General features: G+C 32.5%; 2 protein-coding genes and 1 long non-coding RNA gene across 6 annotated transcripts; 1 reads left to right on the top strand and 2 right to left on the bottom strand.

Annotated features, from left to right (window-relative positions):
• Nucleotides 1-5,294: 5,294 nt before the first annotated feature.
• LOC120071129 (Membrane fusion protein Use1) lies at nucleotides 5,295-12,576 on the top strand. Of its 4 annotated transcripts, none has more exons than XM_039023204.2 (9): nucleotides 5,295-5,562; nucleotides 6,691-6,753; nucleotides 8,516-8,620; nucleotides 8,788-8,855; nucleotides 9,075-9,147; nucleotides 9,670-9,788; nucleotides 9,899-10,003; nucleotides 10,704-10,803; nucleotides 12,191-12,576. In XM_039023204.2, exons 3-9 carry the CDS (start codon nucleotides 8,537-8,539, stop codon nucleotides 12,365-12,367), a joined length of 726 nt encoding a protein of 241 aa, XP_038879132.1. In that variant the 5' UTR covers nucleotides 5,295-5,562; nucleotides 6,691-6,753; nucleotides 8,516-8,536; the 3' UTR covers nucleotides 12,368-12,576. The 4 variants fall into 4 exon arrangements, with proteins under 4 accessions (XP_038879132.1, XP_038879128.1, XP_090167447.1 ...); XM_039023200.2 differs by having other exon boundaries at nucleotides 5,300-5,562; nucleotides 9,062-9,147; nucleotides 9,584-9,788; XM_090311321.1 differs by lacking the exon at nucleotides 6,691-6,753 and having other exon boundaries at nucleotides 5,340-5,562.
• A 22,007-nt stretch (nucleotides 12,577-34,583) lies between these two features.
• LOC150037612 (uncharacterized) lies at nucleotides 34,584-39,344 on the bottom strand. The gene is made up of 2 exons (XR_016527886.1): nucleotides 35,732-39,344; nucleotides 34,584-34,884 (listed from the first exon to the last, which is right to left on the bottom strand). It is a non-coding gene; the product is annotated as an uncharacterized LOC150037612 (long non-coding RNA).
• Nucleotides 39,345-48,981: 9,637 nt separating this feature from the next.
• Nucleotides 48,982-51,138, bottom strand: LOC120070667 (putative WRKY transcription factor 11). Its single transcript, XM_039022504.2, has 3 exons — nucleotides 50,442-51,138; nucleotides 50,222-50,347; nucleotides 48,982-49,520 (listed from the first exon to the last, which is right to left on the bottom strand). The coding sequence occupies exons 1-3, from the start codon at nucleotides 50,984-50,986 to the stop codon at nucleotides 49,355-49,357; spliced, it is 837 nt and encodes a 278-aa protein (XP_038878432.1). The 5' UTR covers nucleotides 50,987-51,138; the 3' UTR covers nucleotides 48,982-49,354.
• Between the last annotated feature and the right edge of the window lie 20,951 nt (nucleotides 51,139-72,089).

Below are 72,089 nucleotides of genomic sequence, written 5' to 3'. Positions count from 1 at the left end.
AGTGTTCGTGCGGTGTTCTGTTGTGTTGCGGTCGGTAGATCGAGTGTTCGTGGTCGCTGTTGTTCGATCAGAGTGCGCATCGGAGCGTGGAGATGCTTCTGTATATGTGTGTAGAGTTTCCCTCTGTACATTTGGTATTTGTTCATGTTGTAATTTCTGCATTGTAATTGTATAACCGTTTGTTTTGAAGTCGACTGTAAACATATGTTAATTCAAGATTGTTATTTGGAATAGTCTTGTTCCGCTGCTCATGGAAATTGTGATTCTGATTTCCTATAGTTTTAATACGGGATCCCAACACCGGAACCCTTTATGTTTAGTTCCATAACCAAGAAAGCAACACAAACAAGCCCGAGGTTCAAGTTTGAAATGTTTATGGGGATGAAGTAAAACAAAGCATGCACAACCAAAAACTTTGAGATGGGAATAAAAGGGAGGAGGAGTACCATACAACCGCTTGAAAGGAGACAAATCATGGAGAATAATAGAGGGAAGACGATTGATAACATAAACAGATGTAAGCGTTGCTTCATCCCAAAACTTTTCAGGACAAGATGCGGAGAGAAGTTGTGCATGGATAAAGTCAAGAATATGACGATGCTTTCGTTCAACCCGACCATTCTGTTGAGAAGTATAAGGACACGAGCGTTGGACAAGAGTGTCATGTTGGGTTAGGAAGGAGAGCAAGTGAAAGTCCTTATACTCCATTGCATTGTCAGTTCGAAGATTTTTTATGGTTTGAGAAAACTGGTTTTGATTCATTTTAGCAAATTCAATGTAAGTTTGGGATAAAAAGGAACGATTCCTAAGAAAATATATCCAAGTAAAACGAGAGTAGTCATCAATAAATAATGCAAAATACTGATAACCATTTACTATAAAAGTAGAAGCAAAGCCCCAAATATAGGAATGAATGAGACCAAATGGTTTATCACATAAAGATGTTGAAGTAAGAAAAGACATAGCAAATTATTTTGCCAGTTTGCAATGTAATGAATCAAATGAACGGAACTGAGAAACATTATTTAAGGTACCAACAGAAATTAGGTTACAAAGTTTGTCAGATGACATATGACTAAGATAAAGGTGCCACTGAAACGTGTCAATATTTGTGATAGCTGCAAAAAAAGATGGCAAGACAGTTTGCTGAAAGGATGTGAGCTCAAATAATCTTCCCACCTTGCGACTCGTACCAATCATCTGACCCGTCCACAAATCCTAAACTTGAAAACCATGAGAGGAAAAGAGAATAGTTAGTCCCAGACACATAATTTTTCAACAGAGACAAGATTAAAGGTCAAGTTCGGGAGATGATAAGTAGTGGATAGGTTAATACTCAGTGTACTAATAGTCCCAATATGTGAAATAGACATGTGGTTACCATTAACGAAATGTGTCGAAGGCAGGGATTTTACAGGGGTGGAGGAAGGTAGCAAGGCCATATATGAGGTCATGTAATTGCAAGAGACTGAATCAAGAGGTCAAGATATACCTAGTGTGATAACAAGGGCAAGAGAATTGGGAGATAGCATCTATTTTGATAAGTCTTGAAGATAGTTGATATGGATACTCCGAGGATTGGAAGGTATCACATCGGAGGTAGTGCCAGCAGCCGCAACAGACGAAGAACCATGCTTAGAGGAATTCTTGAATTTATTGGTGTACTCTGAAGGCTAAGGTGGTTTGGTAGGATAGTTGTCTAAGATATGACCTCGCCTGTGGCAGTATCTACACTCAATGGTGAGGCAACTAGAAAACTTGTGACCATGTTGTTTGCAGTTCTTGCAAAAAATTGACTCAGTTGGAAACCGTGAATAGGTGGTTGCGAGAGCAACATCCGGGGATGGTGAGGATACTAGCCCAAGCTGCTTCTCCTCAAAGAGAATTTCTTGAATCATAGCATCAAGAGATGGCAGAGGACTACGATGTAACAAGGCAGCACAAATTGACTCATACTCAGAAAAAAGCCCCATAAGAACTTTGATAAGTTGTAGATGATCTGGACTGATCTTAGCCTGGTCTAACTGAGTCCAAGACACTCATTCACAAACTGCCCGATCTCCTGACTTATGCCAACCAGAGTAGTATGAAGTTGAGAGTGGTGAGTAACACCAACCGTTTGGAACCATTCAAACAGAAAATTTCGAAGTTCTTTAGCTGTGTCGAACGCATCAAATTAGGTGTGGATGGCCGGGATGGAAATATTACCCAATCAGGTGATTATTTGATGGTTTTTGCTATCCAAGTCTTATAGTCTTCAGTAGCTTTTTTTGACAGATTTAGCGACATCACTTGTAACAACTTGCCATAATTTACGATCAATCAGGAAGCTCTTCATTTGATAGGCCCAGGTAATGTAGTTGGTGCCATCAAGAATTATACTAATCGAACGAAATACGTCATTTTTTTCAATTACAGCGAGGAAAAACCAACAGAAATGGTTAGACGGATAGAAACGAGCAGAAACAAACAGATTGGGCTTGATCAGCTCGATTGGCTCGCATAGCTCGTCTTCACGGCTCGACTTTTATGGCTCATCTTCACGGCTTGATGATAAGAACAACAAAGACGTTCCAAATGACTTCGACACAACCACGAACGATGGAAACCTGGGACGAAGATCTGGGCAGACGGTAACCCTTCGATGAACGAACGGACAGAGACGGACTTGCGCTTACCAACGACAGATGCAAATAGAGTCAAACGTGATCTTGGAGGACCAATCGGATGGTAGGCGATGCAGAGTCTGGAGGACAGACGGACAGAGACGGACAAACGGAAGGCGCGATACGAATGAACAGACAGAGACAGACGGATGACACGGACCAATCGACCATTCAGGCAGACGCGATCTGAGGACGGATGGTTGGCACGATTTGGAGGATGAACGACCGACGGAGAGCTAAATGTTTAATATTTAGTGGTATGGCTCTGATACCATGTGAATTTGTGTGTATCTTCTATGCATTAACAATGTAAAGTACAAGGTATAAATAGGTGTACAAATACAAAAAAATAGCTAACAAATCTTCTCAATTCTCAACCTAATAACCATCCTAACGAATCTCAACCTAACAGAAGAATATCTTAACAATTAAAATTTTTTTTTTTATTATTTTTTGTGTAAAAAACTCTTTTTAATGATTTTTGTTCTTCTCTTCTTCATCTCTATCTCCTTTGCTAATAGAAAGGCGTGTGTTTTTTTCTCCACTACTTGATTTTTTCATGCATTTTCTTTTTTTCGTTATCTTCATGCCTTAGTTCTCCTACTTTGTTGTACTTGGAGATGGATTTTTTCATGCATTTATTTGTTGAGATTTTTTCCTTTATTTAATTTAATTTGAGAGAAAAAATGCATTTAATGAAATTTTATTTTCTATATTTCGTTGGATTCACGTAGTGTTTTTTTTTTTTTTTGCTGATTCATGGTTATTTAAAATATACATCAAAACATTTTTGTAAGGTATTTGAAAATATTCTAACCAATATATGAAATACACAACCGTAAATAAATTAGAGATTGATTCAATGCTTGACATAAATCACTGTGTAATTTAATATATAAAATATACCACGATATATAAATAATATTGACTTAATGTTCGACATATATCGCAGTATATATCATAAATTTCATTTACAGTATATATGTCCATTTAAGTAATCAAAAATCCCAACACATCAAAATTTGTATATATCACAATACATAACATTTAAATAAAAAAAAAAACTCTCAATTAATTTTTATATTCTTACAAATACCTTTAAATATTGTCAATATACATTGGAACATTGTCGATATACCTTGGAACATATACAAAATCAAGATTATTAGATATTACAATATACAAAATTAAGAGTATATATTTTTTAACCAAGTTTATTTATCAGTTATCCCACAGTATATAAATAATATATTTACTTGATATTCAACATAAATCACGGTATATATCAAATAAACAATGGTACATACCACAATATATAATTGAGATATATCAAATAATGGAATGCATATTCCCTTGGGGGTTTATAACATATATATTTGGGGTTAAAAAAAAAGTTCTCCTCGATCTTGGTGCAACAGAGCACGAACAAAGTCCATCTTCATATGGGGGTTTTATAACACATAACCCTCATCTTCACCTCTTATTCTTCTTAGCTATGGGCGCCATGAATCTGTATAGGCGACTGGATCTTGGTGAATGGCATGAACGAAGGGAGCAAACCGCGAATGGGAGAGAGAATCAACGAGAAGATGACCAACGACCAACCTCGACGACCAGCGGTCGATGGTGTGCGAAAGTTGACGATCGAATCTAACAGGTGAATGGTGGCAATGGCGTTCGACCGAATGGTGGTCGTAAATGGTGGACTGGTGAATGACGACGACGAAGGTGGGTCAAATCTGACGGGCAAACGTCGACAGTGGAGGGGTGTGAGATTGTTGGAAGGAGAAAAGAGAGAGAGGAGGAAGAAAGAGGAAGTGGAGGAGTTAATGATTTTTCTTTTCTTAAAAGGAAACATCAATGGGAAAACAAAATATATAGCCCCTGTTTTAAAAAACGGGTTTTTTTTTGTACGATGACTTTTTTTCTGGGGGCCAGATGAAAAATGGGTACCTTTTTGAAATTGAATGAAAAGTGGCATTTTGCTTATGTCAGCATCCTGTGAATTTACTCATTCGACCCTAAAACCCATCCCGTGCTGTGATTTATAAGTTTTCTTGATACTCGATACTCGATGCTCAATGCTTAATTCTCTATGCTATATGTTATACGATCTATGCTATATACTAGCTACATGATACTCAATCCTCGATCCTCGATACTCGATGCTTGATGCTTCATTCTTGATGCATTACACTCTATGCTTTATGTTATATGCTATATGCTATACAGTAGCTACATGCTACTTGATCTTCGATACTCTAGGCCCTATATTGTATGCTCTATGCTCGATTCAAAAGTTCACTTGATGCTCGATGCTCTAATGCTACATACTCTATGTTTGATGCTCGATTCAAAGAAACACACAAAAAAAAAAGCAAAGAAAGGGAAAAAAGAAGAAATGCACAAAAAAGAACAAAAGAAAAAAATAAAGAAGAAATGCATAAAGAAAAATGAAAAAAAAATCCCAAAAAAAAAGGAAAAATGAAGAAGAAGAAACTCAAAAAAAATTTAAAAAGAAAAAAGAATGCTGCAAAACGAAGAAAATAGAAGAATAACATATTTATAATTAAAGTGATAATTTTATAAAGTGATGAAATAAATATATGGTCAAATTTGTTGATTTTCAAAATGGTACCCATTTTTAATTTGTTGCTCTTATTTTGGGCATCTATGGTCATTTTCCACCCCTATTTTCTTTTCCCAAACTTAAAACTCCAATTTCTTTTCTCATCATTTTCTTTTGCATTCACGGTTCCCCGGTGGCCGGCAGCCGTAGACGCGTCTCCGATTTCTTTCTTCCAGTTGCCCCTCGCCGGAAAATATCTTCCTTCTCTTGCTAACTGCCTATCTGCTGCACTCACGACGACACGCTGATTTCTGCGTGTTTAGAGAGGTTAGTTTGAAGTCCTACTTGTTTATGTGCTCTTAAACTGTTTTGTTTCAAATATCAAATCCAATTGCTGCTGCTTTTGTTTCTTGACGTTGAAATGAACAATAGAAAATAATTAGGAAATGGATCTCGATTTAACTTCAACTTTCTCAGTTCCATCCCTATGCGATTATTCCTTTTTCGCGGTTATCCAATGCTGTTTCTTGGGTTAATTGCTTTAGATTTGATGCCCAAGTATCAGACAATTGGGAGCATGCCCTGCATTTTCAGATGCAGTTACTTCTTGTTTTATTTTGATTGTATATTGATCTGAATTAAATCTAATTAAGAAAAAATAGAAAAGGCTAGAAGAAGCCCTAGCCTCCATCTTCTTCTTCCTCTCCCCCTTGTAGTCGCCGACCACCCTTCCCCAGTCTTCTTCTCCGGCAACTCTGCAGCAGCCAATGGTGTAAGGCAATCGCGACTGGAGCCCAAACTCACGTTAACGCTCATCTTTGTCGTCGACGACAGTCTATGTTCACCCACGAATCTGACTTACATTGTGAGCATGAAACCGACGACTTCGTCTAGGCTTTCGCAACATCGATTCTTATCCGTTCGAGACTCTAGCATGAACAAGTTGTGCATCACGTTTTCGGCGACATAATGTGTTGTGCAGCAGCGTTTTTGGCGTGGGGTAAGCTTTCGGCTGTTACCCACACTCCGGTTGGCTTCAAGTAAGTGTACCCATAACATTTAAGGTCCAGATCTGCAAGTTCAGACGGCAAGGTTTAGAGCCTCTTGGTTTTGTTAAGGATTGTTTCTTTAATTCCTCGTTCGAATTGGATTCAACTGTTCAAAAGTTATTCTAAACTCTTGAAACTCATTTGTTATGTTTGGGCAAATTTCCAAGCCTTCAATTAAAGTACAACAAGTTTGAACTCATTCGGACTATTTCGAACTCGACTAAATTATGTTAGAGCAGTTTTTTTATTTGTGAAAGTGTTTGGTTGTAATTTTGGACTAATTCAGAATGATTAATCAAGGTTTATGGTGGTTTTTATTTAAGAATATTCCTCTTGGAAAATCTCTCGTGTCGATTAAGGTTTTCAAACTGAGTTTTAACACCTAAACATTGTGTTTACTGTTTAGGCTTTCTAAAAGTTGATGTTTGTTCAAGGAAGTGGAATTTCGGATTGAGATTTGTCGATCAAGGTAAGTAGTTTCCACTTCCCTTCCATGATGTAAATTTTTTATGAAGATATGTTTTGTACCATTTGAAAGTGGGTTTTAGATGTTTCAAATTATTTTTGTGTGATTTGAGAATTGACTCAAAGTGTTTTGTATATTTTTAGTTGGTTTTGTCAAATAAAAATATGTGACTCGTTTGAATGATAGTTGGAAGTGTTTCAACCGCTTTTAAACTGAAAGTGTTTCTGTTTTAGTTTTTTTACTTCTTAAAACTTTTGAAAGGTTTGATCTGATGAGTTATGTTGCTGAAAATTGTTATTTAAAATTTTTTTCAAAATGTTTTTGAATGATCCGATATGGGCTATCCGGATATGTTAACTTTTGTTTTTTGTCATATGCTATTTTGTTGTAGCCAAATGTGGAATTGATGATATTTGATTTGACTGAAGTTTATTTGTGAGAACACACATTTTTGTGTTTTGACATTATTTGGAATGAAGATTCATGTTTATGTTGCACTCACATGGCCTCACACTTAAAGCTGTTTTGGTCGACTATTAGTTGACATCTATGATTGAATGAATGACTGGTGTTACTAACGAGTAACCATATCTGCTGGGCTTATTCTTGTAAAAAAAAAATATCTGTTGGGATACTTCAAGTATGCATCTTTCCTATTCTGTCTAGTAAAGTTTTTAATGAGTAGCTGTATCATATAAAGTATTGATTGATTGAAAGTTCTGTTTGATTGAAAGTATTGACCGATTGAAAGTTTTGTATTTGAAACTATTTAAAGATTATCATTATAAAATGTATGAAAGTTTTGTTTATCAAATGTGTTAAAATTTTATTCGAACATTATGGCTTTTTTGAAAGACTATTTAAAAGTTTTGGCTTGAAATGTTTAGTTTTGAAAGATCATGATTTTGAAAGTACTCTTTGTAGCATAGTTTTGACGGAAAGTTTTGCAATGATTTTTATTTTTATTTCCAAAAGTTTTGAAAGAAAATGAATTTCAAAGCTTGATATGAGAATTAGGTGATAGTGCTGAAGGATGTGAAGTTTGGCGTTTTGATGTAAGACATCAAAGGATGTTTCTCTTAGGATTTGATAGTTTGACTTAGAAATTGTTTGCAATAGGTTGCTTCTGCAGAATTGTGTAAGTTGTAAAAGTTTCTATTTGATATGTTTTCTGTATTTTTATTATAATAGCTGTATTGGAAAATATGGGCTGTTACAGAGCATATAAGTTGAATTTCTTGAACACGAATTATCGTGCAATTCCTTTTTTATTTGGCTGAGGTAACAATTGATGATGTATAGTAGCAAGGATTTTTTTTTTTCTTTTCTTTTCTTTTCTTTTCATTTCATTTTTGTTCTGTTCTGCTGGGGTTGCAATTATTATTACTTTCCTGTTTCCTCCCTTGAAACGAAATTGTTGGTATTCATAGATTTCATTGCTGTAGAAATCCGAATTCCATGCTTCACTATACTGATGATTCGTAGATGAATATTCTAATTTCAATTCCTTACCGTGTTTTGATACCGTATAACCAGTTTCCATTTTTCTTATTTTTGTTTCCTTGTATTTAGAGCGTTAGTCTCTGTTAATTTCTTCAATGAAAAGTTTCGTATCCGTTTTAGAAAAAAGATACTGTATAACCGGCTTTTGTGTGCTAGTGTGTTGCTTTTTTTTTTTTTTTATTATTATTTTTATTTTTCTTTTTTTCTTACCCAATGTGGTTGTTGAATAAATTGCACTGTCACTTCTCTCTTGATTCTGTAGGATTCTTTTCCTCTCTTCTTTATGGGTTTAAGTAAAACTGAAATCAACTTGAAGCGGCTGCTGGCAACTGCCCCTCATCAGAAGGATCAGGCTAAACTTATACATGTACATTCAGATGATTAAGTGAAAGTTCTAATTGGTTTGAGTTTCAGTCATGTAAAAGTGATCTGAGGATCTGGATTTTCATATTCATATTGGCCCAACTATTTTCAGTATTATATCAGTTAGTTTCTTGATTTAGTCTTTTAAAAGTTTTTGGTCACTTCTTGTAGTATGTGACTACTCTAAGAGAACAGTTGGAGCAACTTGCAGAAGAGAAAACACCCGAAGGCTTATCAAGGTTGGTGTGCTTCATCCCTCACTTTCCCATTAGTGTTCGTCCACCATGGATATACCTTGGACAGTTTCTCATTACTTTTGTACTCTCTAGTTGCATGAGGTTTGTTTGATTCAACCTCATTGAACATAAAATGATCGTGGAGCCCATTTTGGTAAATGTCCTTTGTGAGATTTTCTGATGTTGTCCCCCGTACTATGTACTGTTAGTTTCTTTGTGCAGAGTTTCAAAGGCTTTGCTTGGCGATTATTCAGAGAAGATAGAGGCCATTGCTTCAAAATTAGCTGTTCCTTTGGTACATTTACATGCGTTTGGTTGTTATAAAGTTGTTCTCTGTTAAGTTGTAAGATTATCGAACTTCTGTACATAATAATTATCTATTTGAATCGGTTATTGAATTCACCTCCCCCCTCTCGTTGGCATTTTAACGCATTTTCCCCTAAAAAATAATTGCAAAAAGCCAAAAAAGTGCCCTCAATTCTATAATACGTGTATACAAATTAACATATAGCATGTCTGACTTCATTTTATTTCAGCAACTTAACATATAGCATGTCTGACTTCATTTTATTTCAGTTGTCTCGTCTTGCATTTCTGTAACGCTCGGCTAGATTCATCTTTTGCTCGAATTTTTTGCATGCATTGGAGGGATAATATTAAATGCTCACTTCATCTTTGATGGTTTCTGTTGATTACAAGTTCTTACATGGTTTCTTCCAAATCAAATGTAGATGCTAACATCTCAGGAGCTTCATTTCTTGTGCTTGCACGTGGTGCAGTTTTGTCTCTTTTATTTAAGGTTTTGGTCAACTTGCAGCCTGATGTGGAAGAGTCTTCTGAGCCCTCTACAAGTACTTCTGCTAGAGAAATATCTTCTGTAGCAGAAGGAGATTTGAACACCCCCAGTTCACCTTCGGGACTAAGGAGGAGATTTCTGTGAGTGGTTCTTGTTAGGATTTATGTGACACCGAATCAGCGTTAAAGTTTTTTTTGTTTTAATAATTTTAATAAAATATATTAAACCAAGCTATTATATTACTGGGCAGGGCATCCTCTATTGTAGAGGATAGATCTCATGGCACCATCAAAGAAGACTCCTCAGCACCTGTCAAGTTGGATGCTGCAGCAATATCCCACATCGAGAAACACAGGTATCAACCCTGGAAGCTTCAAGTATTTTTGATAAATCTTGCACTTTTTCCTTCTTATAGCTTACAGTGTTATATGGTGAATTTTATGTAAGTGCTTTGATTAAGTAAAGACAATAGAGTTTATGTAAAGAGCGAAGTACCCCCTTTCTCATTATTGTTAGTAGACTTCGATTGGAGAATATATGCACTACTTAAAGCTACTTCTATTTTTTTTCCTTTTTATTTTTTGAGCGATTATCTGAGCAATACTCTGTTGCAGCTTATGCAAAGGTTGAAGCTCAGTTATATGAACTGTTTCTGTTTCAGAAGTTTGTTAGAAAAATATGTTGGGGACCGTCTTGGTCCCTTATAGACAGAACCAGAAAAATGTGGTTTGATTTTCTTTGGAGGGTAGGGGGTAATTGATTTCACTGGGAAAGATCAGAGGAAAAACCATATACGTAATGGCTATACTAAGATTAAAATTTTGTGAGGGAGATTTGAAGTACTGATGAAATGTCGACGATTTTCAATAGTACTTAAATGAAGTGGAAAATCAAGGTTAGACAATGTGGGCACTAGAATTAACTGGAGGAAAAAAAAAGAGCAAAAACATTGACTATGGCAGCATGATTCCTCATTCCAATTTAATTAGTTTGTTGACATTGCTTTCCTTTTTCTTATTGTCTATCATGAAACCATGATTTATTCACTTCGATAGGAAGCTTCAAGAGGATTTGACTGATGAAATGGTTGGGTTAGCAAAGCAATTGAAAGAGAGCAGTCTGATAATGAGCAAATCTTTGGAGAGCACTGAAAAGGTATATATTCTCTACTCATTTTTCTTGTTGACGTAGTAAAGTGGAGATTTTAGGCCTCTGGTTTATTTTAACTACACACGAATGCCATAGAAATCAAAATAAAAAAGTCTCCACTTCCCATACTCAAAGCATACTTAGAGGAATTCTTGCTTTTCAGCGTGTTGGCTGCTTTATATGTTTTTCATAGAGTTGAAGGTTTTCTGGTTCAGAGACATGCATTCAGAGGGTTGTGTTCCTTAAAAGTTGGGAAGTATGCATTAAATCTAGCTCTAGGGTTATCTTAGCAAAGTGAACTAGAACTCAATGAAGGGCCAAATATTGGTGAGGTCTGTAACCCTTTTTTGAGATAAATTTCCTTGTTAGAGGTGTTCTTCCAAAATCATGCTGCACAATCTCGCCTACTTCAACTTTTGGGAAACTGACCTTTCATCAGAAGATTAGTAGTTGAAGAATACAGATGGAAATTCTCTTGTGCTCTCTTGGTGTTAGTGGTTGTTTGCCGAAGTGTATTTATGATTGGCCGGTGGAAGTCTCCTCTTTTCGTAATTGGTCCATTAATGCTAAAATTTTGTGAAACTGTGGGGGCTTTATTATGGCATATCTAGCTGGAAAGTAGGTAGGGGGTCTTTGAAGACAAGTTCCCCCACCCACCGCCCCCCCCCCCTCCCTCCCTCCCTCCTAGACATGTACAGTTAACTTCCTCTTGGTGGAGTTATATTCACAAGAAATTATTTACGATTGTAAACAACTAAGAACTTTCTTATTGTTCTTTTAGGAGGGAGTTTTCTCTACGCAGCTCCTAGGTTGTTCGTTCTCTCTTTTTGTTTAATCATATATTCTTTCTTATCTAAAATAACAATTGCCCGACTTCTTTGTTGTGACTAAAGCCTTGACATAAATTTAGGACCTCTAGATAGTAAATGTGAGAGATGGTCTTCTAGTGCCTTCATTTTAGTCATATTGGATGATATTTGAAGTAGGGGTCTATTGCATGATTCCATCATAAAAGGAGAGCATTATTGTAACCAGCGTCATGCTGTACTCTCTATTTTGTCCTTTTTTTCAGTACAATGGAATGAGGGATCGAACTTCCAACTTTTAGGGTGGAAGATCTTGTCAATTATCGTTGAGTCAAGCTCACTTTGACACTGTTTTATCTTTAGTTGATTTTCTTTTCGTCGATAATTTGATTTGCTTTTAATGGATAATTTTATTTTTGTCCGAAAAAGTTGTTGGGAGCATCTTTTCAAAATGCCAAAGATTACCTTGCTGTCAGTGATAGTAACAGTTACACCGATTCATCCCTGCAATTACCTTTCGTCTACTCCAAAATTTAAAGATTTTTCTTACTGATGTAATAGTAAACTTGATCATTCGCTTCAAACAGATACTAGATTCCACAGAGAAGGCTGTTGAGGATAGCTTGGCAACCACCGGTCAGGTCAACAAACGTGCCGTCCAGATTTACTCTGAGAGCTCAAAAACTTCATGCTTCACTTGGTTGGCAATTTTCGTCATGACCTGTGTTTTCGTAATGGTTGTGCTTCTCATTCGCGTTACATGAAATATTAGGAACTAATTTACATTACCAGTAAAAGGCTCAAGCATTCTTGAATTTTGTATACACACACTATCAAGGAAAAATGAAAGCTAGAAGATTACCTATTATATAGAATCACCGTTTGTAATTTCAACTCATCAATGAAATTTTTGTTTCCTATCAAACAAAAGAAATCAAAGCCAGAAGAATTGATAGTGAGAATTCTTATCAAACCTTTTTCTTTTAAGTACTGTCACCAAGTTAGCAATGGTTTGTTTTTTAGCAAATTGTTTCAGGAATTGCAGATTGGTATATATTTAATATGTTAGAAATAGCCACTGATCTATATGTACAGATTTGTCAATTCTACTGACAATTCCAAAATTGTCTTGTTCATATGTATTGTATTGTATTTTGTAGTTCACGACGTTTTTTAAAAAAATCATTTTTATTTAAACACTTTTAACAAAAATTGATTAAAATATATTTAAAAAAATTATTTTAAATGATTGTGAAACACTCTAATTTCTTTCAAAATGATTTAATTGTAAATTAAACACTTGAAAATGTATTTCAAACACGTCCATAGTATTTTGAATTAGATTTGGGGGTGTTTTAGTAACTTATGCTTCAAAATTTTAGATTTTGATTTCAAATTCAATGTTATATTCTTCTTTTGATTTTTTGGCAGTACTCCTTTCTTATCACATTTCAATCTCTATTAACATTCAGACTTTTCTTGTTTGGTTTTTCATTGATTTGACCTGACATATATATTGAAATTTATGCTCCAATTTTCAGTTTAATTTTATTTCATACTTTCATTCTTTATTTATATATATGAGAAAAGTAGGATATTATTACTGTTAATAACTTTTCTCAGACAATAAGGTATATATGTTTGTTGATTAAACTGGTGTGGTTGGCTTGTCTTTTCGTATTTAATCTAACTTATAAATGAAATATAGAAAAAAAAAATGTTAATTTATATTTGGACAATGATTAAATGCAGCCTAGATTCCACTTAATTGGACAGCTCCTTGGACGGCATAAAGATAAGTGCGACCTGGAGAGCATTTAAGTATTTTTCTAATTTTCTTTTTATTTCTTACATTTTCTTTTTGGACAAATTGTATAAACCATTCATAATGGTTGATTATAATCATACCCATACATTTTAATTTGATCAACTATATCTTTAGATTATTCAACAAATATGTTTGGCGGAATTCTGTAATTAAAAACTATTTTCAGATTATGTGATCAAAACAAATTTTGAGAACAATTTTCATTATATCTAGATTTTGAATTTTAAATTTTAAAATAAAATGCATAGTTATATTAAATAAGAAAAATGTTAAAAATATAGTATGTTATGTTATAAACTCAATTCATTTTCTTAAAATTAAAATAGGGGTCTTTTTAAATATAAAAAAATATTTACAAATATTTACATTTTTCAGCAAAAAGTTCCAAAAGTACAAAAAAAGTGGTTGTTTGGGGCGCTGAGATGATATAGGATGTGGGGAGTTCTGATGTCTGGAGAGTTCTAATGTCCATGTTTGGGTGTGCAGAGTTGTTATGTCTGTGTTTGGGTGTGCAAATTTGTTATGTATGAGTTGATATGTCTGTGTTTGGGTGTGTAGAGTTGTTATGTCTGAGTTCATATGTCTGTGTTTGGGTGTGCAGAGTTGTTATATCAATGCTATCTGGTTCATTTTGTGTATTTGATAATAATTTGCCGGTATGAACACTATTTTTTTTAAAAAAAAAAAAACTTATAATCCAATTATTATATCCATCCTATTTGGAATAAGACATTGATTGCATTTTTTTATTCTTTGCAATCTCAAGATATGGTATACAGTTCAATTTTATATTATTCATTCCAAACTTCTCATCGAAGAAAGCCAAATGGTTTTACAAATAGTGTTAATTTAGACTGAATATGAAATTCATTAAATTCATTCCACTAATTAAAAAAAAAATTAGACCGGATATGAAATTCATTAAACTCATTCCCCTCAAAAGATTTTACATAATTTGATGGCCTTATATATGACCATTTTACAACTTGGTTAGAAATACTTGCATCCATATCTAAGGGCCACATACCACGGGCCATTTGTACATGTCACAAAAAATCAATAAATATATGATACCTAATGAATAAGAGACTAGGGGAAGTTACAAAAAATAATAACGAACCAACTTGCAAACACTGAGAACGTAATTAGTTAGTCTTGCCCAATAAACGCATGTAATACCTTTTCCCTAATAGTGGTGGAATGGCTAGAAAACCATCTGTTCGTTGAATATCATTCACCAACAGATCTATGAGGGTCAATTGATCGTCCTTCTTTAAACACTCGACTTGGTAGATTTGTTCGATGACCTCCTTACGCCTCTTGAGCTCTAATTCATATTTCTCTTTCTGACATTGTAAAAGTTTCTCCATTTTACTTTCCTCCACGTCCATTGTTGTGCGTACAATGTCAAGCATTTTAGATTGGAAGAGAGTCCTCTTGCGTTTTGTTCCTCTCGTATTGTTACTTGATCCAGTATGCCTACTGATGGATATATCTAGAAAAACCTCATCCATCCCATCAACGGTCGGTATGTTCATGTCAGGTATACTTTCTTGTTGCTCATTAACCTATGATCCCAACCGAATATCCTCCAAATGTTCATCTGTTGCAGATGCTTAATCATACGGGGTTTCACTGCCTTCACCAGTGTCCCTATCTTTTACAAATTCGATTGAAAGCTCATTATAGTGGGGGAATAATTTGTGTCTCAAACCCTCTGCTTTGGGATGGGACTACAAACAGAAACGTATATTATGTTAGAACATAATATTATATTAGAAAGAGTTCACCATTGTAAGATAATAATACTATAATGTGTTCTCTTACCGAACCCATACATCGAAAACCTCTTTCTCTACTTCCACACATTTGAACTCGCCGTTCCAACCAAATCCACTGCATGCATTACTCAGCATCTCAGCAATTGCACAATATTGCTGCTTTAAAAATCTAATCTTGCACTCTATTTTCGACAGCCCGATGGAACAACTAGGTATTTTTTCGGTAAGTAGATGTTGTAGCTGTTGTAGATAGTTAGGCTTGAATGTTCCATTATCAGCTTGCCAACCTGTTTCTACCAAGTACAGTAGTGACTCCACTAATCGTGCATCTTCAACCTTTGTCCAAATGTGTTTTGTCATTTTCCCACTTCCTGCCATTTAGCTACATACATACGTATAACTTAATAAAATAAATTTGGCACAGTTAGATAAACAAAGTTTGAGTATAAATAGTGTAGAACATGTTTCATCATTCACATATCAATTAACACAACATAAATTAAAATAATTCAATACAGTAGATTGTTTCAACCAAAAGATAACACATTCTAAAAGTAGGAAGAAGTTATTCATAGTAGAAGAAGTTATTCATAGTAAAGCTAATTGGATAAGAAACTTTGTGCTCATAATGCTTGTTCCCATTCATCGAACATTCGCGTCGCTAACTCATCCCTAAAATTGGTCCATTCGTCGGATGTTTCAATAAATCGTATATTTTCATCGTCGAGCTCGTTAGATGTAGAATTTTCATCATCCATTGTTCCATACATTGTAGTTTGGCCCATCTCCCTCATTATTAGGTTGTGCAGCAGACGACATACCGTTATTGTTCTACATTAGATCTTAACTAGGTAGTACTGGAATTGATGTCCTAAATCTCTTTATAATCTCGTAGTTTGTAAACTTTGTATAAACATATTGTTGTTAATAAAATAAGTGCTATTTTATAAGTATATACTCAATCCAATAAACTAAGATCTAAGGTTATTTCATGTAATTTATACAAGTACGTAGAGACATACAAGTGGATCTTGTTTAAATAATAACCTGAATGGTCTATAGTAGATGGATAAGACTAGGTACCTTATCCTGGTGACACTACGGATAGGACCCGCTTTGTAGGTGTTACAAGTGTTATAAAGTGCTACAAATGATCTAATCCTGATCATTCAGGTAGAGACATGCAAGCGGGGGTATCCTATACAAAGAGTTTATATAAGACCGGATCACGAAATAATTAGTCACTTTATATAATGCCGTTAATAATAGAGACTTACATTTCACTAGGATGACCATAGGTGACATGACCTGAATCTTGAGTGAGTTGTGAACTCCTACTCATGAAGGCAGTCCTTTGAGTTGTATGAGTGAGAGTGGCCAGATTGCCTACTTAGCAAACCTACCATTTTGGGGATTCATCTAACTGGGGAGCTGGGAACACAGATACACAAGACAGAATTCACTCCTTCCCCGATGTAGGGGCAAGTAGATAAATTGTTCCCTTAAGGGCTGATTCCAGGTCTTGAACATAGTGACCATACCCTCTCCTAGCCTGAGAGGGACTTGGTCATAATTTGTTCATTAGAGGAGTCAGTGGTACTTAAGGAGTTAGATGTAACTATAGGGGCAAAACGGTATTTTGGCCCAACTGTACTTATGTGCAATTTGTGAAGGGTCATCGCACTGTTGATTGGTTATACCTGATGGACACAAAAATTTATATGTAGTACGAAGAGTGCAGTTGTCGGTCTTTAGTGGAGTGACCGATAGTTAACGAATGTTGGGTAATTTAATTAAAGAGTTTAATTAATTATCCGAGTACCATTGGAGCTTCAATCTACATGTTCATAAGGTCCCCACTGTAGCACAATAGGGATTTAATCTTTGGATTAATTTGAAGTTTCAAATTAATTGAGAGAATTAATTATATATGATATAATTAATAAAATTGATTATATATGTGATATAATTAATACAATGTATTTGATACATTATAATTTAAGGTATTAGGAAAGGAATTTGAATATGATTCAAATGCCAATTATATGAATGAGATTCATGTAATTAAATATAAATATGATTTATATTGAGAAGAATAAAATATTTGGATGATTCAAATATCATTTATATGGATGAGATTCATATAAATGGATTTAATATAAATGTGATTTATATGAAATTTCATGTATAGTTGAGAAAGAATAAAATCTGTAGTTTATGTTATATTTAATGCAATATAAAACTATAGACCATATATTATATTTGATATAACATATAGTGTATATATATAATAAAATATTTATTATATATATATATATATATATTCTTTTTTATTAATTTATTTGAAATTAATAAAATGGGAAGGAGTTATAACTCCCTCCCCAGATTCTCTCAAGAAAACTAACATGGGATTCAAGAAGTTAAATGAATTATCTTCTTCCTGAATTTTCTAGGAGAAGAGTTCTCTGCAAGAGAAAGGTTCTATGAAGAAACATCACTCTCCTCCTTTCCATAACTTTCCCTCTTCCAAGGATTCATGCAAAGCCCTCTTCCAACTCTTGCCCACAACTCTTTAGTCCCAAAGAGAATACAGAGGATTCTCGAGTGATGGTGTCTATGCGTGAAGAAGAAAATCCGCAAAAAAGGAGTTCCGTTCGTAGCTTGTACAAAGGATTTCTTGAGGAAAGAGTTCTTCAAAGGTAAGAGTTTGTGAAACCCTTTGTATTTGTTTTTAAACATGCTATAATTTTATGTAAATGCATATCTGGTTGCTGTTCTACTATAAAACTTTATGTTCAATAAAAATAGAATTTGAACGATTTTTGCTTCCACTCAAAGGATTTTTTCCGAATATTTCCTTCAATTGGTATCAGAGTCAGGTTGTAGGTTTCTGATTCCAAATTCCATTCATTTTATTGAATCAATTTACAGTAGATGTGGGTTTTAATAATCTGCATTCTATTTCATGCAATAAATGTTTGTGGATGTAATTGTTGATGGATGTTTTGGGATAGAACTCTTTGTTTAAGGCTTTCTTTATAAAGTTGGTTTGTAAAGGGCCCTTGCGTTTTTTAGCATCATTATTGCAATCGAGTCTGTAATTTGAAGTTTTGAGTCGCTCGTGATGTTTCAGAGGCTTCAAAGAAGGGTTGCAGAATGTTGTTTCAATGGAGAAGACAAAACAGAGGTTCCAGATCGCATAGCTACAGCTAAACGATCGGGTAGCTTTTGTTATGCGATCATGTAAACTTTGCTACACGATCGTATAGCATTTGCTAAACGATTTCATAGCTAATACTACACGATCGTATAGAGTTTGCTACATGATCGTGTTGTGTTTGCTACAAGATCGTATAGGCACTCGCTGAACGATGGCGTGGTTTATTGGATGTTCGTTGCATAGTGGCTAGCTAAGCGATCGCGCAGTCGTTCATACACGATCACTTAGTAGCTCAATGCATGGTTGCATGCTACATGATCGCGTAGAGTTTCATGCTCATTGTATAGTCATTGGCTACGCGATCGTATAGTCTTTCATGCTTATCACATAGCTGCTCGACGCATGGTCGATCAGCTACAAGGTGGTTCTTTAAAGGGCGGTTCGGTTTGAGCGATTCAAGACCCAATTCACCTGTTCCGAACCGGTTGACTCAAATTTTATAATAGTTAGCCTTTTATTTTCTTCTTTTAGAGGTCCAATCCCGCTCCATCAACTGTTAATGTTAATGTACATGTGATGTATGTTTAAAATTATATGTCATAATGTATGTCATATAGTTTAAAAACACACAATAGGTTATGCATTTAATTTCATGCATCATTTATATTATAAGTGTTACAATATATGTATATGCATGATATAATTTTATAGCATGCTCATGCATCATATAATATAAGCGTTATATTATATGCTTGCATGCATAAATAACATAGTCATGCATCATTTATATTATAATTGTTATAATATATAGTTTAAATGTATGCATGTGTTGTATATTATTTATTTTTCATTACTTTGTTATATATAAGTGTTATATATATGTAGTAATGAAATGAATATTGCATGATGCATGACATTACTTTAGGTAATCTTATAAGTGTTATAATTTTATAAAGTATGTGAATGCTTGCAATGTTGGTTTTAATTTGTTTCATTTACTTTATAAGAGTTATAAATAAATGAAATTAGAAATAAAATCAATAACCAAGAGTTGTATGCAAACTTAGGTAAAATTGTTTTAAAAAATAGTTTTAAAATATGATTGAGATAGACCTAAATTCACAAATTTCTAATGAGATTAGAAATTAATTTAATCTTTTTTAATCGGTTTAATAGGATTAAATTGATTTTAATAAAAGATTAAATTTATAGAAAATATATCTATAAGGGACCTTTTGTCTAAGGCAAGTTCTTGCTAGGTTGGGATATTTAAGCTGACAGAAATGAAATACTCCTACCTGGGAACCTATCTGGAAAGGTGAATTAGACAGATTTGCTACAAGCATGCAATTGTTGATAAACATTTGTTAAAGTATTTTTAATGAATAATAATCAAAATTATTTAATTTTCCAAATTAAGTGTTACTTTTGGGCAAACTTAAACAATAACTTAGTAAAAATAATTAGCCGTATTTTTCCTACGTAAATTAAACCCTAGGTTGTTAAAATACTCAATGGGAGGAAAATATGTATATGATATGTCATTTTTCACTCACGTTTCTTCCTTAATATTCACTCCCTTAGACTCATGCTTGGCTTCGAGGCGCCCTGGGAGCGTGTCCCTTCGAATGGTGTTTACATGTGTTAATATCAAGGTGAATAGAGAGAGTATTTATACTAAGCGGGAGAAGGATGTGTGTCAACATGTCCTACGGTCTCTTTCATTGGTTTCTACCGTGAGATCTTCTTGCATGGCCTCAGGCACCCTAGGAGTGTCCCCCTTCAGATGGTTTGTGTAGTTGGTCAATATCAAGGCAAACTCCAGAAATGGATAGGATCGCTTTAGTTTTTGCCTCAATAGATTTTTCTCTTCGATTGGCTCATTGGGGTGGAACTTTAGGATCTAAAATGAAGGGTCATACTTATGGAAAATTATTAAGCAAGTTAATAATTTATTGACCAAATAAATGATGACTAATCGTTATAGGAATAAGACTAATCCTGGTGTAATGATTTGTTGAGAGTGTCTCAATTTAGTGAAGGGAGAAACTGACTACCCTTCGGTGGCTTTTGTCCTAAATCACTGAAGCGTCATTGTAAAATTAGATTTTAAATGGGGTTCATTTAGATTTTGCTAAAACTGATTGAATTTTTTTTAGAGTTATGCTAAAATCTAATGTAGATTAATATGTTTGTTTTTCCAGCAAATATGTCAAATAATCTCAAGTCCCTAATGCACCACGAAATGTCCGTAATGCATATAAGGTGTGGATGAAGGCTAATTCGAAGGCCCTAGTTCACATTTTGGCAAGCATACCTAATGCGTTGGCCAAAAGGTTTGAGAACATGGTCATTGCACATGAGATCATGGAATCAATGTGAGAATTATTTGAACGTAAGTTCTCACTATTCAAGCAAAACAGGATTGATGACAATGAAACCAGTAGTGTCAATTCCTAAGATAATCTCCATCATATTGAATATCAAGGGGCTAACAGAGAAAGCAATTGTTGCCAACTCTGATGAAGATCATCAACGAGGATTGTCCTCTGAAATGAAACTTGGAGTTTATGATTTGGGTTTTGGAGTTCATCCCACTACTCTCCAGAAAAGGAAGAACTCCAAAGACAATAAGTATGATTTATTTGTCTTGGAGACATGCTTAGTAGACAATAAGTATGAGACTACTAACCACGTGTGTTCTTCCCATCAAAGATTTAGTTCCTGGAAACAGTTGGAAGCTGGAGAGATGACTCTTAGAGTCTGTACTGGTGAGGATGTTTCAACTGTTGCTGTAGGCTGACTTAAGTTATTTTTGGACAAGAAACGATATATATTATTAGATAACGTATATATAGTTCCTCATATCAAGAGGAACCTAATTTCTGTTTCTTGTCTGATTGAACAAAATTATTCCATATCATTCTCTAAGAATAAAATGTTTATTTTTAACAATGGAATGGAGTTAGATTTGGTTCAATGGAAAATAACTTGTATGTACTAAGGTCGTTAGTCATAAAAGCTGTGCTCAATACTGAAATATTCAAAATAGCAACAACTGTAAAAAGACCAAGAATTTCTCCTAAAGAAAATGCTCATCTTTGACATCTAAGGTTAGGTCACATCAATCTCAATAGGATTGAGAAGTTGGTGAAAAGTGGACTTCTAAATAGTTTAGAAGAAAACTTTTTACCAGTATGTGAGCAATGCCTTGAAAGCAAAATGACCAAACGACCTTTTACTGGAAAAGGTGATAGAGCCAAAGAAACCTTGAAGCTTATACATTCAGACTTCTGTGGTCTGATGAATGTAAAGGCACGATGAGGGTATAAATATTTAATCTCTTTTATAAATGATTATTCTAGATTTGGGTATCTATACCTAATGCAACATAAGTCTGAAGCTCTTGAAAAGTTCAAGGAGTACAAGACTGGAGTTGAAACTTGTTAGGTAAAAATATAAAAACACTACGATCTGATCGTGTTGAAAAGTATATGGACTTAAGATTCCAAAACCATATGATAGAATATGGAATCACGTCCCACCTCTTAGCCTCATGTACACCTCAGCAGAATGGTGTATCGGAAAGGAGAAACAGAACCCTGTTGGACATGGTTCGGTCAATGATGAGTTATGCTAATCTTCCTGACTCGTTTTGGGGATATGCAGAAGAGACTGTAGTTTATATTTTGAACAATGTTCCCTCAAAGAGTGTTTCTGAAACACCTTTTGAGTTATAAAGAGATCATAAAGGTAGTTTAGGTCACTTCAGGAATTGGGGATGTCTAGCTCAAGTGCTTATGGCAAATCTCAAAAAGTTGGAACCTTGTTCAAAAGTGTGCCTATTTGTAGGTTACCCCAAGGAAACGAAAGGTGGATACTTCTATGATCCAAGTGATAATAAAGTGTTTGTGTTGACAAACACTACCTTCTTGGAAGAAAACCACATGAGGGATCATAAACCACGAAGTAAACTTGTTTTAAGTGAGATTTCTAATGAGACTGTTGAGATTTCAACAAGAGTTGTTGAACAGGCTGATAAATCAACAAGGGTTATTGATGTCAGTTCATCTAGTCATCCATCTTAAGAGTTGAGATTGTCTCGACGTAGTGGGAGGGTTATGAACCCACCTGTATGCTACATGGGTTTAACAGAAGCCCAAAACAACATAATTGATGATGGCATTGAGGATCCATTGTCTTATAAGCAAGCAATGGAAGATGTTGACAAAGATGAATGGATTAAAGCCATGAATCAAGAAATGGAGTCCATGTATTTCGATTCTGTCTGGGAGCTTGTAGATCAACCTGATAGGGTAAAACTTATAGGTTTTAAATAGATCTACAAGAGGAAAAGAGGTGTAGATGGAAAAGTACAAACCTTTAAAGCTAGATTTGTGGCAAAGGGTTATACCCAGGTTGAGGGAGTGGACTATGAAGAAACTTTATCACCTGTTGTCATGTTAAAGTCTATCAGGATTCTCTTGTCCATAGCCACATGTTATGACTATGAGATATCGCAAATGGACGTCAAGACTGCCTTTTTGAATGGTAATCTTGAAGAAATCATCTACATGAATCAACCAGAAGGATTCATTGAATAAGATTAAGAGCAAAAGGTTTGCAAGCTTAATCAGTTCATTTATGGACTAAAACAAGCATCTCGATCTTGGAATATAAGATTTGATACTGTGATCAAATCTTATGGCTTTGATCAGAATGTTGATGAACCTTATGTTTACAAGAAAATCATCAACAACTCAATAGCTTTGCTCGTGCTGTATGTGGATGATATCCTACTTATTGGGAATGATGTAGATTTTATGGCTGATGTTAAGAAATGGCTAGCCGCCCAATTCTATATGAAAGATTTGGGAGAGGTGTAGTTTGTTCTAGGGATCCAATTATAAGGGATTGTAAGAACAAAAGGTTGGCCTTTTCTCAAGCATCATATATTGACAAGATGTTTGTCAGATATTTGATGCAAAATTCTAAGAAGGGTTTATTACCTTTCAGGCATGAAATTGTATTGTCTAAGGAACAGTGTTCTAAGACTCCACTAGAGGTTGAGGAAATGAGACAAATTCCTTATGCATCGACTTTTGGAAGCCTTATGTATGCACTGTTATGTACTAGATCTGACATTTACTATGCAGTAGGGATTGTCAGTCAATATCAATCCACTCCAGGATTAAATCACTGGACGACGGTTAAAACGATCCTCAAGTATCTTTGAAGAATGAAGGACTATATGCTCGTGTATAGAGATAAGAATTTTGTCCTTACAGGATACACAGACTTTGACTTTTAGACTAATTGGGATTCTAGGAAATTCACATCAGGGTCAATGTTTACTCTAAATGAAGGAGCTATAGTATGGCAAAGCATCAAGCAAGAATGCATCGCATACTCCACTATAGAAGCTGAATACATAGTTGTTTGTGAAGCTGCTAAAGAGGCTATTTGGCTTAAGAAGTTCCTTACTGATTTGGAAGTTGCTCCAAATATGTCTTTGCCCATCACACTTTATTGTGATAACAGTGGTGTTATGGAAAATTCTAAGGAATCTAGGAGTCACAGAAGAGGCAAGCACATAGAACGGAAATATCATTTGATTCGGGAGATTGTGGATCGAGGTGATGGGATTATCACAAAGATTGCTTTGGAACACAACGTTGCGGATCCATTTATAAAGACTCTTACGACTAAAGTGTTCAAAGGTCATCTAGAAAGTCTGGGTCTACGGGATATGCAACACATTGTCTAAGGCAAGTGGGAGATGTTACTGAGGTATAATGTATGCCCTAGTTTATTGTATTTTTGTACTTTATTTGTATTGTACATTAGTCTCCCTAAGCTTCAGGACAAGTGGAAGATTGTTAGGATTGGTATCCTAAATCTCTTTGTAATCGCGTAGTTTGTAAACTTTGTATAAACATATTGTTGTTAATAAAATAAGTGTTATTTTATAAGCATATACTCAACCCAATAAACTAAGATCCGAGGTTACTTCATGTAATTTAAACAAGTATGTAGAGACATACAAGTGGATCTTGTTTAAATAATAACCTAAATGGTTTGTCGTAGATGGATAAGGTTGGGTACCTTATCCTTATGACACTACGGATATGACCCAATTTGTATGTGTTACAAATGTTATAAAGCGCTACAAATGATCTGATCCTGATCATTCATACGGAGACATACGAGCGAGGGTATCCTATACAAAGAGTTTGTATAAGATCGGACCACGAAATAATTAGTCTCTTTATATAATGTCATTAATAATAGAGACTTACATTTCACTAGGATGAACATAGGTGACATGACCTCAATCCTAAGTGAGTTGCGAACTCCTGCTCATGAAGGAGGTCCTTTGATTTGTATGAGTGAGAGTGGCCAAATTTCCAACTCAACAAACCTACCATTTTGGGGATTCGTCTGACTGGGGAGCTGAGAACACAGCTACACAAAACGAAATTCATTCATTTTCTGATGCAGACGCATTGATAAATTGCTCTCTTAAGGGCTGATTCTGGCTTTCGAACATAGTGGCTGTTGGGATCGGTGTCCTAATTCTCCCGGAGTCTCGTTGTTTTGTAAAGATACACATTGTTTTATGAATAAAATAATTGTTATTTAATTTTGGCATTTACTCATATCCAATAAACAAAGCTTCATGGTTATCTTATGTGAACTTAAGCATGTATATGTGATATACAAGTGGATCATGCCTTAAGTGATAACCTAAATAGGCCTGTAGTATAAGGATTAAGGTGGGATACCTAATCCTGGTGACACTACGGATACGACCCGCTTTGTAGAGGTTTGTAAGTATTGTAAACTATTACAGATGGTAGATCATGACGATTCATGTGGAGACGTGTGAGCGAGGGTATCCTATACAAAGAATTTGTATAAGACTCGAACCACGAGATGATTAGACTTTGTATATAACGCCGTTGATACTAGAGACTTACATCTCACCTAAACGACCATAGGTGACACGATCTCAATCCTGAGTGTTTTGGAAACTCCTGCCTTTGAGAGTGGTTCTTTGATTAGTATGGGTGAGAGTGGCCAGATTGCCAACTCAACATGCCTACCTTTTTGGGGATTTGTTTGATTTGGGAGCTAAGAACTTAATCCACAAGATGGAATTCACTCCTTTCCAAAATTAGGGATAAGTAGAGAGATTGCTCCCTTAAGAGTTGATTCCAGGGCTTGAACATAGTGGTCACAGCTTCTCTTTGGAAGAGAAGACTCAGTCATAGTAGGACTATGACTTATGTTCATTAAAGGGATCAGTGGCACTTAAGAAGTTAGATGTAACTATAGGGGCATAACGGTTATTGGCCTAGTTGTACTTACGAGCGATCTGTGAAGGGTTGCCCCACTTCTGATTGGTTAAGATGGACACATAATATATTTATGGTAAGGAGAGTTCAACTGTCGATCTTTAGTGGAGTGTCTGGCAGTTAACGGATGATGGATCTTAGTCAGTTATACCGTTGGAGCTTCGAGCTACATATCCATAAGTCCCCTTGGTAGCTCAATGGATTTAGTTGAGGATCAGTTCTTGGTGTTGATTTGAAATGTTCAAATTGACAAGAGATATTTTGATTATATGTGATATGATCGGTATGATGTATGAGATACATCTAGTAGAGGATTAATGTAAATGAGATTTACATTAAGTGCCATGGAATAGAAAAAGAACTATGGTTTATATGTTTCATGAGATGAAATATTAAAATTATAGACTATAAATATATTATGGTAAGTTGGTTATCATTTATATTTATAATAATATTAATTATTGAATAATTAAATCTTTTTCTCTAATAACCAATTTATTGGGAGGTTATTGGTGGTTCATGGTAATCGTGAGATAAAAGGAAAATTGTTTTCCTAATTTTAGTATGTTCTTTGTCAAAATTGATTTTGAGATTTCTCTCGGAAAAAGAATCTCACGGAGCTTGTCAAGTAAATACTTATTTACTAAACAATAGCTTGACAAAAAGTAAACGATTGTGTAGTGTTTGTAGGTGACAGACACGCTACTAAACGATGAGCTAAACGATCGCTTAGCTTTTGCTAGAAGATCGCTAAGCTTTTGCTAAATGATTGGGCATCGACCTATACGATAGGTCCAGTTTTTTGCCACTTGCTCAATCGTCTACACGATTGTTGAATCCTCATTCGTCTACCTCAATCCAAGTCCACACAGAGTGCACTCTCTAGATTCTCACACCGAGAATACCAAGGTACCCTTCTTGGTGGTGTCATACTCAACTCGACACTATCGAGATTCCTTTGAGGTCATTCGTGTTTCTGGGGTGTTCGTGACTAAGGCAATCGTAGAGGACGAATGCATGGTGTTCGTGTTGTGGAGCGGTCGTGTTATTCAAGTGTTCGAGGTTGCTGAGTTCGAGCGTTCGTGATAAAGGAGCATGGAGTCGAGTCTACAAATGTGCGTAAAGATTTCTCTTCTTGATCATTTGTAGTTATCATGCTGTAATTTTTGTAATGAATGCATAACCATTTTTTTTTTTTTGTTCACAACTGTAATTGTAATGTTCATACATGATTGTAATTTGGAATGATCTATTTTGTTGTTCATGAAAATTCTCGTGATCGATTTCCTTCAGTGGTCACATCCTCTCCTGGCTCGAGAGGAACTTGTTCATAGTGGGACTATGACTTATTGTAGAGGAATCAGTGATACTTAATGAAGGAAATCAGACATGGGGATTTCTATGAGCAGCGGAAGGATCGTTCCAAATTTCACTCGAAATTGAACATCAACAATTATAGAACAAGAACGGAAACTAATAGGTCATGCATAATAAGAAATTACAGCAAGCTTTAAGAGAGTGTCAAGGGATAGAATATGAATACCTTTGAAGATGTTGGGATTGGCGTCCTAATTCTCCCAGAGTCTCATTGTTTGTAATGATACACACAATTTTATGAATAAAATAACTGTTATTTCATTCTGGTATTTACTCATATCCAATAAACAAAGCTCCATGTTTATCTTATGTAAACTTAAGCATGTATATGTGATATACAAGTGGATCGTGTATTAAGTGATAACCTAAATAGGTCTGTAGTATAAGGATTAAGGTGGGATACCTGATTCTGGTGACACTACGGATACGACCCACTTTGTAGAGGTTTGCAAGTGTTGTAAACTACTACAAATGGTAGATCTTGACCATTCACGTGGAGATATGCAAGCGGGGGTGTCCTATACAAAGAGTTTGTATAAGACCGAACCACGAGATGACTAGACTCTGTATATAATACCGTTGATCTCAGAGACTTACATCACACAGAAACGACCATAGGTGACACGATCTCAATCTTGAGTGTTTTAGGAACTCTTGTCTTTGAGGGCGATCCTTTGATTAGTATGGGTGAGAGTGACCAGATTGCTAACTCAACATGCCTACCTTTTTGGGGACTTGTCTGATTTGGGAGCTAGAAACTCAATACATAAGATGGAATTCACTTCTTTCCCGAAGCAGGGATAAGTAGAGAGATTTCTCCTTTAAGGGCTGATTCCGAGGTTTGAACACAATGGCCACAACTTCTCTTTGGAAGAGAGACTCAGTCATAGTAGGACTATGACTTATGTTCATTAGAGGATTCAGTGGTACTTAAGGAATTAGATGTAACTACAGGGGCATAACGGTTATTGGTCGAGTTGTACTTACGAGCGATCTGTGAAGGGTTTTCGTACTATTGATTGGTTAAGATGGACACAAATTATATTTGTAGTAAGAAGAGTTCAGTTGTCGGTCTTTAGTGAAGTGTCTGTCAGTTAACGGATGGGTGATCCCATGACTAAAGAGTTTAGTAAGTTATTCACGTATCATTGGAGCTTCAAGCTACAGGTTCATAAGGTCCCCCTGGTAGCTCAATGTATTCAATTGAGGATCAATTCTTGGTATTGATTTGAAATGTTCAAATTGACAAGAGGTATTTCGATTGTATATGATATGATCGGTATGATGTATGAGATACATCTAGTGGAGGATTAATGTTAATGAGATTTACATTAAGTGCCATGGAATAGAAAAATAGCTATGGTTTATATGTTTCATGAGATGAAATATTAAAACTATAAGTTATAAATATATTATGGTAAGTTAGTTATCATTTATATTTATAATAATATTAATTATTGGATAATTATCTATTTTTCTCTAATAACCAATTGAGTGGGAGGTTATTGATGGTTTCATGGTAACCATGAGATAAAAGGAAAAATGTTTTCCTAATTTTAGTAAATTTGAGAAAAATGTTGTTTTCAGATTTCCAATATGGAAAGTTGTCAAGTAAATAGAATTTACTAAGCGAGAGCTTGGAGTTAGCTAAACAACTGTGGAGTGTTAGTAGGCGATAGACACTCTGCTAAACGTTGAGCTAAATGATCGCATAGCTTTTGCTAGACGATCGCTTTGTTTTTCCTAAACGATTGGGCATCGACCTATACGATAGGTTCTTCCATCTCCCACTTGCTCAATCGTTTAGACGATTTTGTTTCCTCCTACTTTCTGCCTCAAACCAAGTCCACACAGAGCCTACCTTCTGGATTCTCACATCGAGAATACCAAGGTAGCCTTCTTGGTGGTGTCATACTCAACTCGACACTATCGAGGTGCTGTGGAGGTCATTCGTGTTATTCAGGGTGTTCGTGACCTAGGTGATCGCTAAATTCGAGTGCACGGTGATCGTGCAGTGTAGCGGTCGTGTTGGACGAGCATTTGTGTGTAGCTGTGTTGCTATGATCGAGCTTTCGTGATCAAGAAGCTTGCAGATGAGTCGACAAATGTGTGTTACTCTAGTCCTTGATCTTTTGTAGAACATATTGTAATTTCTGTTTTTTATGCATAACCGTATATTTCTGTTTGCGATTGTAATTGTAAAGTTCATATACGATTGAAATTTAGAATGATCTTTCTGCTGCTCATGGAAATCCTTGTGTTCAATTTCCTTCAGAAGAAACATTCTTCACGACTCTCTCGACTAATCTTCAAATGTCCAAGACAGCAATGCTTGAACACAACGACCGGTACAACAGCACGATCCACAGCAAACACCACACGAACAACATGAACCCAATGAATGGCCTCCAGAACCTCAAAATTAATCGATTTGATTGAGGACACCACCACAATGGTTACCTTGGTATTCTCGGTGTGAGAATTCAAGAGTTGTAGGTTCTGTATGGAGTTGGTTAGAGGAAGAGACAAGAGAAACAACAATCGTGTAGACGATTGAGCAAGTGGGAGATGACATAGTTTATCGTATAGACAATGTACTATGACAGCCTATCGTATAGACAATGCCACGCGATCGTTTAGCTACGACCAGCTGAGTGAACTATCGTATAGTTATACTCCATGATCATTTAGTCTCTCTACTAGCTATCATTTAGTAACTCTTTCACTTGATAGCTTTACCGTGAGTTTCTTTCCAAATTCAATAACTCTCAAATTTTAGGAAAAACATTTTTCCTTTTATCTCACGGTTACTATAAAACCACCAATAACCTCCCACTCAATTGGTTATTAGAGAAAAAGAGATAATTATCGAATAATTAATGTTATTATAAATAAATATGATAACCAATTTACCATATTATATTTATAACCTATAATTTTAATATTTCATCTTATGAAACATATAAACCATAGTTCTTTTTCTATTTTATGGTACTTGATATAAATCACATTTACATTAATCCTCCATTTGATGTATCTCATACATCACACCAATTATATCATATATAACTGAATTTTCTCTTGTCAATTTAAACACTTCAAATCAACCCCAAGAACTGATTCTCAACTTGAGTTCATTGAGCTACCAAGGAGATTTTATGGACCTGTTGCTTGAAGCTCCAATGATACGTGAATAACTAACTAAATTCTTTAGTCACGGGATCTACCATCCGTTAACTGCCGGGCACTCCACTAAAGACCGACAACTGCACTCTTCTCACTATAGATATATTTTGTGTCCATATCAACCAAACAACAGTGCGATAACTCATCACAAATCGCTCGTAAGTACAGTTGGGCCAATTCACCGTTTTTCCCCTGTAGTTACATCTAACTCCTTAAGTACTATTGATTCCTCTAATGAATATAAGTCATAGTCCTACTATGACTGAGTTTTCTCTTCCAAAGAGAGGTTGTGGCTACTATGTTCAAGACCTAGAATCAGCCCTTAAGGGAGAAATCTATCTACTTATCTCTGCTTCAGGAAATGAGTGAATTTCATCTTGTGTAACTGAGCTCCCAACTCCCCAATCAGATAAATCTCCAAAAAGGTAGACTTGTTAAGTTGCAATCTAGCCACTCTCACCCATACTAATCAAAGAACCAAGAGTTCCTAAAACACTCAGGATTAAGGTCATGTCATCTATGGTCGTTTAAGTGAGATGTAAGTCTCAAGTATCAACGGCGTTATATAAAGAGACTATACATCTCGTGGTCCGGTCTTATACAAACTCTTTGTATAGGACACCCCCACCTGCATGTCTCCACATGAATGGTCAGGATCAATCATCTGTAGTAGTTCACAACACTTATGAACTTATACTACAGACATTTTAGGTTATCACTTAAGGCATGATCCACTTGTATATCTCATATACATGCTTAAGTTTACATATAATAACCACGGAGCTTTGTTTACTGGATATGAGTAAATACAAGTAAAATAACTCTTATTTTATTCATAACAATGTGTACAATGTTTACAAACTACGAGACTCTAGGAAAATTAGGACACCAATCTCAACACTTAAGGAGTTAGATGTAACTACAGGGGAAAAACGGTATTTTGGCCCAACTGTACTTACGAGCAATTTGTGAAGGATCATCGCACTGTTGATTGGTTATATCCAATGGAGACAGAATTTCATCTGTAGTGCGAAGAGTGTAGTTCTCGGTCTTTAGTGAAGCGATTGATAGTTAACGAACGTTGGGTAATTTAATTAAAGAGTTTAATTAATTATCCGAGTATCGTTGGAGCTTCAATTTATAGGTCCATAAGGTCCCCACTGTAGCTCAACAAAGATTTAATCTTTTGATTAATTTGAAGTGTTCAAATTAATTGAGGGAATTAATTATATATGATATAATTAATTAAATTGATTATATATGTGATATAATTAATATAATATATTTGATACATTATAATTTAAGATAATGTAAGAGGAATTTGAATATGATTCAAATGCCATTTATATGAATAAGATTCATGTAACTAAATATAAATATGATTTATATTGAAAGGAATAAAATATTTGGATATGATCCAAATATCATTTATATGGATGAGATTCACATAAATGGATTTAATATAAATGTGATTTGTATTAAATGTCATGTATAGTTGAGAGAGAATAAAATCTGTAGTTTATGTTGTATTTGATGCAATATAAAACTATAGACCATATGTTATATTTGATATAACATATAGTATATAATATAATAAAATAGTTATTATATATATATATATATATATATTCCTTTTTATTAATTTATTTGAAATTAATAAAAAAGGAAGGAGTTATAACCCACTCCCCACATTCTCTCAAGAAAACTAACGTGGGATTAAAGAAGTTGAATGAATTATATTCTTCCTAAATTTTCTAGGAGAAAAGTTCTCTACAAGAGAAAGGTTATCTGAAGAAACATCCCTCTCATCCTCTACATATCTTTCCCTTTTCCAAGGATTCAAGCAAAACCCACAACTCTTGTTTGAATTCTTTAATCTCAAAGAGAATACAGAGGGTTCTCGAGTGGTGATGTCCGTGCGTGAAGAAGAAGATCCGCGAGGAAGGAGTTCCGTTCGTGGATTGTACGAGGGATTTCTTAAAGAAAGAGTTCTTCAAAGGTAAGGGTTTCTTAAACCCTTTGTATTTGTTTTTAAGCATGTTGTAATTTTATGTAAATGCATATCTGGTTGTTCTTCTATTGTAAAACTTTATGTTCAATAAAAATGGAATTTGGAATGATCTTTGCTTCTGCTCAAAGGATTTTTTTCGAAAATTTCCTTCAAGTAGGACTTCCTACGTAGTATCCCCCAACGACCTTTGAGTACGCCAAATGCTTTTTCTATGCAGTTTCTAGTGGATGAATGTTTCATGTTGAAAAAATTTGTGGATTAGTCGATGCATTTCCAGCACCATGCCATTCTGAAATATGGTACCGCTCTCCCCTAGATGGTGCCAAGAATCCCTCGACATTAGGATATCCAACATCACATAAGTAATAATAAGTAATAATAACCAAGGCATGGTATACACGTAATTATTAGTTGGCAAAGTATTTGCTCTTGAATCCAGACAGTGCAATCACAGAAGTCTATACCTTTGGGAACCTTCAATCCGTATAGTCGAGAACTTGCATCCCTAAGCACTCTAGAATCGGCTGCAGGCCCTTCCCACCCTGGCAGCACAAATATGAACTCACTAGTTGGAGAACAGACGGCAAGCACATTTGTGGCTATCTTACCTTTTCGGGTACGATATCGGGGATGATCGCCTGCACTTATATTGACCTTGATGTATGTGCCATCAAATGCACCCAGACAATTTTGTATGGGATCATACATTGACAAAGGGATAAACATTTCCTAGTTTCAAAAAATCTAGAACCTAATACTTAACTAGGAGTGGAATTCAAATTGTTGTAATACCTCAAATCACTTCCACTTATTATTAGTGCAGTCACTCGTGATAGGCTCTGGTTTTTTCAGTAGTAACTCATGGAGTTGTAGTACTGCAGTTAGAACGGACCTAAAATTCCTCGAAACAGTTTCTCCAGACTGTGTGAACTGTCGTCCAACTACTCAATTCTTAACATTGTGCGCCAAAATGTAGAGAAAAATTGCCACCATCTCTTGGACATCAACGCATTGAGTAGGTGCCAATCGACCGGTTGTCCTAAGCATGTTACAAAGGATGGCGAAAGTTCGTCTATCCATCTGCGTGCTCTCGCGACAGCAAACGTCATTCTCATAAATAAGACGAAAGAAGTTTAGTTGTCTAATCTGATGGGAGTGTTGCTTCTCTATTCTACGATAGTCATTTAGTAATAGGTCCAATGTTAGAAATAGTTATCGTTGGGACGTGGTGATGATTGAAAGGATCGTAAAGACTTCTTCATTTTTCATATTTTGGGATAGAAACCTAAATCCCTAGGATACAAAAGGAAAAATAGTTTTATGAGGGATTGGGTCTGAATTGAAATACATTACTACAACTTCATTAGTTATTCTAGGGTTTAACTAGTAGATTGGTAAATTAATCATCTCATACTTAAATCCATATAAAAAAAGGTAAGAATTTACATTTGAATTATATTAAAAATCTATTATTTAAATGAATTTAAAAAAACAAAGAGGAGCAATAGCATGGTCTTTTTTATGATTTATATTAAAAATCTAAAATCTATTTATTTATTTTTATTATTCTTTTCATAAGTTGGTCAAAAGTATTTTTTTTAATTTATTTTTAGTATTCTTTTCATAGGTTGGTCAAAGGTATATGAAAGTTGTTGCATTAGTATTCGTTTCAATAATTACTAAAATAAATTGTTTCAAATAAGTTGTTTCAAAAATCTTCATTAGTATTCGTTTCAAAGGTTAATTACTAAAATAAATATTTTTTTCAATTAAACATGATTATATTAATTGTATGAAAGTTGTTGCATTAGTTGGTCAAAGGTCTTGATAAGTTGTTGCATTATATTAATTACTACACATGAATAAATTAATAAATTATTAATTAGAATATTGATAATTGATCATAATTTATATATTGATAATTTATATTAAAATAATTAAAAATGATTACATTGATAATTTATATTAAAATAATTAAAAATGATTACATTGATAATTTATATTAAAATAATTAAAAATGATTATATTGATAATTTATATTAAAATAATTAAAAATGATTACATTAATTACTGGAATTTATTATGTCTAAGCAATATATTTATATTTATTAATTAATTAAGATATATTCTTATTGTTCAATCTTCCAAAAATAAAAATCACACACTTTTACAAGGTAACTTAGGTAACCTCAATATTAAGAAGCATGTAAACATTAAAAATAAATGAAGATAATGCAAATACTCATAAAAAAAATTAAAAAATTAATAACACCAAAAAATGTCAAACAGTCCGTGTAATATATTCATTGTATAAGTAACACCAAAAAATACAGCTGAAATGGAATATAGGAGAATACAAAAAAAAATAATAATAATAATAACACACCAACCTCAAACTAATTGAATATTCCGTATTAGTTTGGGTTGCGTAACAAAACAATAAAAGAAATTAGAAAAATCTAGAAATACTCATAATGTAGGAAGAGAACTAGTTCGAATAGAGAAGTACCTATGTTACTTCTATGAAGTATGATATGGATGGAGTCCATGGGTTGCCGGATCAAAACACAATGAGGCACCCTACCACCCGCCAAACAACAAAAAAACAACCTTTTAATAATATGAAAATAACATAACCAAACAATAGAAAGTAAAGAAGGAGAAACCGAAGTTGAACTTATCGGATTTACAAAATAAACCTTGGACAGTGGAGGCTCTCAGCAAATGCTTAATGGGACCAATGTTGTTATATAGGAAAAGTGAAAGGAGATGGGTAGTTGTTTAACACTAATAACACTCCCAACAACTATTAAATTGGTTTACATCATGAATGAACTCAAATCCAATTAATAAATTGGTTGAGTCATTAATGAGATGGTTGAATGAGTAGTGAAAATACGCAAGTAGAATAAAATCAGCAAACAATCAGAACAGTGATTAATAAAATCAGTAAACAATCAGAACGGTCATTACTAAAGTTGGTGGATAGTTTAATAAATGAGGTAACTAATAATGCATAATATTGAAAACATGCAAAATACACGAGTATGATCGAATATGTTCAAGCATGATCGAGTATGAACGATCGAGTATGATCAAGTATGATCGAGTATGAACCATCGAGTGTGATCGAGCATGATCGAGTATGTTCAAGCATGATTGAGTATGAACGATCGAGTATGATCCAGTATATTCAAGCATGATAGAGTTTGAACGATCGAGTATGATTGAGTATGTTCAAGCATGATGGAGTGTGAACGATCGAGTATGTTCAAGCATGATGGAGTATGAATGATCGAGTATGATCGACTAATTCTTTCTACGAGATTTCATCTTCTATGATTCTAATAGCTGAAAAATCAAAACAAGGCATACAATTTCAGGACAAAGACTCATCATTGGCCGATCTAGGGTTTAGAAAACGAACCTGAAGTGGACAACGTTCTCCCCCATCAAGCTGCAATTTCTTCAACTAGTCCCTGCCATGCATTTAACGATCGACGATCGACGCAACACCGAGGACCAAAAACAAACTGTACAATGGGATATAGGTGAACAAAGGACTGTCAAAGTGGCAAAGACATGGTTGAGGAGAAGATTGAAGTGGTGAAGGAGAAAAGGGAAAACACCAAATCTGTGAGAAAACAACAGATCTGTGAAGAAAAATGAAACGGTGACATACGATACGCGTGAGAGAGAGACGTGGTTGAGGACAAGCTTGAGGAGAAGATTGAAGTGGCTAAGGTTTCAGAGTTTGGTTGAGGGAATGGTTGAGAGAAACGGTGAAATACGATACACGAAAGAAAAAAGACGGTGAGATACAAAACACATTTCAAAAATGGGCCCACAAACAATTAAATTCGGTGAGATAGGATAATGGGCCTCCAAACACTGAGATGATATACCAACCTATGGTATACCATCTCATGTTGGCCCCCAAACAGCCCCAAAGCTCTTTTGGAACTTTTTGCTATAAAATGTAAATATTTTTTATTTATAATGTGTTTTATAATATATTATAAATTATATAATATTACAAAATGATAATCATATATTTTCTTCATCATAAAACATGTTTATAAATAAGTTAATAATAGTTTATTGTTAATTATAGAAGTAACTACAACTAGTTTTATGATTTATATATATGTAGTATCAAGCACATTTTAAACTTTATGAATTTGCTACCAAACACATATATGTAAATGTTCAATACAACTCTAATTTAATTTGAATCTCTTGTTTTTAGATTTCATACCAAATATACCTTAAATTAGAATTTGTTTGTTGAGGCCAAACAAGATTTTGAGCAAATTGATGGAGAACGCTTACTCGCGAAGCAACCAAGCATGCTCAAACTTTACGAACTTTTCTTTTTTTAATAAATAAACTTCATTAAAACTAGAAACTAACCACAAGAAAATTCCTCAATAAGACCCAACTAGGGTACACATCATCCCAACGAGCATCACGACCTTCCTCCTCTGATGAAGGATCCTGGGATAAAAAAAATGTTCACATCAGCACGCGCCAGAAAATGGGCAACGAAATTACAAAAACAATTACAATAGCCAAAGGAAACATCCCCAAGACGCTTGGAAAAGTGCAACAGTGGCATCCATCACTTTCTTTGTTTCAGAAAAAATCAACATTCGGATCATTTAGGGCTCTAATGATATCTGTTGAGTCTGATTCTTATAGCAGAGGCTGACACTACTCCCCTCTTAACCAGTAAAGGGAATAAAGACCAACCCGAATAGTCTCCCCTTATAACGCCTTGATAGGCCACCCCTTTATCGAATCTTTTGAACCTAGTGGAGATAGGAGAGCCACATATTTGAAAATAATGGATTTGTGTAAAGCAAACCCTCAGCTATTTATTCCCAATTTCAAATCTTCAAAAAAGAAGAAGAAAAAGAAAATCAAAATCAAATTTTAAAACCAAAAGCTATTTATATCCGATAATTTTCAAGTATTTTTTTATCGTACAAATCAACTATCACACGAACTCTATATTATTATGAAAAAAGAAAAGAGAGTACATCAAGTAGAGAATTTGGGTCTCGGTATCTGCTGACCTACCTTATTATTGGGAGTATATTCTGATGTAGATAATACATATCAAAATTGCCATTAACACTAAAAGATTTAATAATTTAGTTATTAATTTTTCATGGATTTATCAAACATTAAGGATAATGAATAAGAATAGCATAATTTATAAAACAAAAAAATATATAGTAATATAAATGACATTTAATCATTTTTAAGTTAATGATGCTAAAGACCAAAATTAAAAAAATTATAGGCATGGGGAACACAATTATACAAATAAAATTGCAAACTTTCACTCCCAAGATTTGAGGAAGAAGAAGAAGACATGAAGAGTAATTATTAGGTCATTCCCTTTTTTTTCTTCTGTAAATTTGTATCCAAATATATCATAGTTGTGTTCTGCCTTTACACCTCATTGTTTTTTTAATTAATACAAAAAAGAAAAATCTTTAAAACTTTATTATAATTATATATATTACTTTAAAATATTTGTCAATTTTGACAGTGAAGAAGAGTACTTAACCTCACATGCTCACACACAGCTTCCAGCTTGGTTGAAGATAGCTTTTCCCTTTTTTTTCCTCCCTTTCTTGTTCATTGATCTCAAAGAAAAAAAAAAATTGATCTACCCTTTTAATATAAGCATGATAAAATTTTCCAATTGGGTGCCTAATTTCTCTTTTCTCCCTACCAAATGATGCAATGCAAACCATAGTACTCCTGTTTCAAATATAACTCAACAATTGACTAAAAATTTATACGGTCATAGATTGGAATCTTTAACTCTAAATATATATCGTTAAACTAGAAAAAAATTCTCTAATAATGTGAAAACAAAAAACAATTAAAGTCACAGAATATATAGCTAAGATTGTTAAATCACCGATTGAATTAAAAGCATAATTCGATCATAAGTGGAGGTGAATTTAATACTATATCATCTCAACACTCTTCCATCATAGTAAGTAATTTGAATAGAGGACTTCCTAGACTAGTTGTTTCGATACTATATTAAATTATTGAAAATCCTAAAAACTTAAAGTAAAAGTAAACCTCAAATATTATGGACAAGAAAATTTCAAAGGAGATTAGATTATATCAAACAACCAAATACATAAGTATATTGCAACTAGTGAAGACATGTCAAAGATTCAAACACTCTATATATATATATATATATAATCTTAGTTACATTGGAATTAACAAAGAAAGAAAAAAGTTACAAACTTTAAATGGAATAATTGATGAGTAATAATATACCGACCTGAATAATAGAGAAGGAGAGATGAATATTAGAAATACAATGGTTTTTTCTTGAATTTGTTCAGTTATACACATACCCATGTTAAAATCAATAAAAAAAAAAAGGATTTTTAAACAAATTAAGAAGAAAAAAAAAACAAGAATTAGTGATGGAAGGATGAAGTAGAAATGGGTTTGATCTTCTTGGAAGAAGGAACATGAAGCTGAAAATATACAGAATTGAGATCTTGTGGAGCTTCAAAGAAAGGAGGTGGCAAAAAATTCAATTTCCTTCGAGGAGGACGAGGTTTCTTGGGCGCCGGCGGACAGATCATGGGCGGCTTCAGGCGGGCGGCGGCGGCGGTGGGGGTGAGACATTCGTGTTCGTGTTCGTGTTCTTGTTCTTGTTCTTGTTGTTCTGTTTTATGTTTGGGGATGATGAATTGAAGGGAAGACAATGGTGTAAGTGGGCAAATCAAATCCTCCAAAACTTCCATACCCATTCTGAAATTTGGAGCAAATATTTAGTGGAAATTGAATAGTTTTTAGTAATGGGTAAAGTTGATATGATAAAGAGGAGAGAATGGAAGGGAATTGAAATGGTGAAAGAGAGAAAGAGATATATGTGAAAGAGAGAACATGGGGTGGGGGCTATAATTAATTCAAATAGTGTTTTTATTTAGTGGGTTCGACCAAAGAGGTGTGGGGCTAGCTAAGGACAAAGACTTCACTCTTTGTTTGGAAGTGAGGTTACTAATGTCTTGACTTCTTTTGAGGTTAGAAGGCCAATTTTTCTAATACTACTTTCATTCTTAATTAAATGATATAGGAAAAAACTTAGGTGCATTCTCAACTCCCACCTATCAAATTGTATTTACTATATGAAAAAATTTTCATACTTTTTTTTTCAAAGAAAAATGTTTTGCATCTGAGTAACATCTATTTTTGTGCATTCTACTAAATTGTTCAATCATGATTTATCATGTGACAAATTTACTTTACTTTTCCCTTTTTAAATATTTAATGTAATTTTGGTATGTGTGTGATGAGAGTGCGATGAATCAAGATGGAAATACACCCAAGTATTACCCTTTTTGAAATATTTTAATTTATTTTTCATGTGTTTGATGAGACTGAGATTAATAAAGATGAGTGCACCAGTATTGCTCAATAATATATTAATTTATTTTGTGGACCCTACATTATTTTCAAATGTTACTATCACGACAAACAATGAATGGAGGTAGTATGGACAATTCTTCATATTATGATAATATCGGAATCAAGCTGTTTGGTTGCCTGGGAAAAAGAATCTCCATTGTACACCTACAATCCCAGCATGATTCATTCACTTGCACATTATCCTCAAATCGTCTCCTCATTGGCCATTTGAGTCGAGGAGATTCTTCACATGGACTTTGTCAAATCTTCAATTCGACCGTTGCCCATCTCTAGTTAGAATCTTTTAATTAGTTAAAACCTCGTTTGATAACTATTTTTTTTTAAATTAAGCCAATAAACATATCTTCCAAATTTATGTTTCTTTGCTTTGTTATATCTACTTTATACCTGTATTTTCAAAAACCAAACTAAATTTTGCAAAAAAAAAGAAAGAAACTTGTTTTAGTTTTTTAAATTTACTAAGAATTCAACTCTTTTACTTATGAAAGATTGAAAACATGGTGAGAAATTGAGAAGAAATAGACTTCATTTAAAAAAAATAAATAAATAAATAAATAATTACGAAACATGACATTAGTTAGCTTTCATTTTTCTTAATACATATGTTAATAAAAGTTTAAAATGATTTTAAGATGGTATGAGAGGGAGTATAGTGTGGTAATGGTGATTCCCAAAGATGATGAAGGAAAGGTGGAGAAAAGGGAAGAGAAATTAGAATGTGTAAAAAGGGACAAAAGATAAGAAAAGAGAAATGTGGAAGGAGATCAGAAGAAAGAGATGAAATAATGGAAGGAAGAAAGCCAAAGAGCAGCCTTTAAACTGACTGACAAACAGTAAATGAAGGTTGTTCATCTGTTTGTCTCTATTATACTTTACATACTCAAAAATATATATATCCATTCTCCACTTCCATCTTCTACCTTCTTCCTTTTCCCTTTTTCACACTCTACTTTTAATTTCCCTCTCTTTGGCTTCACTCTTATAAAAACATTTATTCTTTTTCATTTATATTATATTATTATTATATTGTGTCAATATTTATACAATTTTGTCCACTTCAAAAGTGAAAAAATTTTGGGTAGTGGGTGTGGGGGATGTCCTCCTCTTTGTTTTTTAGTTTTGTTTGCCTTTATTCCCTCTTCCAGGGGAAAAGTGAAAGAAAAATAAAACATTAGGTCAATTTGCCAACAAATCTATCAATTTCACTGTTATTTTCGTTCATTCATTCATTTCTTTTTATTCAACTTAAGGTTCTAATTCCTCTATCTATCCCTACCTTCACCATTCAAGATATTTTCCTTTTTTTTTCTTCCAAATCTCACAGTTTTCCCTTTAACAAATATCGATCTCGTTTCCGCCTCTTGGCAATAGTTATATATATAGCTACACTCGTTAATTTTTAATAACATATGGTTATGTCTAGCGATAGCTTAGCTATATACTTGGTGCCCTAACTTGGGTGCACTACAAGAATTCTAGACTTTAATATCGGTTTTAAACCGACATTAAAGATGGTGTTATTAAAGTCCTTTAATTTCAGTTGTCTTTAAAAAAAATACTAGCTATTTAGTTAGATGAACCTATATAATACACGTCGACACATGGCCATCAAGCACATGGTGTCAACTTGGGTGAAAACCACCCTACAATCACTCGAGACAAATAATATTAATATAAGAAACTACGTTGCATCCAAATAGTATATTAAACATGTTTCATTCATCTAGCACATTTCACATATTTCCAAAACTATATGTAGAGTAGACCATACCCGCTCACAAGCATATCCAACCACATCTACAATATTTAATAAAAACACCACAACTATATAATATAAAATTTAGGAATAATTTGCATGTGATTGATGTACACAAAAGAAAAAATTATTAAAACATACATTGAACTCAAGAGGTATGTTTGTTTGGTGGGAATTTATAAACAATTAGTAAAAAAAGATAAATATGAAAATTTAGAAAAGTGAAAATTCAAATAATTTAACACACTAGTATATAATTAAAAACGAAATATAATGTAAATATTTGAGATCTTGTTAATAAAACAATCACGAGAACTTAATTGGGGGACCATTATTGGAAGAACAACACATGATCATGATGTTGCTTGGAATGTCCCAAACAACCAAATTAAAGTGTAATTTGTTTCTTAATTAAAAAGGAGATTGCTTAATTAAGATCCAACTCAATTAATCTAATAATTAAGCAAACAGTTTCAAGACAAAAGCTGCCTTAGATAACATGCTTCATATGAGCTTTAATTTGTTCTTTCCTTATAACACAAATTATTAAAATATCTGTCCTTAAAGACTTTAGATAAAGGCCGGCCGGATGAAATAATAGACTGTATAAATCGTAATTATAATTAATGAAAAAGAAGAAGCATACAAACAAAGTAGAAAAGTCTAAATTATATAATTCATTTTCTTAAAAATATAGTCTAAATATACCAACATACGATGAAGAAATAATTCACTCTTTAATTATTATTATTATTAGAAGAAAAAAAATTGTACTCACATAGTTTTGATGACGTGCACATTAGATGCATAAGAAAAAGATCCGATGTAGGAAATTAAAATTTTAAACAATTTAAACCATAGATACCCAACATTTATGAGAGTAGAAACTAATGTCGGTTTAATAACTATATGGTTTTTGATGATTTATCAATATGTATTGGAGATGTCTTCAAAATTCAAGTCAACTTTGAAAATTATTGAAAACTATTAAAAAAAAATGTAGGGTTCACTTGAAAACCATTTATAAGTTCGGTTTAGTTGTCGTTTCATTTTTATTTTTAGTCTTGAAAATTAACTCTATTTTCTCTCCATGATTTGCATTTTTTTTTTAAATACAAGAGTTAAATTTTTAACCAAATTTCAAAAGTATGTTTTTTTAAAAAATATATATTTTTTTTTTTAGTTTTCACGAGAAAATAGGTTTAATTCTAAAAAAAAAAAAAAAAAAAAAAAAAAAAAAAAAAAAAAAAAAAAAAATGATTAACTAAACAAGACCTAAGAAAAAATGGTAGATTTTAAAATTTTGTTTTTGTTTTTAGATTTTGACTAAGAATTTAAATGTCTTGAGACTGTAAAATAAATAAATAAATAAGTATTTTTTTTTAAAAAAAAATGGTTATCAGTAAATGGGGGTGTGGGATAGATATGTCTGGATAATTTCTACATTATTGGTGGCAGAAAAACCCTACATGATTGAGGTTTGAGGTTGTTTTTCCTTTTCTCTAACCAAATATTTGTTTTGAGATCTTTGTCTCTCAAATCTCCTCTTCCTTTTGTCTCAATAATGCCCTTAATTAGGGTTTTCTCTTACAACTCTTCCCAAAAAAAACTCCTTTCATTGATTTTGAAGGTATGATAATATAAATTAGCTTAAAGTTAGTTTTTCATAAGTCAAATTTAGATCTTGAGAAATAATAAAAGCCTTCAAGCTTTTTTTTTTTTTTTCTTTTTTCCCTCTCTAGTTGATCATCTTTGTCCCACTTGAATTTCAAGGGTAGATGTTAATATGTCAACAAATTTAGTAGCCTATTGATAATAATGTTATACTTCAAGTCTTTCTCAAAGATGAGAATCCTATGTGATTGAAAGAGAAAGAAACTAAATCAACAATAACATGAGAGGGATAAATAAATAAATAAATAAAACCCTAGTGGGCCAAGAAAAAGAAATAAAATATATATATAAAAAAACATATATATTTTTTAAGTACACAAATACATGCAATTTTTATACACAATATTATGTTGAATTGAAAGATATGAAGAGAGAGTATGTTGAGGGAGACCCTTAAAGCATCCTATGAAACTTGTCTATTTCAAAATCATATAAAACCCTTTTTTTTAGGGTTTCTTCATTAATCTCTCCCTGTTTAAGTGATTTAAAAAGTAAAAAAAAAAAAAAAAAAAAAATGGTGGATTTGTTGTTTAGCCAAAACTCCTCACATGGGGTTTCCCACTATTTTTTGTCATTTTTAATGCAAATTATTGATTGGTTTTTCATATTCATCTAACTTCTACAAAAATTATCAAAGCCTTCGTTTAAAGTTGACATCTTTTGATCTTTCGTAAAAGATATCTATATGAATTCCTTTAAAAAAAGAAAAAAGAAAAAAAATATCTATATGAATAATATTTAGTTGTAGTCCAGACTACATCCATTTTCATGCATCTCCTTCAATCTCAAAAGAAAAAAAATATTAAAAAATATTAATTTTTAGAAAAGAAAATTTTATTATACGATAACTTGTTATTCGACATTTTAGTGGATTGCACAAGAATAGATGCAAATTAAGATACACCAAAGTATAACAATTATTCTAAGGTTTAAATCCTATTTGGCCTCTAAACTTTGAATCTTGTTCTATTATGGTTCATAAACTTTTAAAAACGACCATTTTAGTCCCTGAACTTTTAAAAAGTGTTTATTTTGGTCCTTATTATTAAAATTTTGTTAACTCTTTGATTGCATTTAGGTATATGTTGAGCAAAATGGAGGTGAAGTAAAATGTCAACAACCAACACGATAAAGTACTGAACGACCAAAATTTTGAATACAAAATGACTTTTGAGTTCTAAAGAAAATTATTTTACCACCTAATTCAAAATTAGAAGTCTATATTTTTTAGCATGACTAACTTATTTGGCAACCTAGTCATCTAAAAATATAAGCTATCTCATCATTTTATTTAAAAATTAACAGAATTTTAATAGTAGAGACCAAAGTGAACACTTTTAAAAGTTTAAAGGTTAGAATAGACAAATAAGATTTAAATCTTATTCTAATCATAAATAGTAACCAAAAGATATATACTTAACTAAAAGGAAAACAAATGATTATGAGTGTATAGAGTAATTATTGTGAGTGGGTTTTTTTGAATTTCAAATTTTGGCGCGTAATATGTTATTTAAAGATTTGTTTTTAATATATATCAATGGAAATAATTAGTACTTTCAAAAGAAAAATTAATGGAACTAATCAAATGTCATGAACTTTTGTCGGGTGTGGGTCATTTACAAATGGATATAACTGAATTTTCTTCTGAGACTAAAATGTACGAAATATATATATATATATATATATATATATATATATATATATATATATAGTTAGATAAAAAAGTTTATCACTAAATTAGGGCATGGTCTAGGATTATTTTTACAATGGTAAAAGAGTGATTATATGAAAATCTTAACCGACTAGGTTATTAGTAAAATAAATTATATATTAATTTATGTAAATCACTCCAAAATTTGTTAACATGTAAAAGTTAGTAGATAGCCTTTTAAATTTTTAGCTTTCCTAAGAATCTGATATCCTTTCTAACCATTTACAGATCTCAAATTTGTCAATCCATATTAGTTTACCAAATACCGTAACTATCACCCGCAATAATTTTAAAAAGTTATAACAATCAAAAGCCTAAATTTATTTGGATTCTCTTAATTATTAAACAATCCCCGACTATTAAGTACCACTTTTTGAAGTCCAACCCGAAATTATTGGGCCACTCTAAACCCTCAAGGGCCCAATAACTCCTTAAGCCCAACAAGCCTTGGTTATCAGGCCTTTTTTTTTCTCTCTTAGGGTGAAATATTGAAGCCGAAATTATTGTTACTTTGGTGAACTAAAACATTTTTTTTTAGTACTAACAACGTCGGGTAGGTGATTGAACTTCCTACATCTTAAGACGAAGTTGATGCCAATATCACTAAATCAAATTTATTTTGACAATTATGTACTATTTTACTTATGCTTAAAAGTCACAACAGCTCATCTCAAATATATTACATTGGAAATTGTTCATTTTTTAAAATATTTCAACTGTATTTATATATATCATTAGACACGTATTATTGTTGGTCAAAATATATTAATTATTGCTAATTTTTATACATGGGATTCAATGCATCCGATTCAAAAGTCCTTTCTTAAACTACTCTTTATGCTACCGTTATCTATAAATTTTTCGAATACCCTTTCGATCTTTGCTAATGAAACTCTATATTTCATTTAATTGACATCTTAAACTACTTGAATTTTTTTCTTCCTTTTGAGTACACTAATATAAGGTGAGGTGGAAGATTTGAAATCTTTGACTTCTCGATTAAAATTGTGTGATCTTATATGTCAATTAAATTATGCATAATATTGGACAAACTACCTGATTTTTAATATACTTAATACATGTGGTTTAAAACTTTAAGTCATTTTGGTGGTTTGAGATATTTTGTTAAATGCAATATAGAAATCTAATAATAACGATGAGCAAAATAAAATTTGAATTAATATTCAAAACTAAAACATAATATAGAATTTAAAAATACAAAATAAAAACACTAGTAAAGCTAAATATATGAACTCAAATATTAAAGAAGAAACAAAAAAACCTCTCACATACATACTAATAATTAAATATTAAAAGAAGTGAAAAACTTTAAAATGGTAGAGAAAAATCACGATCCATCATTAAAAAAAGATTATAAGATAGAAAAAATCTCTTCTAATATATTACCAAAAATCTTTACAAACTTATCTATTTATAGTTTGTTTGGATTGAATTTGAAAATTCTTAAAAATATTTTTTTAAACCTTTACAAAAGTCAAATGCTATAAACTAAATCTAAAAATGAAAACTTTGAGAAATATTGAATTATATTCCACACGGTTTTAGTGGCATGTAGAGTGGAACGACGACCAAGAATCTCCCAATGGCCGACAAACAAACAAGAAAATCGCTTCATTCTTTTTTTTTTTAATAAAAAATGAAAAATTAATTTTCTTATTATAAATTTAAGCAAACTAATTGTAGGGATTTTTTAAATATAAAAAATAAAAATAAAAAACATTTTTAGAACTTTTTATTATAATGTCTAAATAGTTTTTAGATTTTTCTATTGATAAGAATTTTTCTTAATAATTTTACCTATTTAATTATTTCTCTACTTCCAAATCCGTTGTCAAATTTTGTCTTTGTAGCAATTTTTATAATCTCCCTTAAATTATAAAGTCGGTAAATGTAACCTACGCATAACATTTCTTCTAACTAGTTCTTTTAAGTATATGTATATGTTCATTTTTTTTTTTCAAATACATAATATTTTTAATGTTAAAGTATTCAATTTTAGTCTTTTTACTTTCTAACGGCGAATTTTAGTTTTTTCCCTCCATGCTATTTGTTTATTGTTGATTTTTTTAAAAAAAAAATCTTTACATGAAAATTATTATTGTTATTTTGTCAATTTAAAAAAAATTAAGAGACTAAATTTAAGATTTATTAAAAGTATGAAATTAAAATTTGAGGTTTGAAAGTATATAAATTACAAATTCAACAAATGTTAAAGTATAAAGAACACAATGATATTTTAATATATTTTTAATCAACTGAATTATATTCAGGTTGATAGAGAACAACAATCATTGATACTACACCATATAAATAAATTTTGGATGAAAAATCATAATATAAACCGTTAAGAAGAATTCAAATTCATTTGATTTTTTTTTCATTATATTTTTTATTTGGGTTTTGTCTTGTTTTACCCAAATGGCTGATTTCTTATAGTTGAAATCATTTAAAACTATTGACACGTAATTAAGTCAACATATTTACAAGAAATATCCTTTAAAATGAATCAAATGAATAGTGAACCTAGAATTTTCCTTTTCCTCTTTGAAAGTTTATCTCAAAAGATTTATAGGGACAATTTTTTACCATAACGCAAGCTAGAAAAATCGAAATTCCTTAAACAAAAGAAAGCATTACAAAATAATTAATAATTCAACAGTTTGAGTTATTGAAGGTCTAAGAGTGACGAAAAGGATGGATATTAAAAGAACAATGGTCTCTGTTCCAATTATCATCTTATTTTTCAAATGAACAATAAGAAAATTAGGTGCTAATTAAGTAAGGTATCTACCCATTTGAAAGATATTTTAGAGAGGGGGTAGATCTTTTCACGAAGTTCATTTTGATCATATCAATTGATGGAAGATTGAAATTGTTGAAGCTCGAACAAGAAAGAACTTCTCAATTCTTTTGCTTACGTCAATATGAGCATGGGTTATCTAACTTAGAATTTGTACTATTGACTCGAAGTTAGAAGTTTGATTCTTCTCTCGCATATATTGTCAATTTTTTTTATTATGATCTTTGAATTCCTATGGTTGTAATTTTGTAGCATGAAGAATCTCACATCATATATTGTCAATTTTTTTTTATTACGATCTTTTGATTTTCTGTAATTTTGTAGCTTAAAGAACTTTTGCTTTCTTTTAAGAGCAAAATGTGGGTATGTTATAATCATTTTCAAATCAATAATCTCGAACTCTGGAAGACATGAGGGATGTACGGGTCAATGAGTTGAGGGAGGAAGAAAAAGAGAGGCGTGGGACAAAAAGGTCCAACTTGCCTACCTCGGCTTTGGAGGTCGAGGTTGAGGCAAGTTGGGCCAAACGACCCAACCAACCCTTATCGACCAAGGGCGAGGCGAGTTGGGCCAAACTTGTCCACCTCACCTTAGACTCAGAGGCTGATGCCAAGGGGGATTGGGCCACCTACCTCTCGATTGAGGATGAGGTGAGCTGGACCATTTGACCCAATTTATCCACCTCGGTCTTGAAGGCCAAAGTCGAGGTGGACCTTCTTCCATCCCAATGTATTTGCTACTTAAAGGCCATGGTCCAAGTCCTCTTAGCCGGCCTAAATCAACGTTTCCTAAATTTCTCTACTTTTTCTAATCTCTTTTAAAACCTAATTGTTGAAGGCAGATGAAGGTCATGTGAGTTTTTTTTGCTCGAATTTAGCCATCAACTAGGTGTATCTCATATTGCACCATCTTTTAGATATCCATTAAAACAACACAAGATTTATAACGTGAAAAACTATATATATATATATAGGATAATATGAGGTAGGAGAATTAAAATTTTGACATTAAGATTTATTGTACAAACAATCATGTAATTTGAAATGCATACAAATAAGGATTTTGTTTTTTTTTTTTTTTTTTTCTAACGATGAATACAACTGATGATGTAAGTAAATATGTATTTTTCTTTTCTAATTAATGAATGATATTTTTTTATAAAAATAAATAAATAAAATAAATCCACTAGTGGAAAAAAAACCATTATGGAATTGCTAACTTTACAAATTCCAACCATGTAGAAATAGTATATTTTGTTTTATTAAATAAATTTTTTTAAAAAAAAAAAAGTCCAACCATGTGGGACCATATTGTTGGCCAAATTATCATGTTAAGAAAATATAATACAATAACAAAATTACATCGATACCCTTCCACCTCATTGTTCCGTCCCGGTTCCATTACTAAAGATCCGAACGTGATTTTGTATTTTGGTTTGACTTGGACCAAGGTGATCGCTTCGTGAATTCCGATGCTAGTTTTGACTTTACAACATTGTTTTGACTTTTTTAAGATTGGTTTCAGAAAAAACTCAAGAGTCACAGGTATCTTCAGGAAACAGCATGACAGCCGAATCGGAAAGCGTTATTCTCCGACACGCTTCTCTTTTTCAACTCTTTTGGGAAACGACACCCACACTGGCATCGGTGACCGTAGGGTGCGGGTGACGGTGATCTCCGTCGTAAGTTACGAGGAGCATCGTCGGATCGTCACGAGCTCTTTCCACCTTTTTCCTCGCCGGACATCCTTTGACGGTGCTGCATCTATAATACCCTCTGCCAAAATCAAAATAAATAACATAATTAATTTTTTATTTTTTTTTAAATATTTTTTTAAATCATCCTCATTATTTGATTTTTTTTAAAAAAAAATGAGGATGATTATTTGACTTTGACCCATTCCAATTTTGTTTCAAAATTTCGTTTCCACTTTATTAATCTTGAAAATTTACAAGTAAAATTACATATTTAGTCCTTAGAATTAGAATAAATTTTTAATTTAATAATTTGATTAAATTTCACAATTTATCCTCAAGTTGCGTTTCACCCATCTTTCATCCACCTATCTTCTTTCCTTTAAAATGATTTGTAAGGGTATTTTTTTTAACTAGTTTATAAAGGCTAAATGGGAACTTTATCGATCAAATTTAAAATTTAATCCATTATTTGATGACTAAAATATCATTTTTGTTTTAGTACTTTCAAACTTTATTCTATCTTAAGTTTTATAATAAAATCTAAAATTACTCATCGCTTTTTTCCAAGGATATCAATATTTTTTATATGTAACATAAATGTTAGAGTGTGGTATCAAGCATTCCCAATCATCATTATTCGATTTTCTTTCTAAAAGGTCCTCTTTTTCTCTTTAAAATATGATTTCAACATGTAACTAACATATTAGTTAACCAGGTAAATCTTTTAACGAAATTAACTTAAATTCAAAACTGAATGGAATATTAAAATTGAAGAATTACCTAGGATAGGGTGAGCCTTTGATGGGTTTTTGACCGTACTTTCTCCAAGAGTATTCATCGGAAGGTATATCAGCGATCTTAGAACTGATCGCCGGAACTCGTACCGTCTTCTTTACTCCAGATTTCCTAAACAAATTCAAATTCAAATTCAAATCAACTAACAAAAACCCAATCCAAACTCATACAAAAGAAAAAGGATAAAAAAATCCCCAATCAATACCTTCGCTTCGCACAGTGACAGAGCTTCGAAGGAACCTTACAACCAAATCCAGACCCATCATCGCATTTCCTCTTCACCGCCAACGGCGGTTTCCCGCAGTTTACCGGCGGCGTTGCAAAGACCGAGAGATCAACCTTTCCGTTAGAAACGCTGCCGTCGCCGGTGATCGTGGAAACAAAAGAAGAGGTGGTTGTGGAATCTCTAGAATCAGGGAATTTGGAAACAGGGGAGAAATTGGCTTTAGGGAAATGGGTTTTGAGAGGTTGATCAAGGGAATTGAGGACGGGATTGGGGGAATCCGAAGGTCCACGGCGGAACCTAGCGTGGCCGGTTCGGTTCAAGAGGGAAATCAACCGTTTGAATTTGGAGACGGTGAAATCGGTGAGTCCAGAGCAATTGAGATTGTTGTTAGGAGTTTCAGAGTGCTGTTGTTTGGATAAGAGACGGATTAGATGCTCCATGCTCTGTAAACCGGCGGAGGCAGCTTCTTCGATGGCGGTTTGATCATCGATCTTGGCTGGAAAAGCTGCGAGATCCACCGCCATGGATTTGTATAATATGATCGGAAAGTGAGAGATAAGTGATTTAGAGAGAGGTTAGGGAAGAAGAAGGGGAAAGGGAAGGAGGGATTTATAAAACAGAGTGGAAAGGAAAAAGGAAGAAAGTCAATGCAACTTTCGTCAACTCATATTGCCTTGCCTACATAATTTTTTGTTTTTTAATTTAATTTAATTTTCGAATAGTTTAATGAAATTTTGTTTGTTTTACTGGCATGGAGTGGAGAGACAGAGAAGATAAAAGAATAAACAAAAGGTTTTTTCATTTTAATTCTTAAATTGTGGTTTTTAGAATTTTTTTTTTTAAAAAAATACATCAACTATTTATTAAATTCTATAAACAAAAACAAAATTTTGAAAATCATTATTGTTGTTATTTAATTTTTCAAAAGTTGGCTTCATTTTTTAAAAAATAGTAGAACGAAGTAGATAACAAAACATAAAAATTTAAAAATAGTAGAAATGTTTAGTGGTTTGCTTTTTAAAAAACAAATTTTAACTTCTAAAGTTATGACCAATAATAAAACTTAACTTCGACTAAATCATTATCACCACAATCAAAAAGTATTTTTTAGTTCAATAATATTTGGGGTGTGAAATTCGAACATTTGATCTTTTTGTCAATAGTTCATAGTTTTATACTTGTTGAGGGTTATCCAAGGTGTTACAAGTAATCTAAAACCAATGAATAAATTTAAGATAAAGTAGAACCAGGAGAGTTACCATATTCTAAACGGACACGAGATTGGCAAGAAGTCGATCCAGGTAAGTTCATTTGAAGTGTAGAAACAGAGATTGGGTTGTACAACTCAATTGGCCCATCTTGGCTTTTGAGGTCGAGGCCGAGATTAATATATTCCATACATACAGTCCATGTTGGCCCACCTTGGCGGAGACATAGGTGACGTATTCCACACATGCAACTATTATAGTAGGCTTTTGATCTTTAACCTATGTTGTGGCTTGGCCCAGTCCTTAAGTGTCTTGTTTCCAAAGAAATAAAGGGAGATAAAATCCTAATCCTAAAAGGATAAGAAAGACCCCTAACTAAACTCCATTATAAATAGAGCGGAACAACCCAACATGAAGTAAGTTCATCTTCCTCCTTTAATTATTTACCCTCACCTTTGTGATGAGATCTAACTTAAGTCTCTGATGTCTGTGGCAAGCACCACCCTAATGTGTTATTTGGGGCATGTGAAAGTTAGGTGAGTTTACTAGGCCAGATTTTGCCATCAACACAAAGCAAGCCTAAAACCTACGAGAGGGCCCAAATCCATTGGGTATCTTGAGGAGGCATAGGGAAATGTGCATCCCAAAAGGAAAAAACTAGTGCCTTGGGAGTTTGGGCCAACTAACCAAGCCAGTAAATATACACCAATAAAAAATAATCAAGTTGCACTCAGTTTAGCACCCTGCAACTTCAAGTGACGAAAACAAACCTAACATCGTCCGGTTATACATAACAGAAGCAAGTGTCAAAGGAAAAGCCTATAAATAATATCATTTGACGACCCCAAAAGGGAAGAACTGTAACCCTATTTCTTTGTATATTTAATTGAATTATACACTTCTTTGTATTGACTTGGACATTAAGAGTATAGTAAGCTCGACACCATAACGGTTCGAGGTTCTTAGTTCGGAAGTAAGACCATACCAAATGAAATAGGTCGAAGGTCAAACATACGAGAGACTCGCAATGACAAAAAATACAAACGAGATCCGTGTACCATCAATACTGATTGACCTAAAAAAATGTCTTTCGGACTTGGATTTATCACCCAAAGGGTATAAAAAAAATAAATAAATAGGTATATTATTAAATTAGTGGGAAAGAAATTAAGAAAATGTATTTTGACTATTGGCACAATTATGAAAGTAGCACTTAAAAAAAGAGGGGGAAAAAAGGAAAAAAGAAAAGGTGGATGCATGGAGGTTATGGTGGTAGTGGGTGGTTCCCAACAAAGCAAAAGCAGGTAAGAAAAACCAATAAACTTGTCTACAAAGAAAACGTTGGACAACCAAAAGTCAACTCCCACTTTTTATTTTTCTTTCTTTCTTTTTCTTAAAATTCAAATAATATTTTTCAATTTTGGTTTTTTTTTTCCCTTTAAATACATGAATATTAATTCCCAAGATTCAAGTCAAGCTGTGCAACTGCAGGCCAAAGCCATCGAAACTTCGTCTTTCAGCTTGGTCAACATTGACAATTGCCAAAGTCGAGGGTTTTTTTTTTCTTCCTTCCTTTTTTAGATAAAATATTACTTTTCTCCTTAATTAATTTTCCTAGGTTGGAATTTTTATTTGCTTCTAGACGAAGTTGAAGTTTCGACTCTTTTAAGTAAATGAAAATTTTCCATTTTAGGAAGTAAAATCCTTTCTAGCCTTCTTCAAAAATGGAAATTCAGGTCTGTTTGATCGCATTCTTATTTCCTGTTTCATATTTTTGTTTCTTATTTTTTAAAAAACGAACTTATTTGATAACCATTTTCGTTTATTGTTTCTAAAATGTGAAGAACATTTCTAAAAAATGAGTAAATTTTGAGAAACATGTTCTGTTTCTATCTTACATTATACCGTTTCTTATATTTAATAAAATGTATTTTTGGTCTATTGGTAGTTTTTCATGTCCACAAATTTCTTCTATCTCTTGGTTGTGTATTCAAGTCAATTTTATTTTGTTTTTTTTATATATATATTTATTTCCATTTTTCATATTTTATTTACTTTATTTATTAATTTTATATGTTAAAAAAATCTGCTATATTTATATTTTTTTAATTTTAAATTTTAAAATTCTCCGATATTTAGATTTATATATTATTTTAATTTTCAATATCTATGTTATTTTTTTTATATTTCAAATTTCAACTCTAAGTCACTTTTATTCATTGTTTTTTTATATTTATTTCCATCTTTATATTTTATTTATTTATTTTATTTATTAATTTTGCTATTTACAAAAATAATTTTACTATATTTATATGTTATTTTAGTATTGATTTTAAAATTCTCCAATGTTTACATTTATATATTACTTTAATTTTCTATATGTATACTAATTTTTTATATATATATTTCAACTTTTGATTATTGAATTTTGCAAAATGCATGCTTATATAATATCTTAATTATAATATTTTAGTATATTTGAAATTGGGTAGACTTTTACCATATATTAAAATTTTGTCACATTCATTTAGCTTTAACTTTAATATTTTACCATATATTACGTAATAATATAATTAAGTTGGATTTGACTTGTCATCATTGAAGACAAATGGCTCGAGTTAGGGATGACAGTGCCGATCAAATTTAGGCAGCATATGAAGAATATGATACAGTTTGTTATTATATTTAGTTTTCATCATGACTTACTTGTATTAGATGACATAAACTTTTGATAATATCTTTTTCAATCTTTAATGTATGACATCTTCTCTTTTTATATTATATTGTTAAAAAAACAAAAAATAAGAAATAGTTATCAAACAAATTTTTGTTTTTGTTTCTTTCTTTTTTCAAAAAATGGAAAACATGAATAGTTATTAAACATATTCCTGTTTCTTGGTCTCAAAAAAGAAGAAACGGGGAACGGAAAACGGAAAACGGAAAATAGGAAATAGGAAACGAGAATATTATCAAACGGATAATCATTTTTTACCTATTCCATTATAATTCTAATGGCCAAATATATTAAAAAAATTTATACATATAGAAAAAATGTCAAACCATTTACAGAATTAGCCAAAAAAAACACTTATAGAGATTTATAGACTTTTATTTGTATCTATTATTAATACAAATTGAAAAAAGTCTATCATAGATAAAGAGCGATAGAAATCTAGAATGATCAAATTTTGCTATTTTATGTGAATAATTTTCCTTATTTTTCAAATTTTGAAAATCCTCCGATATATTATCCACCAAATCATATTTAAGTAGCTGTAACATACTTGATTATATTCTATCTAAAAAAAATATATGATTAATTATATTTTAACTAAAAAATATATGATTTGATCATATATTTTGGTAACTCATATTTTCCTCCTCATTAGTTATACATTAAACTATGGATAATTGTTTTAAATGACAAAACTATTGAAAATATTTTCAAATATAGCAAAATGTCTCTGTCTATCATTGTCAGTCACGGATAGATGTCTATTAGTGTTTATCACTGATAGACAGTTATATTTTGTTATAATTGGTATGTACGTATTCTTAATAATTAACTAGTTAAAAAAAGAAAAAGAAAAAGAAAGAAAGTGCATTTTGTATAAAAGGTGTGACTTTATATGGCATGCACATATTCTTAATAATTAAGTTCAAAGAGCACTGAGTTTCAAACAATTTTTTTAAAGGGTCCATGGAAGCACTAAAGGAAACCACCAAGAAACTTTAAAATAAATAAATAAATAAACTTTATATTATATAAACGACAATTTGCCAAATGCCAAACAAAATCAAAGTATTTTATTTACAACTTTTATCATATACATATATTTTGCTTTGAAAAAAAACAGCTCAAATGAAAAAGACAGATCAATTTGGTTAAATTTATTGTTGTGATTGAATTCCTCTAGTTCAATTGCCTTTATTTACCAAACAAAAAATCTATTCTTTCAAAAGATAAATCCTTTTTCTAAAATAAATTTAATTTGTTTATTAAGTTTTTTCTTTTATTTAACTAATTAGAATCCAAAGTTATTTAAAATTATTAAATCAAGTGGATTTATTATTTATCTGGATAAATAATTACATAGAAGTTAACGAATACAATGTGCAAATTACTAATCGTTTGGTCAAATTGATGAAGATATAAATTCAATACATTAAAAAGGAATTGATAGATATTTTAGGTTTGATTTCCTATATTCATTTATTATTAAATTGAAAGTTTTTTTAGATTTCCAATGTTGTCTTAGTTTTCAATTTTATTAATTGTTCTTGTTAGTTGGTAAACATTAAAAATTTGTTCATATGCATGATAAGTACATCTAATAGATCCCATCTCATCTATTATTTTTTTTCCTAAATTTAATACTACTCCCTATTCACTAGCAAAAAAATTATTAAAAATTTTTAAATTAATGAATTGAAACGTCATTAAAATTTAAAAGCTATAGCCTTTTTATCTTAAGCATAACTTTGATTCAATCCTCCCAAATTTCATGATTTGATTTAATTTATAGGACAAATATCAATTCATATCCTTGAACTTTTAGGTTGTATCAATTTAAACCCCAAATTAATAAATGCATCAATTTAAACTCTAAATTTTGGGAGTTGTATCAATTTGAATCCCAAACTAATAATTCTATCAATTTAAGCCTTGAACTTTCATTAGTATGTCAATTTAAACCCTGAATTTTCATAAGTATATCAATGTAAATCCTCTATTATGTTTTATTATTTAGATATATTTATGAAAGTTCAAAGTTTAAATTGATATAACACCTAAGAGATTATGAATTAATATTTGTCCAAATTTATAACATTATTGACGGAACGATTTCACATAACATGTACATTAGTTTATTTGGTCGTTTGTCACATCATACCAATTCAGTTTAAGAATTATCTAATAAATACATAAAATTATTTTTTTGTTCATGGTGTTAATAATAATAATAATAAATACTAGATTGAATTATAATTCAAATTTAAATAACTTATGTCTCGTTTGTTAACTATTTGGTTTTTGTTTTTTAGTTTTTGAAAATTAAGTCTATAAACACCTTGTCCATCTCTTCTACCTCTAAATTTCTTATTTTGAGATCTATTTTTTATCCATATTTTTAAAAACCATGTCAAATTTTGAACTAGAAAAAAATAGTTTTTAAAAATTTATTTTTATTTTTTGGAATTTGACTAAGAATTTAACTTTTTGATTTAAGATGATAAAAATCATGGTAAAAAAAAATGAAATGAGCTTAAATTTTGAAAAACAACCAACGAAATAGTTATCGAACGAGACCTTTAACTAAAAAAAAGATTATTTTGAGTATCCTAACATAATTTTAACTATGTTTTTGTGTGTTTAATAAAATGGATGAAAATGTGTAAATTTTAAAAATATTTTTTAAAACACATTTTATTATATATATATATATATATATATATATATATATATATATATAAAGGTTAGATATTTAAAATTTTATACCTCACATCTATTTTACTTTAAAAATCTATATTTATTCATTTTTTTTCTTAAAAAAACTTTTACCAAAACACTATTTTCAATATATTTTATTATAGAGGATTGTTTCGCATATTATATTATTATTGTTATTATTATTTATTTCATTAAATACCATGACTTAATTTAGCACACTAAAATTTTATAAAAAGCACAATTAACCATATTTGTACTGAAAAAAATTAACAAGACCAATCTGTCTAGAATCTTTACAAAAATAAATAAATAAATAAAGGTGATTAAATTTAAAGTTGAATTAAGGAAAAAAGAAAGAGAGGGGAAGGGGCGGCCGATTAGGTGAAACTGTTGACCTACTCCATATATTTGGTTGACAAGTGAATGATTTGAAACCATATGTTAAAATTTAGAATAAAGTTTTATTAAGCACATGGATGATGGAGCAACTTAAAGCGTTGACACAAACAAAACCTAGACCAGATATTACTACTTTTCTAGATTTTTTCTCTTTTCCAAAACAGAAATAAATAAATCTATATAATAATTATTATTGAACATTTTTTGCTGTCCACACCTTTAGGTGATCTGAATTAGGTTTTAAATATTAAAATCTTAGTTGACAATATTTTCATCTAATTAGGTCTTCCTGATCTATTTTATTTCCAAAAGTCAACTTATTCTTTTTTCTTCACATTAATTTCAATTTAACCATAATTATGGTTTTAAAAAATTAGTCTGTCCTTGTTATAAGATTGAAGTATAGGAGTGTTTAGTTCTTCAAAATTAAACTTTCTAGTTCCTAAATTTTAAATAGGTCTAGAAGAGTCCTTGAACACTTCAATAATTTAGGCTTTATGTCAGTTGACCTTTTAAAAATGATGAAAAATCACCTCTTTTAACATAAGTTTTCGTATTTTTATGTAAATACTACATCAGATGATGAGCAAAAATCATCACCAAAACAAACAATTTAATGGCAGTTCTCAAATGTCGTTGAAAAACAAATTAAAAGGTGGTAAAATGAAATAAATATCGAAGTAAATTTTTTTTGTTGTTTTAAATAATTATATTACGTTTTAAATTATAAAAATAAAATTTTAATTTAAAAAGTCATGTAATTATTTATAACAATTAAAAAAATACTTCAATTTCTTTTTTATCGTGTCCATTAGACTGAAAGCTCCACATGTGTCTCCGTTCCTCCATAGAGCAGAGGTCAAATGGGCTCATCAAACTGTTATTGTTCCCGAATCTCTATTTCTACGATAGTGGTTTAGTGACTTTTCTGAATCTCGCAAGCGGAAGGTTTGACCCAATCACTCTATCCGACGACAAAAGTTACTTCACGAATATTTTAAACCTATTCTTAAAAGTTCAAGCACTAAAGAGATACATTTTAAAATTTTAGGAACAAAACGCATGTATTTTTCAAAACTCGAAACTAAAAATGTAATTTTCCTAAATTTTTTTAAAAATGATATATATATTAGGACAATGTTAGGTGCAAAAGAATAGACTTGGTTGGAAACAAAATATCTTTCCTATTACAAAGAGAATCTAATCCACATGAATTATTAAGGGAAAATGATGTAGAATTAATAAAAGTCCTGAGTTTTAAAAATAAAAAGAATAATATAGTGCCAATATCAAAGTATGCTTTATACAATTATATTCCCCATTAATACTCAACGTTCGTAGTTTAAATCCTTTAAGCATATTTGATCTTGTTAAAAGTCAATTATCGAATCGTGGTTAAATAGAAAATTCTAATTATTTTGTGCTTTATGGAAAAGGAAAATTCCAAACTTTTGATTCTATTAAAAGTCTAAATATTTTTTTAATGTATGTTTATCAACAAATGATTCTATCAAAAGTCTAAACTATTCAGATATTTTGACTTTTTTTGTTTCTTCTTTAGAATAATTTTGACCTTTTAGTTTCCAAAATTTAGAAAATGTTATTATGATCCTAATTTAAACATCATGTTATGTTTTTAACATGTCATAATCAAATTTATCTATGCACCATTGGATAATTATTTAGTTTTTATTTTTTATTTTTGAAAATTAAACAGGTTTTTTCTCCCTTTTTTACGACGATTTTTATCTTTCTTGAATAGAAGAATATAATTCTTAGTCAAATTTTAAAAATAAAAATGAGTTTTTAAAGCTATTTTTTTAATTTTCAAAATTTGACTTGATTTTTGAAAATATTGATAGAAATTATATAACAAAGTAAGAAATTTTGAGGTGAAAGGTAGAGGTGTTCAAATAACTCGATAATCCAAATAACCCGGATTATTCAACCCAAAATGTAAGGGTTGGGTTGGTTACTTTTGTTCTTGGGTTGGGTTGGGTTCAACTTTTTCTATTTTCGTTGAGTTAGGTTGGGTCGTGGGTTAGCTAAAAAAATCGGGTTGACCCAACCTAACCTGGATTTTTTATATATATTAATAATATATATACATCTTTGTTTAAAGTTTAGTTATTTTGTGATTTTTTAATTTTTTTTTAAAAAAAATTGTTATGATATTTGTCTTTGTTTAAAGTTTCCAATAAATATCATAGAATATTTGGTATTTAGCATTTGAATTTTATGAGATTTTAGTTATTAATCAAGTATTATATATAAATTTACATATTTTTAATTAAAAAGAAAAAAAATAAGTCATAACCCGATAACCCAACCCGAATTTTAAGGGTTGGGTTGGAGACTTTATTTGAGTCATTTGGGTTGCCAATCCAACCAATCCAAATTTTCGGGTTGGTTCACTTTTAACTCAATCCAACCCATGTATACCCCTATGTACACCCCTAGTGAAAGAGATGTTGTGTTGGATTTTATATCCTAAAACTCGTAGTTTGTAAATTAATAAATATATTCTGTTTTGTTTTTCGATAAAATTGTTATTGAAATTGTAATCTTGAATCCAATAAACTAAGGTCCTGAGGCTATTTAATGTAATTTGAACTTTATGTAGTGACATAAAGGTGGATCAAGTTCAAATATATAACCAAAATGGTCTATAGTATATGAATAAGGTTGGGCAACTTATTCTGGGACACTATGGATGCGGCCCATTTTGTAGTTAGTACAAACGATGTGATCCTAAATCGTTCATGTGGAGACATGAAAGTGGAGGCATCCTATGTAAAGAGTTTACATGAGATTGAACCATGAAATAGTCACTTTTTACGTTCTAAACGCCGTTTTGTGTATAAAACGGACTATTTCGTTAATTGATGACCTAGGTAACTTAATCTTAATCTTGAGCTAACAATGAACTCATGTTCACTCGGAATTATTCTTAGATCTGCATAGGTGAGGGCAACTCATTATCGCTGGCCCAATAAGCCTCCCATTTCAGAGGTAAGATTAGGTGGATAGCTGGGAACATAGGGTGCAAGCTGGAATTCACTCCTACCCGTTATAGGGATAGTAGATAGGTTGTTTCCTTTAGTACTGAATCTAGGTCTTGAACAAAGGATCCCACCATCTCCTTGGCCCGAGAGGGGTTCGGTTTATAGGTTGGACCTTAAACCAATTGTTCATTAGAGAATCAGTGGAACTTAAGGAACAAAATGTAGTCTTGGGGGTAAAACGGTTTTTATGACCCAGCCGAGATTACGAACAACCTGTGAAAGATTAGCTTACTAATCATGGTTATATCAAATGGACACAAATATATCTATAGTGAGGGGAGTGCGATTGCAGGACTATAGTGGAATGACCCGTTAGTTAACGAATGTTTAGTAGCTTCGTCTAAAAAAGTTTTAGCCAGCTAATCTCGGATCATTGGAGCCGATGATCTATAGGTCCATTAGGTTCCCCTACTAGCTCATATGGAATAAACTTAGAACAGTACGGTAGAATAATTCGAATTGTTTGAATTAGGTGAAGAGAGAGAAACCGACAAGTATATGTGATATAGTGGTTGGTTTTTTCAGTTTAGAGATACAAATTTAATATTTAAATGTGATTTAAATATCAAGAATATGAATACGTTCATATTCGGAAGCTCGAAAATAATGGAAATGGTCAAAGAGTTGACTTTTGACTTTGAAAAGTCAAACTTTGACCGACCTTATATTCAAATGTGATTTGAATTTCGAGAAAATGAATGTGGATTCATGCTCAGAAGATCAAAATTAGTCAACACGGAAAAAATCATAATTTTGACTTTTTGGTCAAAGTTTGACTTTGACAAAATGACTATTTTGCCCTTTGAGTAAAGTTAGTGGGAAAATCCAAACTTTTGTTGGATAATTCCACTAACAAAATAGTGGGCTAGGTGTTGGCTTATAGTGGAGACATTAAGCCCACTTAGATAGTGGATTCTAGGTGTTGGGTTTTTATGTATTTGTTTCATACAATTGTTGCATGGTTTTTTTTCTATAAATTGGGCTTTCAATTTGAATGAAAAAAACTTTTGATATTTTGCCAATTTTAGTTTCTAAAATTGGGCCGGAAAAATAAAAATCCAACCCAAAAGAAAAATCCATATTTTATTTTCCATCTCTTTCTCTCTCTCGGTTTTCTTTATCCATCGAGTCCCACAACCCGGTTCTGAGTCCAGAGAATAGTAGGTCAACTCTAGTGGTGGTTCGAAAGAGTTCGGGTCGAGATTCAGCGAGGAAAAGCGTTTTTCGGGAGCTTTAAAGGTTGTATGCTATCCATATTAATTTACTGCTTTTCCTTCATTTGCATGTTTGTTTCCTTTTAATTAAAAGCAATTAGAGTGTAATTAGATCCTTATTTCGCTGTGTATGTCTCGTGTTCCATCATATGGTGTCAGAGCATGCTTTAATTACGCTCAATTGCTTTTGGTGGGTATTTTTTTTTTCCTTTTTATTCAAAGGTTGAATGAAATATGGACTAAAGTGGATTTATTATGATTTTGGCATTATTTTTCTTTAAATTTCTTGTGGAAATTTGTAATTACTCACATGTTTATAAGCATTAATATGTGGAAAAAAGGGATTGTAAATTTGCTAGAGTCATTAGAGTTGAAATTAGGCTATAATTGCTTGATTTCGAGCGAGAGAACAATATCAAAAATTGAAGTTTTTGGCTCACAGACCCGAATTAGCCTCCAGACCTGAGAAAGTGCTCCCAGACCCAACTCGAGCAGTGATCCGACTCGGTTCGGAGTAGCCCCACATGCGCCAGTTGTCGACGATGTGTCTGGCCCATTCCGTGCCCCGACCCGGTTTCTCCGCCCGCTCCGCTTCGCGAGACCCGCGCGCCCGCAATTTTCGTTGACCTGCCCTGCCCCACGCCTCCGTTGACTACACCAGCGCACGTTGACCAAACGGTCTGGACCGGATCGTTTGACTTTGTTGAGCCGGTTTGACCGGTTCAACTTGGTTTTTGATTTTTTGGGCCAGTTCGAGTGGTTTCTGAGCGGTTCCAGATGGCTTAAAGTGTTTGAAGCCAGTTCCGAGAAGCTGGTTGCTGATTTGTGTAATAAATTAGTTGTTTGTTTTTAATGCCAAAATCGGTCCACTTTAGTGTTGTTAGCTATTATGCATGTGATGTATAATGTTATTTGATTATGTGTGCATATAGTATACCATATAGTTTTAAAACCCCACCATAGGAAAAGCATGTGACATGCATTTGTTATATGTTATAAGTGTTATAAAATATATACTATGCATGCTTAGTTTTAATATAAGTTTTATATTAAAGCATCTTTGTTTGAAGGAAGAATGTTATAGATGAATGCTCTAGGGTTATAATTGTTATAATTTATTTTATAGTTGTTATAAAATAACCTATACTTCTAAAATCTATAATAAAGATAAGATGCATGCTCACTTAGGGTTAACCATCGAGCAATCCTATTTTTCATAGAAAATAGGTCGATATCTTGTAAAACCGAAGTTACAAGAAAACTCACACGACAAGATCTTGGCAAAAAGTCAGATGAGATGACTAATATTGAAGGTTTTTAAGTTGACGGTTCACGGAACACCTACTACCTGGAGATCGAGCCGGCGTCTGAGTTAGGTTAAACCGGTTTTATGAGCATGTGTGAGCGGTGTAAGGTAATACAATTTGTTTATCACTTAGACATCGTAGGTTAAAAATCTAGTATAAAAGTTATACTCGGATGAATCACCTAGAATTAGGATATGTTTAGTTAGCTGAAATGTATCGCTAAGTATTTTATACCCTAACCGTCTATAACACTTCAGCTGAAGAGAAGTAATGTACTTTTAGCTCTAGCGCCCCTAAGAGTTCACACCGTGAGATTCATGCTTGGCTTTGGGCCGCCCTGGGAGCGGACTTCATTCAGAGAGTGTTTGTATGAGTCAATACTAAGGTGAATAGGGGAAGTTGTTCATAGTAAGTGGGAGAAAGAAGTGTGTCAACACATCCTATAGTCTCTTCCATTAGGTTGCACCGTGAGATTCCTATATTGCGCCTGCATGTCTGCCCTGGAGCGATCTTACCAATCAGAGGGTTGTATTATAGGATTCGAAACTCCGCGAACTCTAGAAATTGATAGGGTCTCTCAGGTCCGTTTTCATTCTTGTATTTCCAACTTCGAGAGCATAATGATTCCGATCTTTGAGGTCTGAAAATGGAGCGTCACACTTACGAGAATTACTAAGCGTTAGTAAATTCTTGACCAAAGTAGCGATAACTGAGTTACTATAGGAATAAGAGTTATTCTGGTGATAGTATCTAGTCAAGATAGTCTTGGTTCAATGGAGGAATAGTCGATCACCCCTCGGTGGAGGTTATTCTAGCATTGAAATATCGTTGCAAAATATAATAATGAAGGATACATTATTAGATTTTTTGCTAAATTTAATTGGATTTAAAAGATTAATGTTTTTTTTACTAAAAATGATATATTTTTTCTTTTCAGCATGACTAGCTCTTTAGTTCAACTATTAGCTTTTGAAAAACTTAACAGCGACAACTACTCAACATGGAAAAAAAAAATCTGAATACAACACTAGTAATAGATGACCTGAGATTTGTCTTAATTAAGGAATGTCCTCAGGTCCCTGCCTCGAAAGAAGCACAAGGTAAATATGATTTACTAGTTGTTTAAACATGTTTAGTGAAGTATGATACCTCAACCTGGATATTGGATTCAGGAGCCACTAATCATATTTGCTTCTTTTTTCAGGATACTAGTTCCTGGAAAAAGCTTGAAGAAGGCAAGATCACCTTCAAGATTGGAACAAAAGAGGTTGTCTCAGCCGAAGCAGTGGGAGACTTGAAGTTGTTTTTCAACAATAGATATATCATACTTAAAGATGTTTTGTATGCTCCTAAAATGAGACGAAATTTAATATCTATCACATGTATATTGGAACAAATGTATAAAATATCTTTTGAAGTTAATGAAGCGTTCATTTTCAGAAAAGGTATTCAAATTTGTTCTGCTATACTTGAAAACAACTTATAGAAGTTAAGACCAACTAAAGCAAAATTTGTCTTAAATATTGAGATGTTTAGAACAGCCGAAACTCAGAATAAAAAGAAAAAAGTTTCTTCTAATGTCTATCTATGGTACCTAAGACTTGGCCACATAAATCTCAAATGGATTAAGAGATTGGTTAAGAATGGACTCCTAAATCAGTTAGAAGACAATTCTTTACCTCCATGTGAGTCTTGTCTCGAGGGAAAAATGACTAAGAGATCTTTTACTGGAAAAGGTCTCAGAGCCACAATACTCTTAGAGCTCGTACATTCGAACCTTTGTGGACCGATAAATGTCAAAGCTCGAGGTGGGTATGAATATTTCATCAGTTTTATTGATGATAATTCAAGGTATGGTCATATTTACCTAATGCATCACAAGTCTGATTCTTTTGAAAAGTTCAAAGAATATAAGGATGAGGTTGAGAACCAGTTAGGTAAAACAATGAAGACACTACGATCAGATCGAGGTGGGGAGTACATGGACTTAAGATTCCATGACTATATGATAGAACACAGAATTAAGTCACAACTCTCTGCACCTAATATGCCTCAGCAGAAAGGTGATCTGAAAGAAGAAACAGAACCTTTTTGGACATCGTTCGCTCAATGATGAGCTTTGCTGAGTTACCTAATTCTTTTTGGGGACATGCATTAGAAAATGTTGTCTATATTTTGAATAACTTCCCTCTAAAAGTGTTTCAGAAACACCTTATGAGCTATGGAAAGGGCGTAAAGGCAGTTTACGTCACTTTAGGATTTGGAGATGCCCGGCACACGTGTTGGTGCAAAATCCTAAAAATTGGAACGTCGTTCAAAACTATGCCTATTTGTAGGTTATCCAAAAGAAACAAAAGGTGGTCTATTTTACGATCTTCAAGAGAATAAGGTATTTGTATCCAAAAATGCCACATTCTTAGAGGAAGACCACATAAAAAGTCATCAACCTCACAGTAGGCTAGTATTGAATGAAATTTCCAAAGATGCTACATATAGAACTAGTTCATCTACTAAAGTAGTAGATAAAACTAGTATATTTGATCAATCACATCCTTCTCAAGAGTTAAGAATGTCTCAACGTAGTGGGAGGGTTGTTCATCAGCCTGACCGTTACTTGGGTTTAACAGAAACACAAGTCGTCATACCTGATGACGGCATAGAGGATCCATCGACCTATAAACAGGCAATGAAAGATGTGAATCGTGATCAGTGGGTCAAAGCCATAGACCTTGAAATGGAGTCTATATACTTCAATTCTGTCTGGAAATTTGTAGATCAACCAAATGATGTAAAACTAATTGGTTGTAAGTGGATCTACAAGAGAAAACGAGACCAAGCCGGTAAAGTATAGACTTTTAAGGCTCGACTTGTGGCAAAGGGTTATACCCAGAGAGAGGGAGTGGACTATGAAAAAAATTTCTCTCCCGTTGCCATGCTTAAGTCGATTAGAATACTTTTATCCATTGCCACCTTTTATGACTATGAAATTTGGCAGAGGTATGTCAAGATAGCCTTTCTAAATGGAAACTTTGAAGAGAATATCTATATGGCTCAACCAGAGGGGTTTATTACACAGGGTCAAGAACAAAAGGTTTGTAAGCTTCAAAAATCCATTTATGGGTTGAAACAAGCTTCTAGATCTTGGAATATAAGATCTGATACTGCGATCAAATCTTATGGCTTTGTACAGAATGTTGACGAGCCTTGTGTTTACAAGAAAATCGTCAATTCTACTATAGCGTTCTTAGTTTTATATGTTGATGATATTCTACTCATTGGGAATGAAGTAGGTTACCTAACTGATGTCAATAAACGGTTAGCAAATCCGTTCCAAATGAAATATTTAAGAAATGTGCAATATGTTCTCGGGATTCAGATTATTCGTAACCGCAAGAACATAACACTAACCATGTCTCAAGCAACTTATATAGACAAAATTTTGTCTAGGTATAAGATGCAGAATTCCAAAAGAGGCTTGTTACCTTACAGATATGGAATTCATTTGTCAAAGAATCAATGTCCTAAGACACCTCAAGAGGTTGAGGATATGAGACGCATTCCCTATGCTTCCACATTAGGGAGCTTGATGTATGCAATGTTATGTACTAGACCTGACATATGCTACGCAATAGGGATAGTCAGTAGGTATCAGTCCAATCTTGGATATGATCATTGGACTACCGTTAAGAATATCCTCAAGTATCTTAGGAGAACAAGGAACTACATGCTCATATATGGTAATAAGGATTTGATCCTTACTGGATACACTGACTATGATTTTTAAATCGATAAAGATGCAAGAAAATCTACATCGGGATCAGTGTTCATTCTGAATGAAGGAGCAGTAGTGTGGAGAAGTGTGAAGCAAAACTGTATTGCAGACTCCACAATGGAAGCTGAATATATAGCTACATGTGAAACAGCAAAGGAAGTAGTATGGTTGAGGAAATTTGACAGATTTGGAAGTCGTTCCAAATATGCATTTGCCTATCACCCTATATTGTAATAATAGTGGTGCAGTTGCAAATTCAAGATAACCAAGAAGCCACAAGCGTGGCAAGCATATTGAGCGCAAATACCATCTGATCCGGCAGATTGTACATCGTGGAGACGTTGTAGTAACCCAGATATCTTCTGAACAAAACATTGTTGATCCTTTTACAAAGGCCCTCACGGCTAAAATGTTTGACTAACTACAGAGTCTAGGTATACGAAGTTTGTAAACTAGGACAAGTGGGAGAACTTTTGGGTATATGCCCTAGTTTATTGTATTCATATGTTTATTGTACTCATATGGTTCTTACTTAAATTCAACATTGAGATACTTCACTAGGAATTTTAGTTCAAGTGGGAGTTTGTTGGATTTTATGTCCTAAAACTCGTAGTTTATAAATTAATAAATATATTCTGTTTTTTTTTCCGATAAAATTGTTATTGAAATTGTAATCTTGAATCCAATAAACTAAGGTCCTAAGACTATTTAATATAGTTTGAACTTTATGTAGTGACATAAAGGTGGATCAAGTTCAAATATATAGCCAAAATGGTCTATAGTATATGAATAAGGTTGGACGCCTTATTCTGGGGACACTATGGATGCGGCCCATTTTGTAGTTAGTATAAACGATGTGATCCTAAATCGTTCATGTGGAGACATGAAAGTGGGGGCATCCTATGTAAAGAGTTTATATAAGACTAAACCATGAAATAGTCATTTTTTATGTTCTAAACGTCGTTTTATATATAAAACTGACTATTCCGTTAATTGATTACCTAGGTAACTTAATCTTAATCTTGAGCTAACTATGAACTCCTGTTCACCCAGAATTATCTTTAGATCTACATAGGTGAGGGCAACTCATTATCGCTAGCTCAATAAGCCTCACATTTCAGGGGTAAGATCAAGTGGATAGCTGGGAACATAGGGTGCAAGACGGAATTCACTCCTACCTGTTATAGGGATAGTAGATAGGTTGTTCCCTTTAAACTAAATCCAGGTCTTGAACAAGGGGTCCCACCCTCTCCTTGGCTCGAGAGGGGTTCGGTTTATAGATTGGACCTTAAACCAATTGTTCATTAGAGGATCAGTAGAACTTAAGGAACAAGATGTAGTCTTGGGGATAAAACGGTTTTTATGACCTAGGAACAACTTGTGAAGGATTAGCGTACTAATCATGGTTATATCAAATGGACACAAATATATCTATAGTGAGGGGAGTGCAACTACAGGACTATAGTGGAATGACCCGTTAGTTAACGAATGTTGAGTAGCTTCGTCTAAAAGAGTTTTAGTCAGCTAATCTCGGATCGTTGGAGCCCATGATCTATAGGTCCATTAGGTTCCCCTACTAGCTCATATGGAATAAACTTAGAACAATATGATAGAATAATTCGAATTGTTCGAATTAGGTGAAGAGAGAGAAATCGACAAGTATATGTGATATAGTGGTCGGTTTTTTCAGTTTAGAGATACAGCTTTAATATCTAAATGTGATTTAAATATCAAGAATATGAATACGTTGAAATTTGGAAGCTCGAAAATAATGGAAATGGTCAAAGATGTAAAAAGTCAAAGAGTTGACTTTTGACTTTGAAAAGTCAAACTTTGACCGACCTTATATTCAAATTTGATTTGAATTTCGAGAAAATGAATGCGGATTCATGCTCGGGAGATCAAAATTAGTCAATACGGAAAAATCATAAAAAGTCAAAATGTTGACTTTTTGGTCAAAGTTTGACTTTGACAAAATGACTATTTTGCCCTTTGACTAAAGTTAGTGGAAAAATCCAAACTTTTGTTGAATAATTCCACTAACAAAATAGTGGGTTAGGTGTTGGCTTATAGTGGAAACATTAAGCCCACTTAGATAGTGGATTCTAGGTATTGGATTTTTATGCATTTGTTTCATGCAATTGTTGCATGGTTTTTTTTCTATAAATTGGGTTTTCGATTTGAATGAAAAAACTTTTGATATTTTGCCAATTTTAGTTTCTAAACCCAACCCAAAAGAAAAATCCATCTTTTTTTTCCATCTCTTTCTCTCTCTCGGTTTTCTTCGTCCATCGGGTCCCATAACCCGGTTCTGAGTCCAGAGGATAGTAGGTCAACTTTAGTGGTGGTTCGGCAGAGTTCGGGTCGAGATTCAGTGAGGAAATGCATTTTTTGGGAGCTTCAAAAGTTGTATGCTATCCATATTAATTTACTGTTTTTTCTTCATTTGCATGTTTATTTCCTTTTAATTAAAAGCAATTAGAGTGTAACTAGATCCTTATTCCGCTACGTATGTCTCATGTTCCATCATATTGTAGGTTTATTTTTCAAAAATCCTAAGAATCAAAAACTAAATAGCTATCAAATAGAAGTCTAGTTTAGAATATAATCTTTTTTATCCAAAGAATCTTCTAATTAATCCTTATCTAAGTACATATTTTGTTATTCCTCTTGTTTTAAGCATTTCTTTGTCGAATTTTTTTCTATTTGTGCTATCTAAATTCCTAAGCCAATCTCTTTTATATATATAGAAATTTTTACTATATTCTCTATGCTATATATAATATATAACAAATAAATATATAAACACGCATATTTATTTATTTACTTATTGTGCATATTTTATTTTACCATTTCTTACTATCATAGACAAACGATATTTCTTTATTTATTCTTTTTTTAAAAAGAAACAATATTTCTTCATATATATTAAGAGTGTTCATTGGTTGAGTTGAGTTGGGTTAAAAAACTTCATAGACTCAATCCAATTGTTTGATTGTTAATTCCTTCAACCCAAATGATACTTATTAAAAAAATGAACTCAACCTAATCCAATCCAAACATGAAACATTTGGATTGGATTGGTTCGGGTTAATCAGATCATTTATTTAAAATTTTATTATGAAAAGAAGTAAAACGTTAATACGTAAAATCTTGGTTTAATTATTTTCATATATTGAAGTAAAATTAGCAACTTGATTTTAACTTATATAATGGAAAGTTTATTTCCAAAGTGCTAAAAAATTATTTTTAGGAGTTTTTGGAGGACCAAAAACTAATTAAATTAAATAAAATTTAAATAAATATATGCATATATAATTTTATTATATGTAAAAAAAATATAAATTTTAAAGTTAATAATAAGTTCGTGTTGGTTTAGGTTATTTTAAGTGAATCAATCAAACCCATAAATTCTTCATTTATTTGAATCCAACCTAACTCAAATGAATTGATAATCCAACTCAAACCATACGATTGGAGTTTGATTTATCAGTTTTTTTAGGGATCGAAATTTTTGGACACCCCTAATATGTATATGTTTTTTGCTATTTTTCTGAGCAATTATCTTTTATTTTAGCTACGGATTTCCTTCGTTTTTTTCCCTCCTTTTAATCACAAATTAATTATTCAACATTATTTTGTTGTTTTAGGGTATAACACATACATCCAAATCCAAAATAACGAAAAGTTTCTTTAGCTAATTAAGAGAATATTTTCAAATTATTCACCGGGTTGAATTTTAAAATTACACCAGTATTTTTTTTTAAAAAAAAATATCTGAACCATGTAAATAGTGTTTCAAATATATATCATGTTTTGAGCATAAATATCGTGTTTTTCCTTTTAATCAAAAGCATAAGTATCGTGTTTTTTTTTTTAAATCAAAAGCATAAATATCATGTCACTACTACTCTATCCATAAACGTTTTTAACTTAAATGAAAATTTTAGAAAATACTTTGCCAAAAACATCTTTTAAGTACAAAAACATGGTTTTTTTTAAGCTTCGTTTTTTTTAAGAAGCTTAAAAAAAACATGCTACTACTTTATTGGATATTACTAGTACTAAAATTAAAATTTTAGAAAATATGTTGCTTGCCACATAGATAGATAAGGTCCTAATAAAATTTAGAATTTTGGGCTTTAGTTTTAAGGCTAGCAATACATAAAGACACTAATAAAGATCAAATATTTCATTTATGACCATTTTTTTAAAAAATTATTATTTACGTTGGTTTTAAAATTACACAAAAATTAGGTTCAAATTATCATTTAATCCCCAACCTTCAATTAGTTACACATCTTTTAAAATAGGAAACTGAAAGGGTATTTTAAATGACACCACATTTAAAAAAAAAAAGGATATTTTTTTTAAAAAATTCAATTAAACCAGAAAATTGCCCAAATACCCACCAACTTTCCATTTTGTTTTGGACGTGAGTTGAGTGGCTATAATAGCTCATTCAATGTTTGGATCGTGTGTTAAGATAATGGATAGACATTATTTTAACCCAATTTTTCTATTAAACTATTTATAATTCATTGGTTAAAATAATACTCTCCTTTCCTCCAATTTTTTCGATAACTTTACCCACCGGTGACCAACTCCAACGGTCACTTAGGGACTAATTCCAATAGCCACCTTTGACAATCAAATCCAACGAAAATTACATACGATGCTCAATTTCAGCAACGACCGCCTCCAACGAGTAGCATCGACGACTACCTCCACGTGGCCAACTCACACGAAGACCACCTATGCGACCAACTTCAGTGGTCACTTTGGCGGCCAACTTCAACAAATATCACCTCTAACCCCCCAATCTCGGTGACGAGCACCTCCGGTGACTAGCTCCAACGACTCCCTTAGTAACCAACTCCGACGATAACCTTCGATGAACAGTTCACAGCGTTTAATAGTCTTCTTTTATTATAGTTTGACATGGATAGAACTAATATGAATATAGCAAATCAAACAAACTTATATATAAAAATACTTTTGAGACCAATTTCTATAACTTTCTAACATAAGGACTAAATAGAAACTAGACAAAAAAAAAAAAAAAAAAAAAAAGAAAGTATTTTCTCCTTTCCTTTTTCATACTTTTTATGCAGTTTAGTTCTTTGAAAAACCAAAATCAATGAAATTAAATAAATCATCAAACTTATATACTGTAATTGTTAAAATTGTAATTTAGGGAAAATATAATT

Source organism: Benincasa hispida, chromosome 2 (genome assembly GCF_027475165.1).
Source record: "Benincasa hispida cultivar pf3 chromosome 2, pf3_genome.v1.1, whole genome shotgun sequence".
Classification (NCBI taxonomy): Eukaryota; Viridiplantae; Streptophyta; class Magnoliopsida; order Cucurbitales; family Cucurbitaceae; genus Benincasa; species Benincasa hispida.
Note: the sequence above shows the minus strand (reverse complement) of the source record. Positions and strands in the feature narration are given on the sequence as shown.

Bases quoted from the DNA above. Each gene is read 5' to 3' on its own strand.
- LOC120071129 (XM_039023200.2), top strand. From the start codon at position 8,537: ATGGGTTTAAGTAAAACTGAAATCAACTTGAAGCGGCTGCTGGCAACT. The intron at 9,148-9,583 runs GTACATTTACAT...AATCAAATGTAG, and splicing joins CAAAATTAGCTGTTCCTTTG to ATGCTAACATCTCAGGAGCT. The intron at 9,789-9,898 runs GTGAGTGGTTCT...ATTACTGGGCAG, and splicing joins GGACTAAGGAGGAGATTTCT to GGCATCCTCTATTGTAGAGG.
- LOC120070667 (XM_039022504.2), bottom strand. From the start codon at position 50,986: ATGGCGGTGGATCTCGCAGCTTTTCCAGCCAAGATCGATGATCAAACC. The intron at 50,348-50,441 runs GTATTGATTGGG...GAATTTGTTTAG, and splicing joins TGTCACTGTGCGAAGCGAAG to GAAATCTGGAGTAAAGAAGA. The intron at 49,521-50,221 runs GTAATTCTTCAA...TGATTTTGGCAG, and splicing joins AAAGGCTCACCCTATCCTAG to AGGGTATTATAGATGCAGCA.